We start from the raw sequence: 72089 nt of genomic DNA, 5'->3' as shown, positions 1-72089 counted from the left end.
GCTTTAAATACTGAAGTGTTTTTGGGTTGTGAAGTAAAAATTAAATCTAAAAGTGTTTTTTTTTTTATTCAAAGCAAGCATAAGATACATATACATGTAATCATGAAGGTCTTGGTTTGGTTTAATTTACAATACATTTCTTATAAATGAAAGTTTTTTTCTGCAGTGAATAAAATATAAAAAATTTCGACATATATACATGTTATGTACAATAATTTTTTCCCTAATAAAATAGTTGAATTGAAATCTTGCCGATATTTTAGATAACTAAGAAAATATATTTCACAGAACAAGTAATAAATATTAAATACCTGTCTTAAAGCAGAAATACTAGTACCCGCACATAAGAGTTTGTGTCTAAATATACTATCCTTCGTTCCTGGGTAACTAAGAAAAGTTATTTTATTTACATAAATATATACATGTATGAAATTAAGCATAAAATGCTGAGTTGAGTTACATTCTGTTTAAAATATGATTTATCAACTGCTGAAAATGTGAATGGGGTTCTGAGAACCCAGGTCGTTTTTCGACCCCCAGCTGACCCCAGGATGAAAATGAAAATAAAAAAAATAACCTTTTTGCACATCTAGTTGACACCATTTATCATATTCCAAAACATAATATGGTTGCTGAGTAAAATGGAAAAGGATTTAAAAAAAATAACTAAAAGTCGCTTTCCTGCCCCAAAATTGGCTTACCGGTTGAAAACGAAAATTCCGAAATCTTATGGTACATCTTTGGGACACTTCCAATCATATTTTAAGAGATGAAGTGACTACTGCATAATATGTAAAAGGAACTCTAGGAACCAGGTTTCTGTAGAAAAATGTTTTTCGACCCCCAACCAGCCCCCAAGACGAAAATTTCCAAACCTTATTGCTCATCTATGTGATTGGTGGTGTCTTGTTTATGTGCAATAAGGTTTTGAAATTTTCATCCTGAGGTTAAAAAGAACGTTTTCCTACAAAAGCTTGGTTTCTCTTCTTACATTTTACACAGTAGCCAATCCTCTTTTTGGAATATGATTGGCTACTGTGTAAAATGTAAGAAGAGGAACCAAGCTTTTGTAGAAAAACTTGATGTCGTCATAAGTTATTTGTTTTATTTCTTTTTGAGGGGATATTATTCAGCTGTGTGGAGTAATTCTGGAAAGGAAGACGGGAGTTGAAAATGAAGTTGGTATTAATTTGCAAGATGGATCTATTTCATGGATGTATTATATTTAAAATGTCTTTAAAAGCAGCGTTAAAATGAATCGCAAAATTATTCCAATTAGTCTGAATTACAACCTTTTCAATTAGAAAAGAAAAATTAGAAGGAACAAAAAAACCAGAAGTAAGTTTACATACGAAGAAATTTTTGACTGGACTTCAGATTTCTTCTAAATCGTAATATCTAGTTAACTTCTTAAATTTCATAACCAGGATTAACAGAATCAAATAGCCGGGGATTCCTGACATGGATTTACCTCAAGATCTACAAAACCTATATTTTAAATATGTCCGTCTGTATGATATACCACTCAATGTTCTTCATAATTTTTACATCTATTATGAAATTTACCTTTGAATTTATAGGAGTATGAATGTTTTATTTTCCACGACTGGCCAACACTGAGTGTGTTTTGATACCCAGCATTCTCATCAATGTAGCAGTTTGTATTTTGTGAAATGGATATTGTCTGAGTGACTGTTGGTAAGAGTATAAAGCAGACGTGAGATTCCCTGACATCTGCTGACAAATCCCCAGGATCTGCCATGTTAAGTCTCTGTGACGCACAGGTACATACGAGCCCTGATCATGATGGACTAGGAACTGAAGATCGTCTAGAGCTGATAGTGCTCTTGTTGCGTCAATATGTCTACTGCACAAAAAGTCCAGCATATGTAACAGTACAGAGGGTGGAATGAATATTGTATCCAACTGTCCCTGTTTACTATACTGCTGTTCCAACACTAATTCATTAATATAACATATTTCAACAAGAAGCACAGTGTTCTGAGCTACAGCCTTTCTCATCTTTGTAGACCAGGACTGTCCTCCTACCGCCTGTATATACTTCTCTGGGTCTACATACAGCCTATACATAACATACGGTTGTGTTAACTTGACCTTAGTCATCTCTATTACACTTAAAGCTTCCTGGTATCTGAATGTCTTGTAATAATACATGGCAAGGTGCAACATGTCAGAAATAAACCCAAATTTGGCTCCTAATTTCAGCATGTAACATGATACTTTGTCAGCAATATATATCAGTTTATTTACACCAGTGTCAACGTACTTTTTGTGCATCATAAATGCAGTCAGTTGAAATACAGAGGCTGTGATACTTTGTAACCTGACAACTTTATACTTTGTAAGCGGTAAACCTACTAACTCTTCTATTTTCTGCAGATATTTCAAACAGTGTTGAAAGTCTGCATTGCGTAAATCGAACATAACCATATCGCTGAATAGTTCAGTATCAAAATCAACTTCAGACGTCATATACCTTTCATTAGTACAAATGGATAGCCTAGGGTTGTACAGAACGTGTATAATGTGTGACCTTATGGTGGGACTCTGTAGCAGAGATGCCAGACCAGTCTTGTATAATGTATGTAATTTCAAAAATAATCTTTTTTGGGCTGACCCATATATCTTCACTAGAAACATGTTATTTTTGGGAATGAAAAAGTTAGGACAGATCCCCTCATACACCCATTGAAGGATTACTTTAAAACAGACCCAGAAACACTCCAAAAGATTCTGTGGACACCAGTAAGGTATCATGTTTCGTTGAATCACCCAAAACAGTGTTGTTTTCATGTGATAGGAACAAAGTAATTTGTCTGTATCTTCTGATTGATTTATAGCCTCTTTCAAGAACACCTTTAACAATCCATAAGTCAAGAACTGGCAGTGGTTCATTGCGCATACCAGTTTTAGTTCTGCCAGAGAAAAAGAAATTCGCCATTCTTCACTTTGATGGAGCCCCAGTGGATGTCCAATTGGTACCAAGTGGCATCCATTGTTCACTATATCATTAAGAACATGAGTTGGAGGCCACGTAATACATCTATCTATCCATGAGGAGGCAGATGGAGGCCACAAGTCAGAGGCAAGACAATAAGCAAAATCAAATTCCTTTCCCATTACATTTCCATTTCCACAGGGTCCATTGAGAGTAGAAATTTTAGGTTCTCTTGAACACGTCTGCTGTCTATACGCTGAACTAGAAATAAAAGTTCTATCATTCCTCCTGACACAGGCATTCAAAATTTGTCTGTACCTCGTTGGTGTCAGTATCTGAAGTAGAGAAAATCCTGGTGGACTTTCAGAACAATCAGAGAGAATCAGTGTTTTCCCATTTATATTGTGAAATTGAGTACGACACAAGTCCCAGATTACTTGATGGTCATTAAACCAAAACATGAGGTCTACATCTGATTCTTTTAGTCTGAATCCTTCTCGAGTACTTCCACTGAGCATGCTTATCATTTCCTTGCCGCCTTCCCCTTGTCTTTTCACCATCTCACTGATTTCTGTCATATCTCTCCTCATGGCCACCAGTTCTGAGGTTCCTATTTTGTGACAAAATCCCACAAACACAGATTCTGACATGCGCTTAACTCCCTCATATCTGACAGAAGAAATAAAATATTGAGAGCTGACGATGGTGAGCAGACATAACTAGTTTAACTATGTTCTCTCCAATTGTAAATTTTCACATACTAGGGACGACTGAACTTACAGCCCCCCTCCCAATCAACTCTAGTTGCAACATTGATATGGTGAAATCTTAGATATTTTAGTAAAAGTACACTGCTGACTTTTGAGAAATATTGAAAGGTAATGATGACGAGCAGAAACCTTTTAACCTACCTCATTGGATACTGTCAAAAAAGGGATATGATAGAATGAATCCTCAGTCCCAAGCCCCTGTGTATACGAGCTTTAGATACAACTTTGATATGGGGAACTCTTACATGTTTCCTTTTTTCAGAATCAGAGCACTGAGGTTTGACTGTACTTTAATTAACTACAGTGAAGAACTTCAATTATATAAGTGATTTCAGAATGGCTTTTCCGGGTTGAAACCACTTTAATTTTTAGATTTATTTATAGTAATATTTTCTAAAAAAAAAATTAAATACAGAGAGGGATCGTAATGTTAGGGTGCATCATATGTATAGGGGGTTAGTCTACACTGCCTCACCTCTAGGCTAGGGGATGGAGTCTCCCATGTCCCACGATAGGGTTTGAACAAGGCACCAAAGGATATCCTTTTTAATGTTGAGGTTTTTTAAAAGTGAGAATATTACCTTGCATGGTGAAATCATTAGTATTTTTTATGAAACTCTTTTCAGTATATATGTATTATTTCATTGTTGGAGAGTATATAAGGATTAGTATATATTTTCTTTACTTACGCAGCTGATGATAATGAAGCCATCTTCCAGGTAAAAATTCTAAAAGCTAATTTTAGACATGGGGAATTTATGAGGTACTTTCAGTTTTTATATAAATATGCCTACCTTGCATACATGTACATCAATGATCAGCAGAGGATAATAGAAATGTGAAAGAAATACGATGTATGTAATTATAGACATGGAATGGCATATTCATGAGGGATTATAAAACATTTTCATGTAAAGTTAAAACACAGGTGTTTAAACATGTGTATCAGTCCCCTCAGCACTGTGATGTGGCGCCCTTTTAGGTATTGGGAATGCAGATTGTAATATATATTTGATAAGGTAATTTACAAATACATTGTCTGGTTCTTTGTTAACAAGGATTCTTACTGCCATGATTAGTGAAACCCTACATTTTACTGTTATAGGGGTCATCGCACTGAGTCACTAAGTCTAATTTAAAACCAAGAGGCCCAAGGGTCTTAACGGTCACATGAGTATAATACAACAATTTAGAGAATCCATAGAGTATAAAATAAACTGATAGATGAAGCTTTGTTGCCAAAAGCAAGCGAAATAGGATGATCAGGATCAACGAAATAATTAGTCTAGTATTCAGTAACAACTCATATATTAAGTTATAATAATCTGTATCCCATTTATCACTATCATCATGCAGACTATATTAACAAACTATTTGTGCTTCTGTACTATTTTTTAACCCTATATAATAACCTATCATATTGGCCTCTCTTGGTCTTTGAAGAACATTTAATAAGATAAGTTATTTTTGTCTCATTTTTATTAACCTATTAAGTACAAGTCTACTTGATCATTAAAACTAAGAAAGTACTTTTTGTATTGTCCAATAAAAAAATCTTGCAAAATTTTCTTATTCTATTAACCTTTCAAATACTTTATTTACAGTGAGTGAAAGGCAAAGGGGAATAACTTCTCTCAGTGGAATAAATAATTAATAAAGCCCTGCCCAGGACCAAAACACTTGCCCAAATGGTCCAGATGTTCAAAAATCTGGTAAAAATACCCTTGTTTATTAAAAGTCTTACTCTGTTTGCCTCCGATATGAACAGGAGCAGAGAAGAATTTCACAGAAACAATGCATTTTGATATGGAAAGCCAACGGGTTCAAAATTCCATCTATGTAATTCTTAAAATGTACACACGTAAACCTGAATTTGTAAATTGTAAATCATAATTTCATAATTTGTCAATTGTTCTATCACAATTTGTTAATTGTAACTGTTCGTTATCTCCATATATTTCACCCAACGTAATTTGACAAGTGTAAAATGTAAATGCAGGTTTTGTCGATGCTCGTGTGTAATTCGTAGACTTGCGATTTGTCAACTTGTGTAAATTGTACTTTCGTGATTTTTAAATTATGCAAGATTGCATTATGCTAACGCCTATTAAGACGAAAGGGGGTGCTATAAGGGTGGCAAGTTAATTCGTTGCTTAACAATTTAATCATTTCCCTAATTCGTCCTATCATAAAAAAATATAAAGAAAGGCTGATGAAAAGTTTATAAATTAATTTCATGTCTGTCCTAAAGACTGTTTGTAAATAATAATATATTAGCAGGGTTATACTGTAGTAAAAACTCCCAACAATCTTATATAATTTTCGATTTTGACATTTTTAAAAGCATTTTCTGCAGTGAAACTGGCAGATTCGGCAGGAGAAGGGGGGGGGGGGTCGGGGGTTGGAGAGGTCTGGACCCCCTCGGATTTTCAGTTATGAATTTTATACAGTAAAACAATCAAGAAATAACCTTGGACTCCTTTTCAGGAGTTATGGGCCCCTCGTAAATAAGTAGAAGTGTCATATAAATATTTGAAACAGCTTATCAACGAGAAATGTCCCTACCCCCCCCCCCCCCCACACACACGAAAAATAGGTATTTTGCGTTTGGATGACTTATGAACCTTACCCCTCATTTAGAAAAATTTCCTGGAACTTGAAAATGTATTTACAGACCCATACATGTCTTTGTAAAGTACACATTAGTTTGTATATACGGAAAATTTAAATTAAATATTATAATTTCAAGTGATCATGTGTTAAGTGTTTTTTTTTCTATCTTTTTTGATGAGCATTTTTGTGTTTATAAATAATCATTAATACATTTTATGATATTTCGTCAGATTTAAGACTAACACACGACTAGGAAGGGGGTCCTCCTCTTTGCACCCCTCATTGAGTTTGTATACATTAATCAGTTGATTCTATAGAGCCAATCACATCCCAGAAGTTTATGAAGCATTTTTGTTGTTTTTCATCGGTACATATAGTTTATTCCATGCATCCCTATAGAGACAAAATGAAAAAAGGGCTTCCTTGCCTTGGGCCCAACGATCACACAAAAAGAGAACATGGGAAGAAATCTAGTCTTCATGCATGCAGCATCGTTTTTGAAAGGGGCACCCATAAAAATAATTGACACTTTTATCTGAAAAATCCGGAGGGGGGGGGGGGGGTATGGTTCCAACTTTTTCACAAGAACAATTTTCGATCCATAATTATGATGGGTTTTGGTACTAAATTAACAGTTAAACATTATGTTCGGGAAAAAGCGGGAAGGGGAAGTCCCCCTCCGATACTACGTGCCTGGTTTTTATACGCTACTTCATAAACTGATAAAAGCTTTCGGATTCTATTCCCTCAGCACCTCGGCGGATCTAGAGGAGGGTTTGGGGGTCCGGACCTCCCCCCCCCCCCCGGAATGTGCAGAGTTATTAAATGTATACTATTTATACTGAAGCAAATAAGAAATGACTTTGGACACCCCCCCCCCCCACACACACACACAAATCACAGCCACCAACACGAAATAGTTTTATTTTTGCTTGTCAAAGAACTTCTGGTTTGGAATTTTTCTGACTGAGGTGGACCCCGCCCCCGTTGGAAAAAATTCCTAGAGCCGCGCCTGCCCTCTGTATATACAAAGACCGAAGCTTTGTGTGTTTAGATCCAGGAATACCCCGTTCTTTTTCTGTATTAACCTAAGCCCATTCCAAGTTTGTTCTATGTTTAGCGTCCGCCTTGGTTTTTGGCACCCCATTTCGAAAAAAAACAAACAAACAAAATCAGGAGTCCTAAAATTGATTATTTTGGTCAAAATCTTGAAAATTTGTCAAGTTCTTTAAATATTTCTCTAAAGTATGTCATATTATGTATATTTTAAGCATTTAATACCTTGATTTTAAAAAACAAAAGATATTTCTATGAGAAAAATAGATTCATGAAATCAAATTCTTTGAATGATGTCATTTTTATTTTACTGTAAAATTTGTGTTTTATTGTTTGCCTTACGTGTTTTCTGCGAATAGGCATAGGGGCTTGTCTTCCGGATTGTTAAATGTAAAATAAATTTAATTTTTTTTAATCTACTTTAAATACACTTAAAAGTTGTTACAATAAAGATTCTGGCACTTTCAGACAAGAAAAACCACGTTTAAAAAACACGTACCACACCTATATACATTGAAAGTGTCAGAATCTTTATTGTAACAACTTTTAAGTGTATCTAAAGTAGATTTTAAAAAAAATTAAATTTATTTTACATATAACAATCCGGAAGACAAGTCCCTATGCGAATAGGTAGGTAGGTTTTTGAAAGATGGGTGGACCCTAAACAGAGAAACAACTTGGAATGGCCTAAGACCGAAATATGCAACATACGTTATTTCCATCTGTTTCAGTCAAAACATTTAATAGACAATCACTCGGAGCTCCTCGGTTGGCTCGTACCTCGCACACTAAGTGTGTATGGAGCGTAGCGGAGTCAGCCAAGGATTGCCGATTGATAGATAATGAAATTGGCGGGTACAATTCGACACGGATGTCCGAGAAAACGTTGGATTGAAATTCTAGCTTGAAATTCATTATCAATCCACCTGAGCTGTTTTCAAACCTAAAGTGTTAATGTATGATCCAAATGACAAATAATTTCAATTCCCAAATACCTGTTGTTTGAAATTCATATTTATATGAGTTTTTTAACCTATAATTTTAAGGACACTTAAAAGTAATAGAAGACAGAGATTATTTTTTTTCAGGGGACGTACGGCCATTTGATTCTAGAAAGGGGGGGGGGGGCTTTCAAATATTGTGAAGTCAGATCATGCCTTCACATGACAGCATATATTTATTTATAGGATGACGAGACCTTTTTTTAGTTTTGTCTTCACTGAAAAATGTTTGACAAACAAAAACAGGGAGGGGTTGTCCAAACTAAAAGAAAACTTTCTTATTGATTTCCAAGACCCCCCCCCCCCCCCCCAGCACATACCAAGCAGAAATCAAATATTTGTCCATTTATATTTCTCATTTAAAACACTGGATAGAAAATTCTGATTTGTATAAATTTCAAACTATCTCCGTAATTGAAATTATTTATCTTCTGAGTCAATCAGCAACACCGTGCGTTCTCGAGTAGCTGAGGTGGATTGAAAATTAATTCCAAACTAGAATTTCAATCCAATGTTTTCTCGGACGTCCGTATCGAATTGTACCAGCCCATTTCATTGTATATCATTAATCATTTTGACTGTAACAGATGGAAATGACATAAGCTGCATATTTCCAATTTTGCCAGTTAATGTTCCGCGGTCTTATTTTATTTGTAAACAGCTTAAGAGACCGTTTGAAGGCATAATATGGATGCATATTACAAAACTCAGTTAAGGATCTTTTTTAGCTTTAAGGCGAAGTAACTTGCCACCCTTATAGCGCCCTCTTTCGTCTTAATATGCAACCTTGCATAATTTACAAATCGCGAAAGTACAAATTACATTTCACAAGTTGACAAATCGCAAGTCTACGAATTACACGTGATCATTGACATAACTTGCATTTACATTTTACACTTTTCAAGTTATGTTGGATAAGTTACAATTAACAAATTGTGATAGAACAATTAGCAAATTATGAAATTATGATTTACAATTTACAAATTAAGGTTTAAATGTGTACATTTTATGAATTACAGAGATTGAATTTTGAACCCGTTGGCTTTCCATATTTTTACTATAAATTCAACATAGCCCTACCCTAATACCAGAACCCATGACCCAGGGTCATGAAATTCACAGATTTGGAAGAGGTAAGCTCATCATCATGACTATGCACTTAGTTGAAGATTTTCAAAGAATTAACACATTTTCACTATATATATCAAATATTAATAGACCACCCCCCCCCCCAAAACCCCTGACCCTGGGACCACAAGTTTTAAAAATTTTGTAAGAAGCACCCTTGTTCATATCATAACTATGCACTTTGTTTATCTGCTCAATACAAAGGAGCAGACAGGGTTATTTACTACAATTAATTTTCACTATATTATTAATAGAGCCCTACTTTAACACCAGAACATCTGACCCAGGGGTCATGAAACTCACAATTCTGCAAGAAACGTTCTTGCTCATCATAACTATACACTTAATTTCTTTGCTTTATAGCCAGGAGAAAAAAAGAATATTTTCAAAGAAATTATGCTTTTACATTACATACTGTAAACCAACTTTTATTCGCGATTCGTCGGTTTGAAATCAATCCGCGATGATTAATGTTCGCGACTGAGGAAACATTCTCTACAAATACAATGCAAAATAAATGGTTCGCGGTGATCAATATTCGCGAGTTAAAGTAGGTCGCGAAACTCGCGAATATTTTTTGCACGCAAGTAAAAGTTGGTTAACAGTTATAAATATAGCCCCACCCCTTTCACCAGAACCCCCGACCCTGGGGCCATGAAATTCACAATTTTGGAAGAGGCAGCCTTGCTCATGATAACTATATATGTACTTAGTTTGTTTGTTTAATACCCAGAGAAGATAATCAATAAATCAGAATTTAGAGCTGCCTCAATGCACGCTGTATTGCTGGCATAAACATGCAGAGTGGAATCTGGATCAAAGCTGTAGTTTGGTAGAATACATAAAATTTTACTTAAAATTGCTGTAAAGTGTTCATCAAAAATATTAGCAATTTCTTGTGCATTGTTATTTCCTGACTCATTCCTTATAATATGGGTAGAATCATAATTTTTAGACTTAGATACCAAGTGATTTAGATATTCCCACGGTGCTCTGAAGTTGACCTGTCCTCGATGGCTGATCTATAATACGTTTTGCCATTGTCAACAAAATTTTACTTGAAATTGCTGTAAGATGTTCATCAACAATATTAGCAATTTCTTGTGCATTGTTATTAACTGTCCATCTCTGACTGTGCCTCGGGTGGGATTAAGGCTGTGTATAATTTATAAAATTTATCACATTTGCAGAAATATACGAAAAGTTTTTATAGCAATTAACACATTTAGTCCGAAAAGTTAATGTACACAGAATTTATGTTAAGTCCAAAAACTCATATTTTACACGGTGACAAAAGGCTTAGATTTTCTAATCTCTTTAGTATACTTTTAATTTGGTGTTTGACAAATAATTGGGAGATTTTTGTAGTACATTTGTCAAAGTTTATCTTACCACGCCTTGAATTTGGTAAATTAATTATCCTACATTTATAATTGACTAGACTTGACCTTGAAGTTTTAAAATGAAACACGTTTAAAATTTTCACCCCAAGAAAACCATTGTCAACCTCCGCTGCGCCTCGGGTGAAAATTTTCAATATTACCCTCAACTACATGCTGTATTTATATTATATTGAATGTTTATACAAATACTAATAAAGGTGAAGCACGCGTGCATAGATTCCACGCATTCAATATTCTTTGGGAATACCACCCGTCGTCAAGCAATGTTGACTGTCGCGCTGTAGGGCGTGGTTTCATCATTCAGAGAGTAACAGTGTTTTTTAACAAATGTTTCTCAACGAATCAAATTCACGTAATTTACATGAAAGCATTATATTTAGATATATTGACGACGTTTGAACTCTAAATAAAAGACACCACAGAGTCTGACACATCTGTTTCATATTTGGATATTTTACTAGAAAGAGACATTAATGCCAAACTCACAATAAAACTTTACGATAAACGTGATGACTTCAACTTTTCTATCGTCAACTTCTCTTGTTTATGTAGTATATGTATATGGAGTTTATGAGTCCCAGTTGATTTGATACGCAAGAGTATGTTCTACGTACGAACAATATCTAAAACGAAGCAAGCTATTGACAAATAAGTTAACAATACAAGGGCATCATCAGTTTCGTTTAAAGTCAAAATTTCGCAAATTCTGTGGTCGATGCATTGATCTTGTTAGCAAATACAATCTTTTGTTAAGTGTTAACTGACGTTTTTCGTACAAATTGTTAGGCCATTATTTTCACACTGAATTGTCTACAGATTTTTTTATTTGCCCGATCATGACAAGGAGCATACAGCGGGTGTGACTGGTCGACATAGCACTTGATCCCACCTCTGATGATTTTAGAGGTCCTTGTTTACTCTGCCCCTAATTTATTTGTATTGTTCCAATGGACTTTTGAGCTTGACTACTGTTCGTTCTCTTCATATTTCAGTACAAAGTATAATTTTGTTTTACTGTACATTTTATTCTTGGATTATTTTTTTTTTGGGGGGGGGGAGGAGGGGAGGGGTAAAACAAATGTACTCCTCCACCTTCCCCAACATAACTATGGCCTTGATGATATATCCTTGAATTCTTGTGTAATGGTTAAACACATATCAAAGGGACAACGTATTTCAAAATATTAAGATTTGAAAACTAGCTATTGCCTAGACAATTGCTTGCCAATGGTAACCTTTATGTTTGAGATATGGATTCGGGTAAGGATGCACTTTTCAAGCATATCCACTATTGGATTAATTGCAATAATTACCTATATACATGTATACCCTATTTCAAACGTCTCATTACCCACCGACCTTGAACTTTGAGATGTGACTTTAGGTCAAGATCATGATTTACCTATAGTTCATAGACAAAGGCATAGAAAAGTTTGACTTCCAGTCAATAGTTTCAATGATATTCCCCAGCAGACAGACCTGGAGTTCATACCAAGTAGCATACAAAGGTCTGCCTTTATTCCATTAAGAGTTCAAATGATATATATATATATATATATATATATATATATATATATATATATATATATATATATATATATATATATATATATATATATATATATATACGGACACAATTTTTGACAGACGATCATAGCAAATAGCGGAATGTCTCCATCCTACTGGGGATATGTAACATTTGACTTATACTTGGGCAATAGAAAAAGAAATGTAACAAATACTTAGCCAATCCTCTCCCTTTTAAAAACATATCCAAAAGAGCAGAACCACACACCCCAACTGTATCTGTCATATCAAGATATGGGATAATTTGGAAGAAACAATGTTCCAAACTTCAAAAGCAATTGATGAGATTTATTTTGCTTATTAAGCATTTGAATATATCCTGCAAATTCATTGTGTTTCTGTCATAACATGAACAAGAAATCGGATCATATAGATTGCATGTAATTTTTTTTATTATTTATTTCACAGAACAACCAAAGCAGACTTTTTTCTTTCAAAAAAAAAAGCATAGAAAAATAAATTCACAACCAAGTCAGATTGAATGAACAGTACAATACAGAATAGAGGTAGAATTGTTTCTAATTAAGTCAGAAATTAATACACTATAATATTGCTCATAAGATCATATTGCACAATCACTTCACAGCCTTAAATGCATAATAATCTTACAGGTAAATAAGACAATTGATGTAAAATTGACCTTCAACTTTGCATTTTTGATATAATTTCACTATACTGGACAGAATTGTTTCTACTTCAGGGGAACAGAGTGGTTAGAAAAAAGAAATTTTTCAGGACTTTTGAAGACTACAATGAGAATATAGAAACAACCCACTGAGAATAGTATCTGAATCTTCTGCTGAGAAACAAAATGGAGTTTATATTTTAAATGTATGGTTTTAACAGAATACTTCCAGTCAGTATTTCAGATGAAACATTTTCAATTGGCTCAAATATTGATGAGAGATTTCTTGCATATAGGATATACCAGTATTGTATAGCCCCACACTAATGTAACTTTATTGATTCATTTGGTGTTATCTATATAATTTAAGTTCATTTAAATGAAAACATCCTTAATCTAACAGTAGAACTTACACAAGACATCTGCAGTGAAATTACACATATTCCTTAAGCCATTTCAGCATGGGTTGTGAAGAGTGTAGAAAAAACTTAACTAATTTGACTTGATGATTAAATGAAACAGTAATACAGTGCTTTTAAATAAGCACAGTCTGTGAAAAAGCCATTTTACTATATCCAGTCTTAATATTGCTAACATCCTTTGAACTGATATACTGTTAGCACAAGTCAAAATATACAAGTACTATAGATAATGGTGAATGCAATGGTTACAATATGTGATACATGCAGTACAAATGATGCTCAGACAGTACTGGTTATGTAATAGTCTATGACCTACATAAACACTAAATTTTGAATAGGCTAAAATAGAAACACTAACAATATGTCCTTGCTCTAGCAATAATTCCTTACCTTGACCTTTAACATTAACTTATGAGAAGGTAAGGTCTTTTGTAAAGCTTATTTATTAGGGGGTAATGTTATTGTTGTTGACATCCAGAAATACAGACAAAAATCCCCCCCCCCCCCCCCAAATATACATATATAAATCTTAGATCCAAAACACTTGAAACTTTTGTTCAGGACATCTTCAGTTAAACAAAGATTTTGTATAAAGCTTCGATGTTATGGACAATGTTAACATGTTGACAGACAATATAAATCTTATTTCTCAAGATCAATACATGACATTTTCAGTTATCAATAATGTAAAAAATGAAATACTGTATAACAGCACCACTATTGTTTTCTTAGAAAATCTAAATAAGTATATACACTGTAATTATCACATATTTTCAAACACTTAAATCCTATCCACGTGCACATGATACACTGGTATATGTATTTACAGAAATAAGCACAACAGTCTGTTAAATACATTATATTTACATTCAGTGTCATTTTCTTTATGTCATCCATTGGAAATCTGCATCAAGCCCCTATAACACAAACACAAAATCTTGTCACAGCGCGATAGGATACACGATAGGAACTACATACACTTTCAGAACACTAGGGACACCGTATATTGCTTTGGCTCAATTTAATTAAAAGCAATTACCCCATTAAATTGATGTAAAAATATAAAAATTGTACATTAAAAATTAATTTGTAATTTTTTTCCCCTCACAATATTCATATGTGTTTTTTTTACTTTCCAAGTCAAAATGGGCTCTTACATCTATTTACCAGAACAGTTCTGAAAGGCGCTAAAGTTAGAAGAAAGATGAATGAAATTGACACTTACGAAGGGTGAAAAGTAGAGAATGTAAATATAGGCACTGGATTCTCATTTTTGGATATTGTCAGTCATAAAACAACACCTAACCATGCCGACAAATTATCATACTGTGCTAACACACAATTTGTCAGCACGGCCAGGTGCTGTTACATGACTCACAACATACAAAAATAAGAATTCAATGCTTAATTACAATTATCATAATGTGACATCAACATCATTTGCAAAGAATGAAACTACATCTAAATTTGATTACATATTCCTCTCTGAATATACAATAACATTCATCTACATGTCTGTGGTCATATATTCTACGTAAATAAAAAAAAACCATAAGAAGGAGATTCACAAAGACAACTAATCTGATTTTCACATAAGCACCATCTTTCAACATTCACTGATAAATATTTCATTTCACAATTTAGTATACCATATCACCACATTTAAATTTCAAACACAATTCATAATTCACATGCACATCATCTTCACACTTTCAAATACAGACTCTTATATACTATAAAGGAATGTTTTGTTTACTCTCACTTATTTTTCTGTTTAATTTACTCATTTCTGCATATTCGTTTTACATCTTTCTTATATAAATGCCTTTAACTACCGGTACATTTGCTCTCTTATTTTTTCATATTAATTATTCATCATTTGAGATGAATGTCTTCTCATCAGTACACTTGAATGACTTCCTTCCATTCTGATTTTGGCCACACTCCATTTGGTCGGACATTAAATGCATTGCTTTTCCAGTCCCAGGATTTTACAGGAATGTCCCACTGTTTTCCATAGTTTGCCTCAATGTAGGGTTGTGTTGGACATGGAACGCGCACTCTAATATCCAGAAGTAGTGTCCAGCACAGGTCAAACTTTGGAAAGACATATCTGGGGGGAAAAGAAAACAGGTACATCATTAACTTTAAATCAATCACTGAGTCTATTGATCCCCCTCCCCCACCACGACCATCACTACTGAAGCCTCCCCATCCCCCCTCCCCCACCACCAGCACTACTACTTACATATCACTGAGGCCTCCTCCATAGTTCACTGAATCTGTCAGCCCCAGTAGAGATCTACACTTTGATGCTGACTGTGTATTTTTGACTGATTTAATTTAATCTTTAAAAAAAAATAAACTTGTTTCAGTGTTTGAATTCCCGAAGTCTAGCAAAAGCCCCCCTTCCATAACTGACTTAGGTATTTTCCCAGAGATTTCCTTGAAATTTTTCCCATGAAACTCACTTCATTTTTCCCCTGTGTTGTACTCTAAATTTCCCCCTAAAACGAACTTGGAAATGGTTGGTTCACTACTTGAATTTGCAAACTGCATGAGGTTTACTTGAGCTTTTTCCCAGAGCTGCTCCAGACCTACTTCAGCTTTTCCCTACAGACAAGAGTTTTCCTCCTAATACTTAATAGAGTTTCTCCCTAACACTTACTTCAGCTTTTCCCTACAGACAAGAGTTTTCCTCCTAATACTTAATAGAGTTTCTCCCTAACACTTACTTGAGCTTTTTCCCCCAAGACTACCTTGAGTTTTCTTTTTAAGACTTATTTAAGTTTCTCCACTGAGACTTGAGAATTCCCAAAAAATTTACTTGAGTTCTTTCCTTTACTCTTACTTGAGTTTTTCCCCTGAGCTGGCATCGGTTCCCCCATTCCACATTGTGTCTCCCTCTTCATAGAAGAAAAAAATGTCCAGTTTGACTTCTCCAGCCTTGAAGGACAACTCATAACTGTCTGACACCTGTAAAAGATATAGACAACTCATAACTGTCTGACATCTGTAAAAGATATAGACAACTTGTAACTGTCTGACACCTGTAAAAGATATACACGACTCGTATCTGTCTGACACCTGTAAAAGATATAGACAACTTGTAACTGTCTGACACCTGTAAAAGATATAGACAACTTGTAACTGTCTGACACCTATAAAAGATATAGACAACTCATAACTGTCTGACACCTGTAAAAGATATAGACAACTTGTAACTGTCTGACACCTGTAAAAGATATAGACAACTTGTAACTGTCTGACACCTATAAAAGATATAGACAACTCATAACTGTCTGACACCTGTAAAAGATATAGACAACTTGTAACTGTCTGACACCTATAAAAGATATAGACAACTCGTAACTGTCTGACACCTGTAAAAGATATAGACAACTCATTACTGTCTGACACCTGTAAAAGATATAGACAACTTGTAACTGTCTTACACCTGTAAAAGATACAGACAACTCGTAACTGTCTAACACCTGTAAAGATATAGACAACTCGTAACTGTCTGATACCTGTAAAAGATACAGACAACTCGTAACTGTCTGACACCTGTAAAGATACAGACAACTCATAACTGTCTGACACCTGTAAAAGATATAGACAACTTATACCGTGTGACATCTGTAAAAGATACAGACAACTCGTAACTGTCTGACACCTGTAAAGATACACACAACTCGTAACTGTCTGACACCTGAAAAGATACACACAACTCGTAACTGTCTGACACCTGTAAAGATACAGACAACTCATAACTGTCTGGCACCTGTAAAGATACAGACAACTCGTAACTGTCTGACACCTGTAAAGATACACACAACTCGTAACTGTCTGACACCTGTAAAGATACAGACAACTCGTAACTGTCTGGCACCTGTAAAGATACAGACAACTCGTAACTGTCTGGCACCTGTAAAGATACACACAACTCGTAACTGTCTGACAACTGTAAAAGATATAGACAACTTGTAACTGTCTGACACCTGTAAAAGATATACACAACTTATAACTGTCTGATACCTGTAAAAGATAAAGACAACTCATAACTGTCTGATACCTGCAAAAGATTTTTATGATAGAAATTTTTTATGATGAAAGAAATTCATGATAGACATGGTCATGTAACATTATATACCATATGCATTCAGAAAAGCACTAAATTAAATCTAAGGTAACTTTTTTGAAAATCAATTTATGCCAAATATAGTACTTGCTTAATACATAACATATAGAGTATATATGATCATGCTGACTTACATTTAAAATGAAATATAAAATGATGCAATTGCTACATAATATTCTTTATGTGTTGCAAATTTTTTTTAACCACACTTTATTGGACCTTTGGAAAAGCTTTTTCAGTTAAAAATCTTCTGTCTGTTTATCCTACATCTTAGGAAAATTGTGTGTTGGAAATCAATGCACAGTTTCCGGTGTAAATGTGGTAAAATCTTACTTTGCCAAACACATGCTTGAGGGGAAGTCCAGCCCTCTCCATGGCATCAATGATTTCTGGTTTGTGATCTTTAATCCAAATCCCAAAGTCTACATCTTTTGAATACGAGATGATGTCACACTGTCGAAACCAGCCTTAAATTATTCATAAGATGATACATTTACTCAGATGCACTGATAGTATACACAGAAATGTTAACAAATTATTTGATCGGTTGATAACCTAGAACTTCTCTAAATCAGGAAACTGAGACAAAAATAACAAACATTGAACATGTATAAACGTATTGACATACAAAAACTCAATTTAGCAAAAAAAATCTAACCACAAATCTCTCACCGAGTCTGAAATGTGTCATTACTGAAGACACAGAGACAATCAATTTACAGCACCTAAAATGTGTCATTACTGACAGACAATTATAATCTTACAGGCTCCTGAAAGGTGTCATCACTGACAGACACACAGACAATTATAATCTTACAGGCAACTGAAAGGTGTCATCACTGACAGACACACAGACAATTATAATCTTACAGGCTCCTGAAAGGTGTCATCACTGACAGACACACAGACAATTATAATCTTACAGGCAACTGAAAGGTCTCATCACTGACTGACACAGAGGAAAAGCACAGAGACAATTATAACCTAACAGGTACCTTGACAATGATACCCTTACAGGCACCTTGAGAGGTGCTACCGCTGAGAGAAAACAAATAATTATACTTTAACAGGTACCTTGAGAGGTGCCACCACTGAGAAACACACTGACAATTATCATCTAATAGGCACCTTAAGAGGTGTCATCACTGAGAGACATACAGACAATTATAACGTAACAAGCACATTGAGAGTTGCTGAGACAATTCTATCCTTACCTAAACAGGTGCCACTACTGAGCCAGAAGCGAACCCCTAAATTATCCAGAACCTCCTTCCCTTTAACCAGGAGTTGTCTGGCCTTCCTCTGAAATCTCTGTGCTTCTTCTGTTTCATCTTTGGGATACTGGGTGTAGAACATCTTTGCTCTGTCATTGTTACACTCCAGGAAATGTGAATTTTGCTTCATATGAAGAAAATGTCGGATTGATTTGGGAACACTGATCAGTAAACCATCAATAGTTATGCTACGTGTCTCAAATCTAAAAAAAACAAAAGATGTTTGTGAAACACTTATACCAAATTTCATTTCAGTAAGTGCAACCTTTGCGAAGAAAATGAACAGAAACTGTTGGTGGACCGACAGACAGACAGAGAGACCGACCGACAGATAGCAGCAAAGCAATATGCCGTCCCTTCTTCTAAGAGGGTATAAAAATTTGATTTCCTTTCCTCATCATTCCCATAATAAATTCTACATGAAGAGTTGCTAGAATCTTTACACCAGTATACAAATTTCATTCCACATTTCTATATTTACTAGATCTTTTACTATTGCTGGTTAACCAGTGTTCCTTATCTTGACTTCACCTTTTACATTAGGAAATCTGCCTCCTAATATATTGCCAGGGTTTGTACATTCCAGCAATATTATTTTTTAAGCACTTTTCCAGCACTTTTAAGACCATTTTCAAGCACTTTTGGACCATACAACCATGCAAATAAAAAACTGACACAATATTGATTTTTTTTAATATCTCTTTAGCTCATTTAACCTTTCATTTATGTTTTTAACATTCTCTAATTGGCATAGCTATAAAAAGTTACATCAAAACATTTTTTTCTTTTTTTGAATCTTTGCTTATATGTATAGCAGCTCAAGATCAGAATTCAAGCACCACAGAAAAAAATTTCAAAGACTTTTCAAGGACTGGGTCAAACTTCAACACTTTTCCTGGTCTGTATGAACCCTGATTGTCATGTGCATTTTATTAGTCACACTTAAATATAGTCAAACCTCATTGTCTTGATCTCGACAATACTGAGATTGAACTTCAAGATATCAGAGAATTCAAGATAAGAAGGTTAAGAAACAAAGAAAAAGTGGTTGGGACTTCCAGATCACTTTGACATATCCCTGGTATTCAAGATATCGGTGTTCAAGATAAGAAGTTCAACAGTATGTATTTTAGTATTCAAAAGTATTTAAAAGAATAAGTGAATTTAGAAGTGTAAGTATTTAGGAGAATAATTGAATTGGAAGTTATTCAATAATTAAATTTTCATTTAATTTTACTGATTGACCATCTTTAATACTTATTCTTTACATATCAAATGCCCCTGCTGTGGCTCCAAAGCTGAGGTCAGAGGTCGGCATCTGAATCTGACTGGTCCACAGGAATCCAGAGCGAGGGTAGAACACTACCACATGTATTGTCAGCTCCGGCTGCTCCATGTCCTGTAGAAAGATATGAGTGATGATCTGATGTGGAGAGGATCCAGGATTTTTTAGGTGGGAGTCAGGATTGTCTTCCTTGGCATCCACTGCAGCAAATCCACTCCGACGGAACTTTGACAGAACCATAGGCTAAAATTTCAAATGTGAAGATTAGGATTCTATTGAATAGGTGATAACACTTAATGGCAGTAAATATCAAAACAGTGCACTGTACAACTTAGACATTTCATACTCCTTTAAAAATTAAAATATAAATTTCAGAACCAAGATTACAGAAATCAGCTTGGATTTATTTCAAAAGCCTTAATGATGTTACTTTTTCCAATGAAAATCTTATATTAAACATATCTTAGTTTAAAATGTCCTCAGGGGTCTAGAATCTTTTGATAAAAGCCATGGGAAAGCGATGTCTGAAATTTCACTTGTCCAACTTGCCCAAGCAATCAATATTCTTATGATTTATTCAATTGTCTTTATTAGTATGATTTATTGCTAATTTAATTATGAAACAAAATTGTTTTCCTAGTGATTCTAAGCAATATTTAAACACAAAAAAAAAAATAAATTTTTGTTTCCATTAAACAGTGAATGAGATTTTTTAGACATGTACATGCAGGTATATTTTTGCTGAGATAGTTTATCACATTAGTTGAGAATCCAGAATTATGAATTTTGACTGCATTAGTTTTGTCTTAACAGTAAATCTTGATTTTAGCAAAGTCATGGAGACCTGTGAATTTATCTTGCTATGTCTGTAATTCGATATGTATGTATAATGAATTTGCTAAATACATGTAATTAATTCGTAATATATGTTTTCCTTCAAGTATCACTATCAAATACTGCAAACCAACTATTATTCGCGACATCTTTTATTCGCAATTCGTCAGTTTGAAATCAATCCGCGACAATTAATTTTCACGATTGGGGAAACATTCTCTACAAATACAAAGCAAAATAAGTGGTTCGCGGTGATTAAAATTCGCGAGTTAAAGTAGGTCACGAAACTCGTGGATATTTCTCGCATGCAAATAAAAGTTGGTTTACAGTATGTTCAGAGAAGTATTGAATACAAAAATTACCTTGAGGTACAAAAATTGAATTTCAAATATATGTACTTGCGAAAAAAAATTATATTAGTTCAGTATCTGAAATTCTGAGATCTTAAAATTCGCTGTTAAAGATGTAAATTTTGTTAATATTTTTAACCTCTATGGGACATAAAATCAGTTCCCTATATCCGTAAATTGTTCAGAATATTTCACCAGGGACAAAAAAAACTTTGCTTTATCCATAAATTTGCTATATCAGAGTTAGTGTTAAATAAATTCTACTGTATATTTTACAATCTTATTTCTGGTTATGAAATGGTAGTGATTAACGATTCTTTATTAGGACAATCAACCTGCTGAGGTAGTTAAAATAAACCTTTTGGGAATTTTTTTTCAAGGTTTGTTTCAAGTTAGATATTTTAAAATATGTTAAAGATTTGTTTGTAGAGTTCATTTATAACATTCATGGTTGGGTTAGTTTGGCACACCTAAACTTACTTTCCCACAACAACTTTCCACTTGCCCTTGGCAATGGAAAAGTGTAAATCTAGACCCCTGGTCCTCCAAGAAATTTATCTGTAAAAGGGTTCAAAATAAACATACAATGGCAACTCTGTGTCCAAATACACCAAAGGTGACGGCCTTTCTGGTAATATGGCAAAAGACAGCACATCTGCCTTCATTATCAGAGTAATTCTCCTGTTCCAAAATCTTGTACAAAATCTCTGGCTCAATGACAAAAAGTGTGTCTTCTAAGTCTTTCCATACTGTCAATACCTTCTTCACCATTTGCTGAAAGAAGAATGGCATGACATTCTTATAACACTTTATTAAAATCTCATACATAGACTTTTCTCTTTTCAACAGATTTTAAGAGAATAGAATTAATGAACACATGCACTGTCGGAGTCTCAGGTGCAAGGTTTCACTTCCATTCTTTAATTATATGCCTAAACCAGGGACTGGCACAGAGCAATAATAGTGGGTAAGAATGTGTAGCAGGAAAGGTGAAAAAGGCTGGACCTGGAATCAAGCCCGAAACCCCTGCAGCACTAGTCAGGTGCTCTAACCACTGAGCTACCCAGGTTAATTGCGCCACTCATCACTGCGAGCTCTTAAAGCAATGCCTTGCCGAAGAGAAAATTCGGACAATGCACATTGATCCAAACGAATTTTTTTCCACAGTAACTCTGGACCTACAATGCATGGCTTTTTAAAGTACATTCTTGCAAAAATAACAACAAAAGTTCAACAAAAAATAAACTTGCCTTGATTTAATGGAATATTGCAGATAAAATAGTAAATAAAACTTTCTTCATTAAAATTAGCACTGTCCAGGCTTTGGTTTGGTAATGCAACCTAAATACAACGTCATATGACGTCAGAGTCTAGACGTACCGAATGTCACGTGCGGTTTGAAGAGACGGGTCTAAATACAGTTTATAAACAGTACACTGAAAACATGGAAAAGGTATCTGCGCTCGCCCTAATGGTCGCACTGTCAACATATTATCCATAACTTAAACCATTACAAATGTGATACAAATATAAGAAATAAAACCAAATGTATATCATAAGCTAATAGCACTACATAATCTGAACCGATAATAGTGCATTCAATTCATTTTACACAGGACTTAATTGTAACTTTCACTTACCTTGACATCATATGTTGGCAGATCTCTATCCTACAATTAAACAGACAAAAATAGCATCATCAGAGTACTGCTATATAGGAAGTACAGTCAAAATGTCAGATTCCTTGTCATTACAGAATAGTGGAAACAGAAATGATAGATGCAGTGTCCGAGTTTAACAGGATGGGCACAGTTCCTTTTTCGAGGAAGTATTACTATAAAACGGGATTATTCCTCTTTTCAGTACTAAAAAACTTTACTGTATACGGGAATTTTCACTCGTTTACACTCTATTCTTGTGTTTGCTTTGGATAAAAGATTAAGTGCAAGAATATTTTCACATCCTCTAAATATTTATAGTCTATTAAGTGTATGTATGCTCAAAACAACAACATTTATCACTGCAAAAAGCTGAAAAAGAGTGATGAAATATTTCTACGATATGAATTTCTTATGGAAGCTTATCTGTGTTAGAATTGTGAGATTGAATACGTTCAGCACTTGCTAACTCGTTCATGAAATTATTGGTTCTATTTTAATTTTTATTATATCATTTCTTTCAAAGACATCATAAAAATAATTTTTAATACCACTGCTTCTTTTACAGATGAAAATAATTATTTAAAGTATTAAATTTTAAAAGATCGTCATTCAAAGATGGTCTTAGCATGAATGCCCTTATAAGATTCCATACTTTTCTTACCATTTATCAACAGGGAAAATTAAAGTAAAAGTCGTGGATTACAGCTGCATGTGAATTTAAATTCCTATGCATGTTCAAAAGATGTCACCTCCACGAAACCAGCCCGTACGAACAAGTGAGGCGTAAACCAGCTGGATGAGACATGGAAACCAGCTGGTTTCTAGACGGAATTCAGAATTACGTGTCTTTACCAGGCGTACATGAGCAGGACACGTATTCCTGCTCTTTGCACACACGGAATACGTGTCATTTTCCGCCTCTTGGGCCAGGCGTAATTCTTGTATCAGGCGTAACTTTTTAAAACCAGGCGTAATGCTGAACTTAGTAAAATTTGTAAGGCGTAATGTTGGACTTAGAAAAATTGGTGAGGCGTAATGTTGGACTTAGAAAAATTGGTGAGGTGTAATGTTGGTCTTAGAAAAAAATAGAAAAGGTACAATGTAGGCAAAACATTATATTTCACTTTTTTTTGTTAACAATAAATCCACTGGCAATATTTACAGTGAAATACTTTATAGATTAGAAAACTTCAAGATAAATATTTCAGCATTTGTGTTTGTCTTTCCCAACATCATTGTTGAGCTAAGATAATTTCTAGCTGAAAATACAGTCCCATCACAGATGTCCTTATAAGTTCCACCAGCTATATTTCTGTTAAACCACTCTTGCATTTTGCTTTAAAAAAATCCATCTTGAAAAATAATATTGTGGAGTAGATTTATAACAGGTATTTCCAGAAAGAAGTTTTTGGTTTCTTGAATGGTGTTTGACAAAATTCCTTTAGACAGATGACACAATCAACATTTTGTATGGCCCCCAAACAACGATGACAATAAAAGTGGTAAACACTGTCACAAAGGTTCCTTAGTTTTGTTTTGTTTTTGGACAACTGTTAAATGCATATATGTCAAATGGCATATAAAATGTGTTCTGCTAGCATCACATCTGAAATTTTGTTCAAAAGTTGTTGGATTCATCATCTATTATTGGTGCAAATCACAGCAAGCACTAACATGAATACTCTTATTGAAATACGAATGTTACACAGCAAAGAATGAAGTTGGAAGTCTTGATCATCATGCTCCGTAACATTGCAATTTCTTCAGTGATATCATCCAAAATGTATTCTTCTTCATCAGATAAATCAGAAAAGAGAATACTTCCTCTTCATTATCAGAAAAATCCTCATCACTAAATTTTATGTATCTTTTTGGCAGTTGGGGTTCTTTGTTTCTTAAATGTTGTCATGTTACTCATCAAATCGTCCAGCTCAGACTCTTCATGGTCAGACATCTAATTCAAGAATAAAACACCACTATTATCCAATTAATCAAATGCATGCAAGTGAACATTAATTTAATCGACTAAAATATATATATTTTTAAAAACCAGTAATTGGTGTGGAGGTCGTATTGTTACAAGCTAATCGATATGTACAAAAAATAATTAATTTTCTTGAAACATATTGAGAAAAAAAATCGATGAGAACTCATTCGTATTTTTTTTTTCTCTTGCTTTACATACATGTACTGTATGATCATCAAGTAGCAGGGATCTATATACGTCCCTGCAACTTGCAAGAAGTAAATAATTTGTAAGCTAATGGTAAAGCGATACAAACAAAACAAAACAATGTTATTTAAGGTGACCTACCTCGCTCATGATGATTATTTCTGCGTCTTCGTCTTCTAACTTCAGAGTCGATTTAGTTCCGAGATAATTCGGGCTGCAATCTGTAAAACGGAAGTAACATTCTATTAAATTGATTGTCGATCCCGATATATGTAAGTCGATCTTTTTTTTTTTTTGTTTTTTTTTAATGTTTTAAAAAACTGTAAAATACTTACCGATAACAGTTTACTAGAATCTTCTACGGTTTTCTCGCTATCAAAGATTCATGTTCTTGTTATTTATGTCTCGGCAAATTTTACACATTTCGATCACAAATTCTGTAACTTGTAATACATCTCATATTTTTATTCTCCATCGTTCCATAAATTAACTTGAGCTGAAATTTGCTAAACTTTACAAACGCTTTCCGTTAGTAACCTTCTTTTATTTTGTTTGGTTATTCCATGATTTTCCAATGTGTCGAGAACAACTGAAAACTAAGGTGTTTTCTCAGAGGCCAAGGGGAATCGCCTTACAAAATGATCTCAGTGAAATTTATTGATCTACACATTGATTTGCATCTTTAAAAAAAATTCGACGAATTAATACTAAAAGAACGCATTTTATTATTTTGAGAGACGTTTTTGGGGAAAAGTTTGTAATAGCTTTTGTATCGATCCCGTCGTGAACCTCAACAGTAGAGCATCTTCGAACCTGGGCTGCAGAAACTTGATATCCCACGCTATCAACAATGATCAAAATCCCGCCCGCATGGTCATTTCAAATTCTGTTGCTTTGAAAGAAACATTGCCCTGCCGATTTCTACTTGTTTCTGACAACTTGGTTTTACTTGAAAGTGAAAATACTTCGATGAGGATTGCAGTTTGACTGTTGTGGGCGAAAAAGACAAAACGTTGACAATAAGGACGGAATTCGAAGTGAGATACCATCATTCATGGCCCCAGCATCAATGTTCATGGTAAGAATTTTTTAGATTTTCATACTCCAGCGAGGTTAACACTTTGAAATATACCATATAGTATTATTTATAAAAATTTAAGAAATGTGCTTTTAAAATCATTCTGTTAACATGGTTAATGATTAGATTACATGTAGCATGCGTGTTTGTTTACGCATGGAGACCTGTCGTATTTGTAAACTACTGCTGTTGTATACTCCATGATTTTTTTTAAATTATCTTTCTATTGCATAATTATCATTTTTAGTATTTAACATTTCGAAAAAAATATATACAAAAACAAAAAATATACGAGTCGGGTTCAAGATGAGGGAAATATAAAGTCGCATGGATCACAACATGGTATGATGGATTTGCCACACGGCGCGGTGGCTGTCTTAAAAATTTTACTAGACAAAATAATTACAGTAATTTTAATAAAAAGCTGTCCTGATAACAAATAGAGTGCACTTTCTGATAAGCTGATCATGTTTACATGGTTAAGGTGATGTTTAATGGGTTGCTACAATGCATAGGTGGATAGGAAACTTTTCATTTCATACCCAATCAATATATATATATATATATATATATATATATATATATATATATATATATATATATATATATATATATATATATATATATATACGGAGGATTCTTGTGTTTTCTTTTTATATTTGTTTAATATATATATATATATATATATATATATATATATATATATATATATATATATATTCTTTCATTAACTTTCTTGTATTCGTTCCTTCCTACTGACTTACAAGGGGTCTGTTTTGTGTTTCTTAAATGGGGGGGGGGGGTTCAAGCTCAGATATGCTACACAAAGATCACATTTCTTGGTGATAATTTTGTTATATGTGTGTGTATTTGTAGATGATGAAGAGGAACTAACAAAGTTTGCTATTCGGCATGCAGCAAATTATTAGGAAACTTGCAGGAGAAAGCCAACATATTCCAGAGAGACTGTTTACTTTCTCAATCTAAACACAGAGAAAGCAAATGGGAAGAGAACAAGGGCTCCAACAGACAAAATAAAAGAAATTAAGGAACACGATGAAGAGTTTATCCCAAATAAGAAGAAGAAAAACACTGAGGATACAAGAGAGAAGAAACAGGAGCTAAGTCCCAAGGAAAAGAAGATACCAAGTCACAAAACTCCTCCTTTGAGAAAACACTCTACTACCAACATCCTTTCATTGGTAGTAGTAGTAGATATTAGCATTTCATCCCATGGAGGATTGTGTTGAGGTTAGATAATAATAAAAAAATAAAAACCTAAATAAAGTATTTGTGTAATAGTAAAATACACATTCAATATTTGATATATTTAACTATATGCACGGCTTTAATATATTTCTATTCCTATCATCCAGATAATCAAGAAGCAGGCTTCCTGTGTCCAGATCCTCCTTCTTCAGAAAAACCAAGGGAGAATGACCAGGATATTTCACCCCCTGGAATATCTGAAGGGGTAAGATTTTCATGCCCCCAATTGAAGGATTGGGGATATATAGTGTTTGGTCTGTCTGTTTGTTTTCCTGTCAACCCATTATGTAATACAACAATTTTTTTTTCTCTAATTGTAAATACTGATCTTGTTGGACATAATGTGATTTCAGACCTACATTAAAGCATGGCTACAATTTTCCTTCAGGTTATGCCCTTGAGTGGTGTGGAGAAAATGAAAAGAAAAAGTGAACCAAGAACTGAACAATGCCATCACAGAGCAAGTCTCATTGCAGGACAAAAATGTAAAAAGGAACAGAGGAAAGAAAAATATGAGAATGCTAAGAAGAGCTCAGTGCACGATACAAGATAAGCTAATGTAAAACACACTTATTGCGAAGTACAATGAATGAACAATTTTAATTAGACGTAGTTCATTATATCCGTTAAGTTCACAGCAATATTCTAAAACTTAAGGAAATGAAAATCACTATAACCATGAATTCATTATAAGCATCTCTGCTGTAATACAAAGTCATCAGAGATTGGTACACTGTATTTTCAAGATAATTTATATATTTTTGTATAATACAAATTTTGAATTTTCCTTAAATGGGAAGATTTATTAATGTAAAGTTTATTTGAATGACATTTTGTAATTTTTGTTGTCCATCAAAATGTTAAGAAAAACTGCCTTTGAATGTCATTTAAATTGATACTAAGATATGGATGTTTTGATAAAATAAATACAGTTTTCAAAACATGTAATGTATTTTGTATATATCATTGTGTATTGTACGCCTGGACTTTTTTACGCCTGGACATTTTTACGCCTGGACACTACGATCCTTTACGCCTGGTCTATTGAAGAGGCGTAAAATTTGCATATTACGCCTCTTTTTACGCCTGGTTTCCGTCTCATTTGACGCCTGGTTTACTTATATGGTATTGAGTCAAAATCCGCCTGGTTTTTGCAGAGCATGACGCCTGGTTTACGTGTTATTACCAGGCGTACAATTTCGTACAGGAGGCTATGAAATTTTAAGTTTTTGAACAAATAATAATATACTTATAAGGGAAATATTCACATCTGTTTGAAGAATACTCATGATGTCGTACGATTAAATCTCATCTTACTCCTGTCTGCAACACCAAAGGACCGAATTTTTTTGTCAGCGAGGTTGGTTTAATAAAGTTTCAACACATCACATCGTATTTTTCATGAACTTTTTATTCAATAAATGGATTTATTATTATTTTAAAAAAATGACGAAATTTCTCATATACAGTAATGTTTTTATTACTGAAAAAAGGAATAATCCCGTTTTATAGTAATACTTCCTCGAAAAAGGAACTGTGCCCAACCTGTTTAAGTCCTTTTTACAGACCTGTGATCCGTAGAAATTGTTGTGAACATACAGCTACCAGGTCCAGCACAAATTCTTCATTTAGCAATATGGCTAAATAAAGAGACTGTGGCGGACCTGGATACGTTCAGTATATGAAAAACATGAAAAATATTAAAACAGAGTTCATGAGTTTGTTTGGAACACTCGAACAAAAGAAAACCATATATACTTACACCTTTTGATGGAAAGTGAAACCATAGGAAAAATTGGAACAGTACAAAAATAACACATATAAGTCCTAAACATTTCACAATCTGCCATCGTCTCATTTCTCGAGCATTCCTACTTTCAACTTCAGACACATGGGCGCTGACATGTTACAGTATCGCACCAAAAATTAGGGGTCTGTGGAAAATTGTTTAAGAATAAAAATCGAATGCTTATCTTTGTTATTTTATTGCTGTATGTTTATTCTTTTTTGTATATTTTTGGATACAGGATTTTATTTTCAAGTAATTTATTTACTGCGGACATATTTTATCGTCAGCAACGTGTACGGAGTCACAGCCGTCAAAAATGCCGGGATAATCCATATGCTTGTTTCGGGTCGTGTTCCAACCCTAGAATCGCCACAGAATGGAGGAACACAATTATGTAGAGACGTTAAAATTTATCATGGTCTGTTTAATGTGGTATATCTGCAGTGCTGGTGGAAACATCATCGGAAAACTTGTGCTGAATGAGTTCCCGTACCCTGTGACGGTAACGATGACGCAACTCATCTCCATCTCTGTTTACATGGAACCGATTTTCTGGTTTCTACAGACTCCAAACACTGGGAACATTCCTCGGAGTTACTACTATAAACTCATCTTGCCTTTGGCGTTTGGCAAATTCTTCTCCTCCGTTTCCTCACATATCAGCATATGGAAATCCTCTGTCTCCTATGCCCACACAGGTGATCTAAAGTTTTATGTGGTGGATCAGAAAATACAAAGGGTTATACTAAGTGATTGCTTTACAAAGCTTTTTTTTCATCTATGGATTGCATAGTTTTTATTTTGGGTTTCTTTCATTATTCTTTATTTTGTCTTTAAATTTAAAGTTTTAATTTTTAATGTAGGCCTATAAACTGAAAATCTCCACTGAATTTCATATTTTTCAAAATATACTTTTTTTGCTCAGTTACGCCATATACGGCTTTAAGAAATAAGATATCATTTTTGAACAGGATATAGATATGTGGGTTATTTGCATGATCAAATCCCAGATTGGTGGATTGGATTATGTACCATCCCGTAACTATATTATCCTGACAGATGTTTAAATACGATACCTTATTACAGTTACATTTGTGACTGACTTGTAGCACATACCTTTGTGCTCCTATAATCTTTTGCTTGCTTTTCAATACTCTATAAATTTTTCAGCCATAATGATGTTGCAGAGAAATTCTATTGATCATTTACGACTTAATTCATAATGAATCTGTGGGCATGGGTTAAACAGCATCTTATTCTATAAATTGTTAAGTACACATAGCTCTTATGTAGATCTGTATAAATGTAGACCTTCTATTTTAATTAATCTCAATTTCTGTCATGAAATTAATTAAAATCAATAAGTGATGATTAGTTTAACAGTGATTGCAGTTATAGCTGCATCAGTAATTCTGCCAATCCATCTTTTAAAGGTAAAAGCTATCCATCTAGAGACTTTGTCATGGAGTTAAATGGTTTGAAAGTTTCTTCAACAGAAATATGGAATCATTTTTACCATCAATTGGGATATAGATACAGATTGAGGTGATCAAATTCCATAAAGCCCAAAGGCTTAATTGTAGAGTTGATCACGAACTAATCTGAATCTATGCCTAGATAAATGTTATAAAGGATAATTACCCATACTTTCATTTGTGACTGATTTATGATCAGATATTTGCATACCCAATAGATATAGTTTGAAACACATGAAATATTTTTCAAAACTCAAAAATTACAGCAAATTGAATCTGTTTAACATATCAAGAAATTCTACCGACCATTTATTAAATGTTCAATAAATAGATAGATGGTCATGTGACAAACTGTATCTACACAGTGAAAGATATTTATCGCTCAAATAGGTGTATGTAAGGTAAAATGTTTGCTGATGTAAATATTTAGAAATTGTTTTTTTATGATAGTTGTATATGTAATATTTACCTGTATTTTCAGTAAAAGCTACCTTGCCATTGTTCACAGTTGTACTGTCAAGAGTTCTATTAGGAGAAACTCAAACTCTCCCAGTAAGTAAAGCTATACCCATTGTCCTTTTACCGGTACTTCTTTTTTATTTAGGAAATGTAAAAAGACAAATGACTTTTAAAGGAATATAACCCACTTCTTGCTGAAATACAAACTGATAATTAAAATATTATTGTTGAATGCATTAAAGACTAACTGTACCACTTGTTAATCCTAACATACATTATTTAACTGGTATATTAATGATGTTCTGTACTCTAGATCTTTTTGTTTTTATGTTGATAATTTTCAGGTGTACCTGTCAATAGTGCCTATCATTGTTGCCGTTGTGTTGATGTGTTGATAATTTTCAGGTATATCTGTCCATAGTGCCCATTGTTGTTGGTTCATTGTGTTGATGTGTTGATAATTTTCAGGTATACCTGTCCATAGTGCCTATCATTGTTGGTGTCATTGTGGCTACACTTACAGAAGTCTCTTTTGAGGCCCTAGCATTGCTCAGTGCTCTAGTTGCCACCCTAGGTTTCTCATTACAGTCCATATTTTCCAAAAAGGTGAGTGTAATTCTGTATAGGAACATGTACCAGGTAAAAGCGATCTATAATATTGGTTGAAAAGTGACAAGTTGAAATTTTTTCCGTGAATTAGAATTTTTCATGACTGATACATGTAATGAACTTTAATCATAAATGGACCATTTTCTATCAAAAGAATATCATAAAAACGAATGCAAAAATTGATCATACACATCAATATATGTAGAAAATGATTTCTGGTTTTCAGTGCCTCAAGGACACAGGTATAAACCACCTGCGCCTTCTCGTTCTTCTGAGTCGTATCGCCACGATTTTCTTCCTCCCATTCTGGCTCCTGTTTGACTGCAGGAACATCGCCAACAGTGATGTGTTTGTAAGAATTCAGATAAGTCATCTAACGTTAAACATTTAATAAAAAAGGTTTTGGCTAGACTCTGCTTGATCAATTCATTTGAAGAATGAATTAGCTAATGAACTGGTCATTACTCAACAATGTTATTCAGTTCATTTTCCATTCATTCATTGACAACACCGTCATACATTGGCATATAGTCATGAATACAACCAACAATAAACATGCATCAAATTAGGCCAAACAAAAAAATATGTGTGGTTCCGGTTACACCTCCAAAAAAATTAGGGTAGGTAGGTAGGGATTTTTTAAAAAAAAATTTTATTTTTATTTTTTTTTTTTAACAAAATGATTTTCTTAATTTTTTAAATGATACCTATTACTGCTTTGCAAATGACATTTAGATGTGGTGTGATAATATACACTGTACTAGTCAATATTGGTAGGGGACACTGTCACACCTACGTGCTAGCTTGCTTTGGATTTAACACTATTAAACACTTGCACTATGTTGTGCAAGAAGGCCATCATTGCTAAAACTTAAACCAGAGCCATTGATGGAAATCGGGGAAAATTCCGGAAAAAATATGAAAATTGCCAAAAAAAAGTTTAGGGTCGGGGGTATAAAATAGGGACGGTCGGGTAACCGGAACCACACATATTTTTTTATTTGGCCTTACCCAATTAACCAAAAAATCATGCACTTACTGCAGTTATTGCTAGAAGCACCATTATACAATAGCTTTTATTTTAATTCCTTGACTATTATTGTGTATATTTCTTTAGGAGAATACAGATGTGACGAAGTCTTTGCTCTTGCTGATTTTAGACGGCTTGTTTTACATGCTTCACAATGTATTTGCGTTTACTGTGATTGCCATGGTGGCCCCCCTTAGCTACTCAGTGGCGAATGCCATGAAGAGGGTCGTAATCATCAGTGCCTCCTTATTCCTCCTGCGGAATCCCGTCACCACTGCCAATGTGGTGGGGATGCTTGTAGCCTGTTTTGGAGTTTTGTGTTACAATAAGGTAATCCTTGAACTCGTAATGAGTGTGCCAAAATTTTGGGTTTTGTTCTTTTTTAAAGGTAATATAAAGTTAGATTTTGAAGTAATGATTAATTAAGTATTGAATTGTAAATTTTTGATCTTCATTATGTCATAACACAGATGGCTGTTCTGACAAATTGAATAGCATGCAGTTGTACAGTGTTCAATGTTTGTGACGTTACATTAAAAATCATTACTTTTACTTTTGGCATCCTTGTCTGTGTTATGGTATTATAAATGCCAAAGCATTCAACACATTTTATATGAAAAATACATAGCAAATGTTAGATATCAACTGTGAAGTTTTGCATTTTTATCTTCAAAGATGGTAAAAATTATGAACATTTTTCCAAAATACAGCATAGAAATGTGATATTTGTCTTTTCTAACTGCCTACATGTGTCCTTTTTAGCTCACCTGAGCTGAAAGCTCAAGTGAGCTTTTCTGATCACATTTTGTCCGGCGTCCGTCTGTCTGTCCGTCTGTCTGTCTGTAAACTTTTCACATTTTCAACTTCTTTTCAAGAACCACTGGGCCAAATTCAACCAAACTTGCCACAAAGCATCCTTGGGTAAAGGGGATTCAAGTTTGTTCAAATGAAGGGCCACGCCCTATTTCAAGGGGAGATAATTAGGAATTAGTGAAAAAATAAAGGCATCATTTAAAAATCTTCTTCTCAAGAACCACTGGGCCAGGAAAGATGAAACTTATGTGGAAACATCCTCAGGTAGTGTAGATTCAAGTTTGTTCAAATCATGACCCCCGGGGGTAGGGTGGGGCCACAATGGGGAATCCAAGTTTTACATAGAAATATATAGGAAAATATCTTTAAAAATCTTCTTCTTAAGAACAGTAAAGCCAAGATTGGTCATATTTATATGGAAGCATCCTCAGGTAGTGTAGATTCAAGTTTGTTCAAATCATGCCCCCCGGGGGTAGGGTGGGGCCACAATGGGGGATCCAAGTTTTACATAGAAATATATAGGAAAATATCTTTAAAAATCTTCTTCTTAAGAACAGTAAAGCCATGATTGGTCATATTTTTATGGAAGCATCCTCAGGTAGTGTAGATTCAAGTTTGTTCAAATCATGTCCCCTGGGGATAGGGTGGGGCCACAATGGGAGTCCAAGTTTTACATAGAAATATATAGGAAAATATCTTTGAAAATCTTCTTCTTAAGAACAGCATAGGCATGATTGGTCATATTTATATGGAAGCATCCTCAGGTAGTGTAGATTCAAGTTTGTTCAAATCATGACCCCCGGGGGTAGGGTGGGGCCACAATTGGGGATCCAAGTTTAACATAGAAATATATAGGAAAATATCTTTAAAAATCTTCTTCTTAAGAACAGCAAAGGCATGATTGGTCATATTTTTATGGAAGCATCCTCAGGTGGTGAAGATTCAAGTTTGTTCAAATCATGCCCCCCGGGGGTAGGGTGGGGCCACAATGGGGGATCCAAGTTTTACATAGATATATATAGGAAAATATCTTTGAAAATCTTCTTCTTAAGAACAGCAAAGGCATGATTGGTCATATTTATATGGAAGCATCCTCAGGTAGTGTAGATTCAAGTTTGTTCAAATCATGACTCCCAGGGGTAGGGTGGGGCCACAATGGGGGATCCAAGTTTTACATAGAAATATATAGGAAAATATCTCTAAAATCTTCTTCTTAAAAACAGTAAAGCCATGATTGGTCATATTTATATGGAAGCATCCTCAGGTAGTGAAGATTCAAATTTGTTCTAATAATAACCCCCGGGGGTAGGGTGGGGCCACAATTGGGGATCAAAGTTTTACATAGAAATATATAGGAAAATATCGTTAAAAATCTTCTTCTTAAGAACAGTAAAGCCATGATTGGTCATATTTATATGGAAGCATCCTCAGGTAGTGAAGATTCAAGTTTGTTCAAATCATTACCCTGGGGATAGGTTGGGGCCACAATGGGTGATCAAAGTTTACAGAGGAATATATAGGAAAAAGTCTTTTTCTCAAGAACAGAAAAGCCATGATTAGTCAAATTGATATGGAGGCATCTTTGGGTAGTGTAGAATGAAATTTGTTCAAATGAGGGCCCCCGGGGGTAGGGTGGGGCCACAATGGGGGATCAAATTTTTACAAATGAATATATGGGAAAAAAATCTGCTGCTCAAGAACAACAAAGCCATTTGTTATATTGATATGAAAGCATCATCAGGTAGTTTAAAATTCAACACCCCCCTCCCTGTAAACTTTTCAATACTGTACTGATTTTTGCTTTTTTTCCTAGCCAATGTGCTCAGGTGATTGATGTGGCCCATGGGCCTCTTGTCTTTAAATATGAATGTTATTGAGCTCTTTCTTCATATTGACTGTGAATTGAACATGAATGTTCAAGATTAATGTTGATGGAGATCAACTCCTGGCCTACATCACAGTAATATATATAAGAGTTTATTTTAAAATTGGATTTAAAACTTCTTAAAGAACTTTTCTTTATGTTTTTTTTTCTCTTCATGATTTCCAAACTTTGTGTTTTAGGCCAAATTTGACCAGAACATGGCACGTCGCCGGGCTGAAACGCTGCCCTTAGTGCATAGTGAAACAAATCTACAAGCCCATCTCAACCCCAAAGGGCTTCCCCACTCCAAGACAGAGGTTAATCTATTAAACAGAAATGGCATGATTCACCCTGAAGATCACATCTTATTACAGAACAACGTAAGTGTGGATCATGTGACCCTCTTCCCTCCCAGCAATCCCTGGCCTGTCAATCAAACACATTCCAGACACACCCCCAGTGAACAATCACAACTTGTGTCTCGGGGCTCACATAGGATATTTGAAATTTAACTGTTTTTCATACTGTTCTTCGCTAAAGATGTTTTATTATCATTATGAAATATTGAGCTTTAATGATTAGATATAGAGAGATTTTTTGACATATTTTGTACACTGTGTTCTTTGACATTTGTTCATCCCTTTCATATCTCTTTGTAATGTTTTCTTATATTGATTACTGGTTAAGATTAAGAATTTATCATTTTAGTCATTTTATATACAATAAGTTAAAATATGCTTTAACGTTTTCCAATGAATTATATAAAATACATGTAAATTGAATGTTGGTGAAGTATGGGTCCAATTTACAAAGTGTAAATTTTAATTAATGATCATGCATTGAATAATTGAAGCTGTGTAACTTGGTAATTTATGTCCATCTGACTGTTAGAAAACTACACACAGACATGTAACAATGTGTAGGCACATAGTAGTCATGAGGATTGGCATAGTCTGTGATATGCTGTAATTTACAGGAAGTGCATACTATAGTTTACAGTGGGTATACATGCTCTTGTTTACAACGTCTTACAGTGATGTTTATTTTATTTTTATGCAGCCTATAAGGCAGTGGTAAGCATTTCAGCCTTTTAGATAATTTTTCCTTCAATGTTTGATTTGGTGTGTGTATGTTTCAGGTCAATGTTTGACATTGTGGTAATTTTTTTTCACTTTAAAACTTTTACATTTAGCATGTTACTTCTTGAAATATTTTTTTATTCAATAGAATTGATACCGTTATCATATCTCATTATAGAAAATTTAATTGTATAGTCAAATGGAATGTGTTCTTGAATCAATGCATACATTTTGTATAGTTTTAAAGTAATCATTACGTACAATGTATGTATTTTATAGTCAAAGTATGTATTCTTTAATCACTATATACATGAACATAATGATTTCACTCATCCAGTCAGTCTGTATTGCATGCATGACACATGAGACAGCAATGGACTAAAATATCAAACAATTTTAATATTTTTGTATAGGTAAAGATCATTTATTATAAAATAATAAAGGAGACCATGGCATTTTAGAAAATTTTCATTTTTGCCTTGTGCTTCATTAAATTTTATTCCTAGAATTTTTTTTTTTTTTTTTTGGAAATTCAAATTTTTTTAAAATGCTAATTAATGTGTAAAATCATTTTCTCATGCATTTTGTCAGGATTTTTCTGAAATTTTAGCTTTTGTTACATGATTCTGCTCTTGATTGTAAATATTCAATTTTAAAAAAAGGTTCAAGTTTTTGAAAAACAACACTCTCTATCCTTTGCTTTAAATGCAAAGGAGATGGGCAAACAAGACGTGCAAAATGCCTTTAGCTTCAAATGTATAAAGGTTATATTCAATTTGTGAATTAAGTATTTAGAAAAAAATTCTTATTGAAGGGTATGAAATCATTACAAACAAAACTTTTCTGCATAAAATTCTTTCAGCAAAAATCATTCTATGGTTTAAAAAGAAAATGTGGTATTCTTGGGGTTCAAACCAAAGCAATAAAAATCCTGAATATCAGTTTTTCCTTAGAAACTAACACGAAAACCACTATGCTACACAGCTCATGACAAATATGGGAATTTAAATCACATTTGTAAATGACCCTTGACTAAATGGACTTCAAATATTTCTCAGAAAGATGGGCGTGTTGTGTCATAAAAGTGTATTTTTTTTTAGAATAGTGCTCCATGTTTTTGTTAACTGAAATGTATACAGTGGTAGTTTTACTCATACATTGAGTATAATCTTTCAAAAAATGGAGCAAAGACCCACTCATATGGAAAAATTGTGAGATAGCATGACAAAACAATAATTTTTGCCCTCTTTGGTGTGCGTATGCTATATCATAGACAAATAATTTCAATCTTTGTGAGATTGTAGCAGTTTGTGGAGATTTTACATAGAGTATACATTAATGTTGAATGAAATATGAAAGAAAATTTTGTCATAATTGAGATTTGATCTTTCACTTTCTTGTTTGTTACACAATAGGCATTTTGCTCACCTTGTTCACCCACCTTCTTTAATTACCTGGTATGCATGACTTAAATTAATTGGCTTCAATTAATTATTATTCCATGTTAAATTATTTGAGGTCTTCTGTACTTGGAACAATTTCCTAGATGAAAATACTGTAAACATTTTTTTTTCCATGAAGTCATAATTCCAAAGAATCACAATTTGTGTTCACTCAGTGGGTAGAAAATTACATAGATTTTCTTGGGTTCCCACTGTTTGTCTTAAATACCTTTTAAATATGTTGTGACAAATTTCTGTGGAAAATTTGTGACCACATACATAGCGTAAATTAATGGTACATAGAAAAAAGTACGCTTACAGTACATAAATTTGCATGTTAATTCTTGAAATGGAAGTAAATAGGTCAAATTGAGTGTTTTAGTGGCCCAAGTAGAGCTGGCAACAGCACTGTTTCATTGTGAGAAATTGTAGCAAGTTAATGGGTATAAATCTTGATGATTCTATGACTTTTGATACATGTAGATCATCATTATCTATGGCAGCTGTGAATTTTTAATGTAACAAGTAAATTCTAAATTAAAGCTGAAAATGAAGGTTGTATATATTATGGGATACGGCCGTTAGCCATTGCATTGTCTATGATTGTTATCAAAATTGGAATACCTCTGACCTGTAATCTAGATATTTGTTGTATGTTACATAAACAGATATAATGAGAGGTCATTTAACAACATATGTATCCTCTGTAAATGGACGTTAAATGTCTAGAACACAGTATTGCTGAATGTATAATATACGAATATTCCTATAAAATGATAGAATTATAATCAGAGAAATGTACTTAACATCTAGGTACAATTTATTATATTATACTTTCATGTAAATTAGTTGAATCTGATTCGTCAAGAAACATTTGTTAAAAAACATTATTACCCGCTGAATAAGGAAGCCTCGCCCTCCAGCATAGGAAAAGTCAACGCCCTCCAGCATAGGAAAAGTCAACATTGCTTGACGATGGGTGATATTCCAAAAAATATTGATTGCGCAGAATTTATGCATGCAAGGTTCACTGTAATATGTATTTGTAGAAAACATTCAGTATAATATAATAAGTATTGCTGCACCTCGGTTGACAATGGTTTTCTTGGGGTGAAAATTTTCAATGTTACACTAAACTAAGTGCAATATTTAAATAATGTGATGGGAATTTTCAATTCTATTTACTAAACATTTTTGTGACACCTTTTTTTTGCAAGATAGGTATTTGGTATTTATAAGCAAGACATGAATTCTGACTTTTGTTTCCCGATTCATAACCACTTTCAGAATACACCTTCACATTTACAGATACAATCTTTACTACTAAAAATGTAAGAATGAAATTTTTGCAAATAGACAGTCTCACATATTTACTTGAAAATAAAGTTCTCGCTAATAAAGAGTGATGAACAGTATTCCAAACTTAAAGTGATTACATTGCACACTCTTATTAATCATCATCACTTGTTAGCATTTAGATAAATGCTTATTTACATACACTTCAAAGTCAATCTATTGTACATTATTTTACAAAGGAGGGAAAAACACACACACACACACACACACATACATGAAAATGTAGAAGAGATGAAATTTTTCCTGTGTTTGATTATTGTGCAGTGTTAAGGCATAAAGGTGCTATTCTTGTAATGATGACAAATACCAAATAACGTGTATTTTATAGCTTTGAGATTAAATGTGTAGTTTATAATTATGAACCCTTTTTAGCTCACCTCGACGAAGTCGAGATGAGCTTATGCTATACCGTCGGCATCGGCGTCCCAGGTTAAAGTTTTAGGAGCAAGTCCCATTCCCAAGTAACTATAAGCCCTACCTGGACCAAACTTGCATGGATGATGCATCTAGGGATGGACACTACCACACTTGCTTCGAATGCTGGATCTGACCTAGATTTTCCAGATGAGTGACCAGGTTAAAGTTTTAGGAGCAGGTCCATTCCCAAGTAACTACAAGCCCTACCTTGACCAAACTTGCATGGATGATGCATCTAGGGATGGACACTACCACACTTGCTTCGGATGCTGGATCTGACCTAGATTTACCGGATGAGTGACCAGGTTAAAGTTTTAGGAGCAGGTCCATTCCCAAGTAACTATCAGCCCTACCTGGACCAAACTTGCATGGATGATGCATCTAGGGATGGACACTACCACACTTGCTTCGGATGCTGGATCTGACCTAGATTTTCCAGATGAGTGACCAGGTTAAAGTTTTAGGAGCAGGTCCATTCCCAAGTAACTATAAGCCCTACCTGGACCAAACTTGCATGGATGATGCATCTAGGGATGGACACTACCACACTTGCTTCGGATGCTGGATCTAATGTAGATTTTCCGGATGAGTGACCAGGTTAAAGTTTTAGGAGCAGATCCATTCCCAAGTAACTATAAGCCCTACCTGGACCAAACTTGCATGGATGAATCTAGGGATGGACACTACCACACTTGTTTCGGATGCTGGATCTGACCTAGATTTTCCGGATGAGTGACCAGGTTAAAGTTTTAGGAGCAGGTCCATTCCCAAGTAACTATCAGCCCTACCTTGACCAAACTTGCATGGATGATGCATCTAGGGATGGACATGGCCACACTTAGTTCGGATGCTGGATCTGATGTAGATTTTCCAGATGTGTACCAGGTTAAAGTTTTAGGAGCAGGTCCATTCCCAAGTAACTGTAAGCCCTACCTGGACCAAACTTGCATGGATGATGCATCCAGGGATGGACACTACCACACTTCCTTCGGAAGCTGGATCTGACCTAGATTTTCCACATGTGAGACCAGGTTTAGATTTAGGAGTAGTCTCGTTCCCAAGTTACTATAAGCCCTACCTGGACCAAACTTGCATGGATGATGCATCTAGGGATGTACACTAACCAACCTGCTTCGAATGCTGGATCTGACCTAGATTTTCCACATGAGTGAATTTTAGCCATATTTTAACCAAATTAGCATGGATGATGTATCTAGGGATGGATACTTCCAGACTTGCCTTGGATTCTGAATCTGACGTACATTTTCCAGATGAGTGACCAGGGTAATTTTTTGGAGTAGCTATATAATATTATGGCCTGTTATGATTAAACTTGCATAGATGGTGCATCTAAGGATGAAAACTTCCAGACTTGCTTTGGATGTTGGAACTGACCAAAATTTTCTTGATTACTAAACAGGTCAAAAGTTTTTTGAGCAGATCTATAATTAAATCAAACTTGCATGGATATTGATCTTGGGATGTACCCTAACTAGAAAAAAATATGATGTGAAATTTGCCTTACATGTAGATAACATTCGTCGAGGTGAGCTTCGTAATCTTTGATTACCTATGTTTTTTAACTGTATGTAATGTATACATTCCAAATACATTTGGAGCAAAAGGAAAATTATATACGTGTATCCCATATGATGAGTGTTACATTAATTTATCAGTTACTGTGATTAAGTTACAAGTGTACCTTAAATAGATATACAATGTATTTGTTTAAAAATAATATTGATTGTCATAGTGGCAAGAGATTTTCACCAAGCCAAACATTGTAACAATTATGTTCAGTATACTTGTAATTTTTTTTTGGTTTGGGTTTTCATAAAGCCATATTATACAAATGGCAAATGAGTATTTTATGCAGATCATTTTTTTGTCATTTGATCAGGTGTGAGTTAAAGTGAGAATGAGTATTACAGACCAATTTGTTTGTCTGTCAGTGTGTGCTATAGTGAGAACTTGTATTACAGACCAGTTTGTTTGTCTGTCAGTGTGTGCTATAGTGAGAACTAGTATTACAGACCAGTTTGTATATCTTCAAGTGAAAAAGGTGATGTGAGAATAATTTTTATGTGATGACCTTGCCTGTACCCTGTAGAGGTCACCAGTCAGCCATTATATTTTTACTACTAGTCTTTGTTATTCTGGTTCTACGGGACTCTTTTCTTGGGCGGCGTTTTGATATTTATTATGGTTGAAGATATTTACACTTAGCTCTTGTTATCTATATTTTTATGTAAATGTTTAAAGTGATGACTAAGTAAACTTGTTACTTGTAAAAACATTTTGTGTTGACTTTGGCTGCACATTCTTTATGTGAATTACGTTGAATGATATTTATAGATCAGAAAAAATAATGAATGTTTTTTGAGTACTACTAGGCGAGTAGTATACTAGTACTAATGAAAGTCAGGGAACAAGGACTTGCAGTGAATTTACCAGTATAACTACCTAGAGGTTCTAGCTTGATGTTTAGAGATGTTGACCTTTTAGCTGTAATAGTTTTTCCAATATAGAAACAGAGTGGGCGGGTACTGAGATTCCTTTCAGGGTTGCAAATAACATTTTAAACCTTAAGAGACATGTTGGCACAAGTTTTACTAGCCCACATTCATATTATGGTGCCAAGGATATTTTTGTCCACTTAGTAAAAAAATACTTCCTGATCTTTCAGTACCTGAGAAGTTCACTTTGCTGTACAGTAGCATTTTCCTGCGTATTTCGACCTAATTGTATGGAATTCTCTCTTCTTCACTTTAAGACCCCTCATAGTCATAAAACTGACACGATTCTGGGCTTATAAAATTTAGAAATTGGAGAAAAAATGGCTTTAAAAAGAACGGAATTCACGAACGGTATATATAAAAAATCCTAACTCGTCAGTGAGACTGTTGTACTGTAACCTCTAAGCCAAGCAACTTGGAACAATTGATATTACCAATGAGTAATGAAACTGAAACTTTTCACAAAAGATACAAATATTTTGTCTTAAAACTGTACTTTTTAGCTTAAACTTATCGAGATGAACTAAGATCTTATATGCACCTCAACATGGGCATAAGCCAGGCCCATAGCAACAGTTTCAAATGGGGGGGGGGGGACTTCCCAGAAAAATCTGACAAGCAAAAAAAATTAACTGAGCAAAAAGTGGGGGGGGGGTAACTTCCCAAAATAATCTGACAAGAGCTCCTCCCCCCCCCCCCCCCCCGCGTTCTACGGGTCTGTAAGCTTCAGCTTTCCTATTAAGACCATAACAGCAAAACCATGGCCAAGTATAGCTATAAGCCCTATGGTGACCAAACTTGCTTAGTTGATGTATCTAGGGATGTACACTACTAGCTGCAATAATGTAGCCCTCTCCCCTTTTTTTTTTTTTTTTTTTTTTTTTTTTTGGGAGAGGGCTACAACTCCTTAGGATCTCCGTAATGGTGCAAGTGCGGGAGTGATTCACTCCCGCACGGATTTCGGCTTAAATTATCAGTAAATGGCTATTTAATTAACATTTCTTACCTGAACTCCAAAAATGTAGTTATGCAAAACATAAATCAATCCAAACATACACAGAACAATCCTTATATCGGTTATTTTTCGTGTATGTCAACATCACAACTTGAATTTATCCGCCATGTTTACTGACCTTGATCGATTTTATTTTGGGACAGCCAATGAGACTAGGGATCTCTAGGGAGCGGATCTCTGTAGGAATTACCTTATTTTAGGCATAAATATCGCTGTTTACGAAAAAATGTCACATGGAATAGTTTTTTTATCAATATTTAGTGATGCCATACAGCACAATCATTTAGTAACCCCGAAAATCTACTTTACAAAGTAATTTATAATTTTCAAACGCAAGTCTCAGTGCATCACGCGAGAACTGTCATGGCTTCTGATGAGAGCGACTGGTAAACAAGCAGATTTATTTTATCTGGTTTTCGCGTTTAACGGGCTATGTTGTTGACAGTGAATAAAAATTTCACCTTTTTAGAAGTAAGTTGAATGTAAAAACAATTTATTTTGCCTGCAGTCGCCCGTATTTAAAAAATATATTTGCACCATTACAGAGATGCTGTGGAATTGTAGCCCTCTCCAGAAAATATCAGATTAAAAAAAATCGGAGAGGGCTACATTATTGCAGCTAGTACACTACCTGACATCTCCAGAAGCTGCAAATAACCTACAATGTCCAGATGAATGACCCAGATTAATGTGTTCGAGTGAGTCTACTCCTAAATAACTAGAAATTTGCATGAATGATGCAAATAGGGATGTACACTACCAGACTAGCGTTGGATGCTGGATCTTACCTACATTTTCTGGATGACTGATTGACCAGATTAATGCTATTCTAGAGTAACTACAAGCCCTATGGTGAAGAAACTTGCATGGTTGATGCAAATTTGGTTGTATACTACCAGACTAGGTATGGAAGCTGGTTTTGGATGACTGACCAGGTTAATGTTCTTCGAGCAGGTCCATTCCTAAGTAACTATAAGCCGTATGATGGCCAAACTTTCATGGATCTGACCTACATTTTCTGGATGACTGACCAGACTGGGTTTTTTTTTGAGCAGATCCAATCCCAAGTTACTATAAGTCCTGTGGTAACGAATCTTGCATGGAAGGTGCATCTAGAGATGCACAGTACCAGAACATTTATTTTGTGTGAGACTTTGTTTCGATTATGCACAACTTTTCTTGAAATGAGCTTTGTCATCTTTGATAACCTATGTGTAGATTAGAGGATTATGACCAGTTTTTGTGTTGGGCCTTCTTAAAAATCTGTATTTCTGCTCAAATTGCTATAGAAGACATACTTGCAAAAAATGGACAGAAGACACACTTGATGAAAAAATTGTGTTAACGTATTAATTGTGAATTTTACCTAATTAGTTGTGTGCATGCCATTTCATAGATGGCGTTTCATTACCACAGAGATAGAAGAATATTGTATCAATTTACAAGAAGTACATTTGTACATACGGATTTTAACTGATATATCTAAAAAAAATTCTACGATAGTTGATTTTTGATTTTGTTATATGCACTTTTTAGTTCTGATTTTGAAATTCGCTTCAATGATAATCGTGCAGTGTTTCAGTTACCAACGTTGCTTTATTTTTCCTATTGGAAATTTTTTGGACCATCTGAAGCCTTCACCAAAGCCCGAGTATCTTAATTTGAACAACCTAAATCCATACTAATTCAGAGAGGAAGCGTATTAACCTAAGGGGGAGTGGGATCCAGCAATTTTCCCTAAGGGCGGAGAGGGGTCCATACCAACTCTATAAAAAAAATCGACTCAGAATTTTCATTACCCCCATCTCTCCCCCCCCCCCTCCCCCCAAAAAAAAATCCTTAAAACTCTTGAAACACGAACAGCCTTTTTTTCCGGAGGTGATGGGTGGGGGCATAGTATAAACTTCTAATGGACAAGCAGCTTTCATTCCAATACATAACTCTATTCATCAATTTACGAAGACTCCTTGTTTTCTCTATTGGGGTGGGTGGGGTGTGTTTCCAAGGTCAATATTTGGGTGCCTTAATTACTATATATAAATTAATAACACTTATTAACACTGAAAGTCCCAGGGGTCCTACATCTCCCCATGCTGTTTTCTAAAACATAAGTAAGGAAAGAAAACAATGCTCATTATCTACCAGACGTTAGGTTTACTTATGTACACTCTGTAGTTCTTATAGACATACTTTGTCTTCTGGGATCCGGATAAAACTATCCCCTTATTACAAAAGACGCCCCTTACTGTACTTATTTGCAGTGACTGGAAAGAAAAGAAAAGGCGTAGTTTGTTAAAAAGAAAAAAAAAGTTCCAGACGATGCTGACTTGAAGAATGTAAGAAAAGATTTGTGGTTTTGATGTCATGAAAAATATGCTACATGTATATAATGACAACGGAACTATAGGGAACGAGTCTGATTAAAAAACAATGATAAAGAGTGGGCTTCAGACAATGGAGGAGGGAATTGTATAACTCATAGAACACATGCGTCCGCTGTGACTAGAGGCTCATAGGTCACAACGCTAACCCGAGTCTCATTTTCTTATTACTACACTAAACTGCACTACACTTTGATCTGAGTCAAAAGGACCGAGAACCAGTTCTGATAAATGAATCAGAAACATGGAGAATCACCATCCACAAGGAAAAGAAGGGGTGCCTCAGAGACCTCGGAGAGATGTGAAAGTGAATAAGTGCTACCTGGAGCGATATATGAGGTCTTATCCCAGAACAAAAAAGAAATGGAGAGAGGAAAATATCAATGGCTCTATGGAGTAAAAAGAGCTGAGAACTAGTAAGTAAACTTGGCGCAGGTTTTAAACAATTTTAATCTACATTATAAACGTGTTTTTATGAAGTTTACGAATTATAGCCCTGTTCTTAATACAATCTACATACATGTATTTATATCAAAAACCTTTCTACCACTGCGTTGGTCCCACTTTCTATAGCTGAACAGATGTGAATTTTCACTTCTTAGGGATGCTTGAATATTAACAGAAATCGATAGCTTAAAGCCCAAATTCACTTAAGTTGTGCTAATGACCATGAGAAAAATGTCATTCATATTTCATATACTTAATATTGAAAAGAAGGTTTTGGTAGTTTTCTGTATGTCAACTCTTGATGAAAAAATATTTTGATGAAAGATGTTATCAAATATTGACAGAGTAAATCGACCTTGGATACAATATAATTTGAATCAAATATAACGTAAATCACCGTATGATGATTATCTGGCCATTCAAAAAAAATAGGCACTCTAAAATCAATATGATAAATCAAGATTAATGGCATCATTTATATTTTTTCCCAATGATCCGCAATCCATATAGCTACTATATTAAAAGTAGACAGATATGATAACTTAGGGCACAAGTAAATAGAAATTTTGCATTCTATAGACTTTACTTGAATTTTAAATTTTAGGCATTTGTAGAAGACAGAATTTAAATACATATTTTGATTATTTTCTCATAAAATAATATATTTTCAACAAAGAATTATATAATTTAAATAAGGAAAGCAAAAATGTCATAGAGTTTCATAGCAATAAAATTTTGTAACCTAATTCACGGTACCTCTTGCCAATATCTTCTTTGGCAAAACGCAACTTGCTACTTCAGGCACCGTTTAGGCCCCTTAGCTGGTTGAGTTTCATTGACGATATAGGAATGCCGCGACAGACTCGAGGAATTCATAAATCTTTGTTAACTCCTTCCATCAATCAAATTTACTGTAGATTTATTCCCTTCCCAAAACAAATTCTTGGATACAACATCTACCCTGATTCAGGAACCCAGACGTAGGCGCAGTCATGGACATCAATCATACAATGGACCACTTATACATGTACATGATGTCTCTTTTGATTCACTTTTGCCTTACGTCAGTGAACAATTAGGTCTTCACCACATACTCGCGATCGGTTCCCTTGAATTTTTTGAATGGACTATTTGAAGAATCCAAAACAAGTCCATACTTAAATTCTTCAACTGCAGAATACAAGCTGGTGTATGTGATTATAGATGTTGCCCAGCACAGGCACTTAAATTTGTCAACAAAGGAATAGATGCTGTGAACATTAGTAACATTCTTCATCATGAAAAAGTTCAGTCTTGCATTCCACCATATTTTAAGTTGAAAGTCTACAGCTTTTCTACAGATATTCTTAAACTGTTGCTTCCAAACTGTTCAATTATAAACAAACCATAGGAACGGGCCAGATAGGAATCAAAAGTTTCTTTTGAAACTCTTCCAATGCCTTAATATTGAACATCTATAACAAAACCCTCTTAAGTGTTCTTGCTCTTTTTCTTCTTTCAACTACGTCGCCCGCGTGGTGCAGTGGTTAGAGAGTTTGCTCTAGAGTTGCAGAGTAAGAAGTTGTTTCTTGCGTCGAAGGTTCGAATCCCACTGCGGGACTGGAAACCGGTCCTTCGGATGAGACCATATAAACCTAGGTCGATTGTCACAGTAGGTGCTGGTACGAAAAAAATCCTCATTTTTTCAAAGGCCCTAAATGCCGAATCTAAAAATTTGCAGCCCTCCACCAGCACGTGGTGGATATCTCAATATGAGTGAAAAATTCTCGAAGGGAAGTTAAACAAACAAACAAATCTTTCATCTACAGTCCCGCTGAAACATGTCATTACTGGTGATGTTAATATATTGAAAATGAAGACCTAAAAGCAATCATCTTAAAAGGTTCAAAAGGACCCTGATCTTTCAATTGGAGACAGAACTTCATTTGTATTATGCATCTGTCAACGATTATGCCAGAAGTTGGTCTAAGTCTGAAAGGGAAGACTTGAACACTTTGTAAGAATTTATCAAATTTATTAAAGAATCGTATTAGAAAGTTAAAAGGCAATTTGCGAACCATATATCCTTCCGTTTTTACTGAATCGGAGGTGATAAAAGAATTAGAAAGACTACATGAACAATATGTTATGGTTCCAGCAGACAAGGCTTGTAACAATATCGTTTTTGTAAAGCTCATTATCATAACTGTATTTTAGAACTTGGTTTTATTTCTACGTCTGGAAATCTAATTTATACTCACAGCTCACTTTCTAAGGATGGAATTCTTCAAAATCACATTTTAGTGTTTAATATCTTTAACATTCCAATCAACCAAGTTGAGTGACTTTGATCTTCCCTACCTATACTGGATTCTAATCTTCATAAAAATCCTTACAAACGTTGCCGGGTCCAGCAAATGCTCCATCAAGCCCCTATCTTTACTCCCTACAAAAACAATTTCTGTAAAGGAGAAATTTTATACTGTGCTACAGCATACTGTAGAAGTAGTGTAAATCAGATGTGGATTCTCAAAAACTCCAAAGAACTTTTAGAAAATTTAAAATCACCAATCTTTTAGAAAATTTAAAATCACTTGAAGTCAATAACATCAAAACGAACGACTTATCTACACTCTATACAGCTATTCCTTATGATGAATTAGATAAAGGTTTTTTGATATCATCGATAACCGCTTCTTCAATAAAAATGAAACTCAGAAATTAATTTTACTTTGATTGTATACGCAATTACTCTGAAGTTGACATTAAAAGGATGCTGGAGTTTCTCATTGAGAACATTTATCTATTGGAATTCCCATGGGTACCAATTGCGCCCCGTTATTAGCAGACCTATTTTTGTATTCATACGAAGAGGAATTTGTTCAAAGACTTAAACATGAAAAGAAGAAAACACTTGCTGTGGCCTTCAACTTGAGATTTAGATATATCGACGACGTATTGTCAATTAACAATGGTCATTTCCATTCTTGTGTCGATATATCCCAGTGAACTTGAAATAAAATAAAACAAAGTCTGACACATCTGTTTCATATTTGGATATTTTAGGTCAACATGTTTTAATAAAATGATTTACAGGAGCGCCGACTGCAATTTTAGCTAAAACCAAATAAAAATAAAAGTCCCTGTTTTTTATTTTATTTCCGAATTTCCCGCCGATCGTAAATCCAAGTGCACTAATAAAATAAAATAAGTCGGCAATTCTGATTGGCTGCTTAATTGAAAGCCCTTATTATCATCCAGTCAATTGACGTTTGTTATCAACTGTTTCGGAAGTGTGTAAAACGTGCCAGCATGGATGAAGAAATGTCAAATTTTACGAAAGTTGAGAATACTTTGTCCATATACACGATAGTTTTTCCACGTCAACCATACTTGTAGCTAACAGGAAAATCAATTAGAGTTTGTCTGATGACGTATTTACGTCGGAGTTAAAAAGAAATTAAAAGAAATGATCATCATAATATTCTCACAGAACTGTCACTTTCGCGGTGGGTACCGTATACAGTAGTTCTCTTTTACAATTTTGATACCTTTGATGAACAGTATAAATGAATGGAAATGGAAAATAGACGTTCGAATTTTGTAAAGAATAAAATGTGAGGTATCTAACTTGCATGTATATCCACGAAACGTTTTCAAACTTGTAACATCATGTGCAGCACTGCACAGAGTAAAACTATTTAACACACAACAAAATACATACGAGTTTCCAGTCTCACTGAGTTTTAGAATAGATATAAACAGAAACTGCAAACGAAACGGTATTTAATGTGTTAATACTTTCAAGCTTTCAGAAGTTTGTTCATATGCATTAACACATGCTGTATTGTAAAATACAGGTTTAATTCATGATTCTGGGTTTTATATTGAGATTCTCTTTATAACAATATTTTCCATTTTTGATTTGTTGGTACATGATTTTTTTTCAGTCCTTTGAGCATAGTGAGGTTCTCATTATAAACTTTTTTTCTTTGGTCATTTTGTTTTAATCATGATAATGATGAATATTTTGATAAGAAGTTCCTTAGATTTCCCCCATTTCTCATAAGGGTTTAATAGTCTACTTAAATTTTTGTGTTGCAGTTATCATATTTTAAGCTCCACACTGTATATTTGGCAATTTTTATCGAATAATTGAAAATAAAAAAAATCAGACACTTTTTCCAATTTTATTTTTATTCTTTTAGTCGACTGCGAAAAATATGGAATTTTATTTTTATTTATCCCCCCGACCCAATTTTTCAAAAAAAAAAAAAATTCCCGTAAATCATTTAATAAAAAAAATGTTGGCCTTACTAGAAAAAGACGTTAATGGTAATCTAACAACTAAGCTTTAGAATAAACGTGATGACTTTATTTTTCAATCGTCAACTTCCCTTACTTATGCAGCAATATACCTTCATCACCTGCATACAGGGCTTATATCTCTCAGTAGATTCGATACGCAAGAGCATGCTCTATGTATGAACAATTTCTAAAACGAGGTAAGTTATTGACAAACAAATTGATGAGACAAGCATATCTGCAGTCTCGTTTAAAGTCGTCATTTCGTAAATTCTATGGTCGACACAATGACCTTGCCAGCAAGTACAATTTATCATTAAGTCAAATGCTGACTGACGTTTATCATACTAATTTAGGCCATTATTTACACACTGAATTGTCGACGGATTTTTCCGTTATTTCCCGATCAAAGAGCACACGGCGGGTGTGACCGGTCGGCAGGGGATGCTCACTCCTCCAAGGCACCTGATCCAACCTCTGATGTTTAGAGGTCCGTGTTTTTGCTCCTATTTTGTATTGTTTAACGGACTTTTGAGCTTGAATACTGTTCGTTAATTATCTCCATATATTTCACGTACTCTTTGGAGACCAGGTTTCCAACAAACTGTTGGAATTTCATTGGGAACTAATTGTGCTTCTTTATAAGCCGACCCGTTCTTATATTTCTATGATGTAGGATTTATTCAAAAACTTCTACAAAAGAAAAGTCATCTGCGTGGCGCAATAGTTAGAGGGTTTGCTCTAGAGTCGCGGAGTAAGGAGTTGATCCTCACGTCGCGTGTTTGAATCCACTGTGTGACGCAGTTGTCGCAGAAGGCGCTGGTACAAAAAAAATCCCTCACTGCTCAAAGGAAGTAAGTGCCGAGTACAGGTCTGAAGAAGATGGGCGAACAAGGCAAGCGAAGTGCATATAGTGCGACAAACCTGACGGTGAATAATTGAATCTCAATTATAACAAACTTTTCTTCGATATTTCATCTAACATTAAAGTATACTTTATGTAAAATTTCCACAATTTGCAAAAATCTCACTAAGATTGAAAATATTTGCATATGAAATAGCATACACGCACTAAAGAGGGCAAAAAGGATAATTTTCTGATACCATAACACACGTTTTCGATATGGGTGAGTCTTCACTCCATTTTTTTTGAAAGCTTGTTCTTAAAGTTTGTGTAAAAACGTACATCTTTTGGTTAACAAAAACATGGAGCAAAGACCCACTATACCTAAAAAGTACAGTTTTATGACAACATTCGTATCTTTCCGAGAAATATTTGAGGTCCATTTAGTCAAGGGTCATATCACAAACATGATTTAAATGCCGCTGTTCATCAAGAGTTGTTTTTTGCTAGGGTTCGAACCCCGCGAGTACCACATTTTTTTTTTAATAACAGAAAAACTTTTGCAGAGAAAATTTTCCTCAGAAAAGTTTTGTTTATCATAATTTCATAAATTTCAATAATGAGAACTTTACTCTAAATGCTAAATTCACAAATTGAATATGATTTTTATATATCTGAAGCTATAGGCATTCTGCACGCATTGTTCACCCATCTCCTTTGCAACCTTCTACCGGCAAGTGGTGGCGTCTCAGTGTGAGAGAAAAAATCTCGATTAGACGTAAAACAAACAAACAAACAGATCTACATGAGTAGAATCTACACTTGCTGTGGCTTTCAACTCGACATTTAGATATTTCGACGACGTTTTATCAATTAACAATAGTTACTTCCATTCATATGTCGACTCGATATATCCCAGTGAACTTGAAATAAAAGATACCGTCAGACTCTGCCACATCTCTTTCATATTTGGATGTTTTACTGACTGTAGACGATAAGGGCAAACTAATAACTAAATTGAAGGACAAACGAGATGATTTCAGGTTTTTTCCATCGTCAACTTTCCTTATTTATGTAGTAATATTCCGTTATCAAGTGCATATGGTGTTACATCTCTCAACTTATTCGATACTCTATAGCATATTCTGAGTATACGATCCGTTTTTAAACCAAGGCAGGCTACTGACAGATAGGTTTATGTAAGGCATTTCAAAAACCTAGTTTAAAGTCAGCGTTTTGTAAATTCTATGGTTAATATAATGACCTTGTTAACGAATATAACCTATCACTGGATCGTGTTTCATTGGCTGACGTGTTTCGTACCAATTGTTAGGCCTTTGTTTATATACTAAATTTTACTCTGGAATGTTCCGTCTCCCTGATCAATACATAGTGCTCACGGCGGGTGTGATCGGTCAAAAAGGGATGCTTACTCCTCCTAAGCACCTGATCCCATCTCCGGAATTTAAAGATTTGTATTGTTTTTAGATTCTGTTTAGATCGATCACTGTTCGCTATCTTCGCTTTTTTCATACGGAGAAATTTATGATCAAAACTGAAGATGTACATTACATTAGGAGCAGTTAACATTTTAGTTGAATACTGGAGGTTCCTCTCTCCTCAAAAGAGTGTCCCTATGAAACGTTGACTCCTTATTAAGGTACCCTTACAGTGTATAATATGAATCTTCTTGTATATCTACACTAGATTGCTGTACTTTCAAATTAATTTCGACCAATAAGTGTCATGCTTTTATCGAAAAGAGCCCTATCTAGAGACTCATCCTAGCCCCAGAAGCTTTGATTTGTAGTTTTATCATAACCCCACAAGCCTTTATTTTTAATCATACCATAGCCCCAAAAACTTTGATTTGTGGTCTAATACTAGCCCCAGAACCCCTTTATTTGTAGTTACATCCTAGCCCCAGACCCCCTTTATTTGTAGTCCCATCCTAGCCCAAGAAACTTTGATTTGTGGTCTAATCCTAGCCCCCAGCTAGAACCCCTTTATTGGTAGTCCCATCCAAGTCCCAGAACCCCTTTATTTGTAGTCCCATCCAAGTCCCAGAACCCCTTTATTTGTAGCTCCATCCTAGCCCCAGAACCCCTTTATTTATAAAATAGTTCCATCCTAGCCTCAGAAGCCTTCATTTGTAACCCCATCCTAGCCCTAGAAGTTTGATTTGTTCATCCCAGCCCCAGAACCCCCTTGATTTGTAAGTTCATCCTAGCCCCAGAACCCCCTTGATTTGTAAGTTCATCCTAGCCCCAGAAGCTTGATTTGTAAGTTCATCCCAGCCCCAGAACCCCCTTGATTTGTAAGTTCATCCCAGCCCTAGAAGCTTGATTTGTAAGTTCATCCTAGCCCCAGAACTCCCTTGATTTGTAAGTTCATCCTAGCCCCAGAAGCTTGATGTGTAGTTTTTTTTTTTTATAAATTATCTCATCTTATGTATTTCTACCATTTTTTAATTATCTCCATTTGAAAGGGGCCTATCTTAAGATGCTAAGGGAAGCTAAGACACACACACACACACACACACACACAGAGAGAGAGAGAGAGAGCATCATTTTGAACTAATGTTTAAATACGCACGTACTAGTATACTAGTATCTCTCATGCAGGTGATAACGCAGTCGCATATGTCCTGTTTTTCACAGCAATAGAAACGTTAAGCTCTCAGAATAGTAGACCCTCTAGGCTTCTGCTTCACTCCTGATGCTATTTGGACGAATCATATTCCTTTGGGCAGTAAAAGATTTTTTTGCGTGGAAGTTCCGATATCATTAATTGAAAAAAAAATGTTTCTTAATTGAAGATTTTAGGATGTAACAAGAACTAAAATTCCAATAAAAGGAAAGGGAATGCTCTATTTAGAAAACTGTTTATGTACTTCGTCAGGAAATGTCCCACTTTCTCCTGATTCCCTTTTCTGTTTTAAAATCTATAGATAGATAGTTGATTATTTCTTACGGTTTTTTTATTTCCATTTTATTTTTGTTCGCCTATAAAAAGTCATCGAAGGTTTCCTTGGATCAAGGAACTGTGGTACTTAAACCTGGTCAATTATTAATTAACATTAAACAACCGTTCAAATATCAATGTTGACGGTGAAAAATGAGTTCCCAAAAGAAAAAAAAATTACTTTTACTTTCCAAAAGAGAGAGATTTTACTTCAAAGAACGATATTTTCAGTTTTTATTTTCTACGGGTTTTTATGATTTCAATACTTAGTTTAACTAGATGCTGTCATAAGACTGTAATACCCGCACCAATATGTTTGCATCTAAACGCACACTCCTTCATATTTGAGTAACCAAGGAAAAAGCCACAATAATTCTATAATTTAAAATGTACATGTATTTGTCAAATAGAGCACAAAATGCTCAGGTGAACATGTGGTCCAGGGCCTAGTATTTCATATACCGAATTCATTACCAGTCTGAAATTACAAAATTTAACCAATGTTGTAAATCATGTTTTTTTTTTGGATTTTTTTTTTTTTTTTTTTTTTTTTTTTTTTAAAGGGATGTAATGTAAATTTTGGCCCATAATTAGAACTTTTTAAATTTATTTTCAGAACAACAAATATTATTATTTTAGTGCAAAGCGTTTTTGATGAACTTAAAAAAAATTAGATGTCAACTTTGATCAAATTGTGCAAACTTTCATCAGTATTTGGGTAGGCAAAAACCATCTCAAAAACCCACGCCTGATCAATTTTGTCAAAACCACAAGTTATGTAAAAACATCGATTGGGTGAAAATGAAAATTCCGAAACCTTATTGCACATCTACAGGACACCACCAATCATCATATGTGATTGGTTACTGCGTAAAATGTAAGGGGAGTTCTGGGAACCAGGTTATAGTAAAAAAAAAAAAACATCATTTTTGGCTCCCATTTGACTCCTAGGGTGAAAATGAAAACCTTATTGCACATCTATAGGACCCCACCAATCATATTCCAAAAGATGGCTACGGTGTAAAATGTAAGAGGAGTTCTGGGAACCAGGTTTTGTAGGGAAAAACGTCATTTTTTTACCCCTGTTTTGCCCCTGGGGTAATATTTAAAATTCCAAAAGTATATTACACACCTACAGGACACCACCTATCATATTCCAAAAGATGGCTACTGTGTAAAATGTAAGAGAGGTTCTGGGAACCAGGTTTTGTAGAAAAAACGTCATTTTTTGACCCCTGTTTTGCCCCTGGGGTAATATTTAAAATTCCAAAAGTATATTGCACATCTACAGGACACCATCTATCATATTCAAAAAGATTAATTGGTTACCGCTTAAAGTAAAAGAGGAGTTTGAGGAAGAAGAAAGTGTGACAGTCGGACGGAAAGTTTTTTAGAAAGTGCGGGTATAATGAAAAATCATTTATTATTCTTCAGAATGCAACACATGCTGCAAATTACAAGTTTTTGCTTTAATCCAAAGACATACATTTTTTCTCTTTAGAGAAATAGTCAAACTTTAGCCTTGTTGAAGACTGACTATTTCTCCAAAGAAAGTATGCATGTAGCTGTTTTTAGTGACAACACAGTCAAAGCTTTGATATTCTGTTACAAAAATACTATCTATATGAAAATAAAATTTATCAGCTTTATATTGAGGAATTCATTGAAGAGGTATATTATTCTTGGTTGTGGGTTGTTTAAAACTGAATCTAAAAAATACAGTTTGGTAAACACGTATACAAGAGAGCTTCTCATCCTCTTGAAAGGGGAGATAATTGTGAAATAGTGAAAATTTGGAAGGGTAATATAAAATATTTTTCATGAACCACTGGCCAAAAAAGTAAAAACTTTCTAAAATTGTCAAGTTTGTTTAATTACCCCCCTCCCTCCTCCGGCGTAGGATTGTGCCAAAATAGGGGATCAAGGTTTACCTAGGAGTATATAGAAATTTTCTATTAGAAATGTTCTTAAAAACAGTAGGACCATGATTATATTAAATCATCCGCAGGTTGTGCAGATTTAAGATTGTCCAAAATCGTGGTTCCCTGGGGTAGGATGGGGTAACAATAGGGGATCAAACTTTTATATGGAGATATATAGGAAAAAAAGACCTAAACAATCTTCTTTTTATTAAGAAAGGCAGGGTCATTATATTAATCATATTCTCATATAGTGCAAATTCAAGTTTGTTCAAATGCTTGCCCCTGGGGAATATTTAAGAAATTTTTTTTTAAATCTTCTAAAGCCAGCAGCTTTATCCTAAATGATATTTTAATTATGCAGTCATCCTCAAGTAGTGCAGATTCAACTTTGATAAAAGCCGTGACCCTATTGGTAGAATTGATAAAAACCGTGGCTCACGGAGTATGATTGATAAAAGCCCTGGCCCACGGGAGTAGGATGGACCAAACATAGGGATGAGTGTTTTGCAAAGAAAATGCTAAGTATAGGAAACTTTTAAGAAAAAAAAATCTTCACAAGAACAGAAGGGTCATGTAACACTGTAACACAAATCATGACCCTTCTGTTCTTGAGAAGATTTTTTTTTTTAAAAGATTCCTATTTTCATGCTAACAAATTAACATATATTAATTTGCAAGCATAACCTGGTAGTGTAGATTTTGGTTTGTTCAAATCATGTCCCTCATTTGGGCTGTGTGACGGTAAAATAGGGATGAAGGTTTTAACAGGGAGTAAGAATGTATAGAATAATTTATTTTTAAAAATCTTTTTATCAAGAACAGCCAGGTTATGGTTATTCATATTATATTATTAATGCATTATCATGTAATCCAGGTATGTTTATTCAAATTATTGCCTAAGAAGGAAGTGTGGGGCCAAAATATTAGTAATATAAGGGAAAAGTCTTTATATGAATCCCCTAAAGTACAGCAGGGTTAAGGTGACTCAGGTGAGCATTGTTGCCCAGTGGCTGACTGTTTATTGAGTTCCCAATCAGCTCATCTTTCTCTTTTGTCACAGAGACTTTCTTAAAGGGAACAAAACTAGGACTTTCAATCAGTTCCATTTTGATTGTCTAGACACATTTTCTTAATTATTCCAGTGCTGAGACCTAGGTATACATATATATTACATATAAACAGCTGAAAATGTTACTGCAAATTAAACAAAACTAGACACAAAACTAGTCTGATGAGAGAATATTTAGTGAGATAAGTTTCTTTGATGCTATTTCATCATTAGTGCTGTACTTGTACGTTTCTTCACAAATGGATCGGTATTACATTTCTGTAAACGATAACCAAATCGTGATAATTAAGCCTCGACCTTTAAATCGGTTAAACTGTTCATCAAACTCAGTAGAGATCACACTTCTGTTGAATTTGAACAATGTACTTATAGGGGATGGCATATTAGGGTCAAATGAAATTAACTAGAATTAGTTTATAAATCTTTTTATTGAAATATTAACCTTCTGGCGTCAAAGATTCACAGCTTTCTAAAAATAGACGCGCCGTAGGGTAAATCTGATTCTCTCAAAGTCTTGACGGAAATTCGTTAATGATATCACTATTTTATAGATGTTATTTACTTACAAACGAGAATATTACAAATTCTATGTTGGGGGGGGGGGGATGATTTATTCAATTAAAATTACACATATATATATTCATTTGGATCAATATTTTAACCAGATCCATAGGAACCAGGTGAGAGAAGGGGTAGAATGGCCTTAATATATATGTCATACTATACAATAGGAAAATAAATGAAACTAATTTACGGTTGTCCCCCCCCCCCCCCCCCCCCCCCCACCAATGAATTTTCTTCCTACGAAGCTGTTATTTTTTATTCATTAGATTAATATGAACACTGGAATATGGACAATTTGCACCAAATATGTAACACTTGAAAAAGGAAGGTCTCGAATTTTCTAAAGATCGATCACAAAAATTATTTCTTTTTAAAACCCTTTAATATGCAATCAATTTTGTACTAGTTTCACTAGTAAAAAAAATTGTTTACGTCATACGACTACAAAAAGTATGAAATGAAATCACAATGGCATATGGTCTAATATAATTAAATACCGATAGATCTGAAATTTAATAATCCTTTTCTAAGCATTAAAATAACTGACTAAAAAGTAACTAGTAGACCTTTCCATTACAGTTTATAATTTGAATTACAGGTTTAATCAGCCGACTTAAAGTATACCAGTATTCGTAATGTTCAATTTTGCGTATCGAATACTTTGGGAGACATAAACACCATATGCAAATGATAGTTGAATACCGCCGGTATTACTATAGATAAGTAAGAAAAGTTTACTTTTCAACACTTTATGCAACCATTTCCCACTATAAATTAAAGATCAGTCTATTTGACATTATAGACAACTGCTTCTTTAATAAGAACACACATTGCTTAAACCATTCTGATACATGTACTACATAAAAATCCCCTGAAGTTGACAGTAAAATTAAAGATGCTTGAGTTCCTCATTGACAAACTCTATGTAGTCTTTAGAGATCAGGTTTTCCAACAATCTGTGCGAATTCTCATGGGTATAATTATGCACCATTATTAGAAGACCTGTTTTTGTATTCTAATAAAGCAGAGTTTATTCAAAGCCTTCACATGAAAAGAAGAAATCTCTTGCTGTGACCTTCAATTCGACATTTAGATATATCAACGACATTTTACCCATTAACAGAACTGATTTTCAGTCATACATTGATTCGATATATCCCATTGAACTCGAAATAAAAGAAATACCACTGAGTCTTGCACATTGGCTTCATATATGGATATTTTACTAGAACAAGATATTAATGGAAAATAACAAATAAACTTTACGATAAACGTGATGACTTCAACTTTTCTATCATCAGCTTCCCTTATTTATGTATATACTACTATCACATGCATATGGGTTTATGTCCCCTTGATGCAATAAGCAAGAGCATGTTCTTCGTACGAACAATTTCTAAAAACGAGGCAGGGCACTGACAAATAGGTTGATGATACAAGGGTATCTACAATCTCATTTAAAGCCAACATTTTGCAAATCCTATGGTCGATACAATGTCCTTGATAACAAATACAATTTGTCGAATGGTGATTGACGTCTTTCATACAAATTGTATGGCCATTACTTTCATACTGAATTGACTACGGATTTCTCCTTTTACCCGATCATGACAAAGGACACGAGACGGGTGTGACGGGTCGACAGGGGATGCTTACTCCTCCATGGCACCTGATCTAACTTCTGATGTTTTCAGAAGTCATTGTTTTACATTGTTTTGTTGGACTTTTCAGCATGATTACTGTTTGTTATCTTTACATTTCGTGGAAAAATTGAAGTCATGATGTTGGTAATACAGTTTAGCTGTTATTTGGTCATTATCGTCTATAGCCAGTAAAACATTCAGATATGAAACAGATGTGGCAGACTCTGTGGTGTCTATTTCGAGCTTACTGAGATATATCACAAATGAAATGAAATATGGAGATAACGAACAGTATTCAAGCTCAAAGTCCATTTAAACAATACAAATCGGGAGCAGAGCAAAGACGGACCTCCAAAAATATCAGACATGGGATCAGGTACCATGGAGGAGTAAGCATCCCCTGCTGACCGCTCACACCCACCCGGTGCTCCTTGTCATGATCGGGAAAAACGAAAAAAACCCGTAGACAATTCAGTGTGCAAATAATGGCCTAACAATTAGTATGATAAACGTCAGTCCGAAGTTGACTTAATGATAGGTTGTATTTGCTGACAAGATCATTGTATCGACCATAAAACCTGCGAAATGATGACTTCAAACGAGACTGTTGATATCCTTTTTTCATCATCTTGTTTGTCAGAAGCTTGCCTAGTTTTAGAAATTGTTCATAACTAGAGCAAATTTAGCGTATCGAATCAACTGGGAGACATAAACCCTATATGCAAGTGATAAAGGTATATTGCTACATAAGTAAGGGAAGTTGACGATTGAAAAATTGAAGTCATCACGTTTTTCATAAAGCTTTGTTGTTAGGTTACCATAAAGTTCTTTTCTTAGTAAAATATCCAAATATGAAACAGATGTGTCAGACTCCGTGGTGTCTTTTATTTCAAGCTCACTGGGATATATCGAGTCGACATATGAATGGAAGTAACTATTGTCAATTGATAGCACGTCGTCGATATATCTAAATATCGAGTTGAAGGACACAGCAAGAGATTTCTTTTTCTCATGTATAAGATTTTGAATAAATTCTGCTTCATATGAATACAAAAATAGGTTTGCTAATACGTAAGGGGCGCAATTGGTACCCATGGGAATTCCAACAGATTGTTTGGAGACCAGATCTCAATAAACTACATAGATATTGTCAATCAGAAACTCAAGCAACTTCAGAGTACTTGTGTGGACAATCAGAATGTTTTTTTAACAAAACAATTTTGCAAATGACCTGTGACAAGGTAAGTTTATTTACGACTTCCATTTTCATTGAAAAACAGCAGCTGTCTATGATGTCAAAAAGCCTCAACTTTTAATTTATCGTGGGGAATGGTTGTATAAAATGTTGAAAAGTCATACATTTTCATGTTATTGGTTTTGTTAATTTTTTTAATTCAAATTTTCTAAAAGTTCTTTGGAGTTTTTAAGTATCCATATCTGATTTACACCACTTCCGGAATTTACTGTTGTACAGTACTCATGAAGTTTCTCCTTCACTGCTTTAAATATTTAAGTGAGGAGTAAAGCGAGAGGCTTGCTAGTACATTTACCGTAATCCACTATGTATCTTTATAAGGAGTTTTGGAATCCAGTATAGGTATGGTAATTCAAATTCCTTTCGATTGTTGGGAATATTAAAAATATTTAAAACTGGCATATGGTTTTGAAGAGTTTCCTCCTTCAAGAGGGAGCTATGGGTATAAGTTGGATTACCACCTGCAGAATTAAATCCTAATTCCACTAAAATACAATTTAAATAATGAGCCTTACAAACAAAGACAATGTTATTACCTGTTTTGTCAGCGGGGACCAGTACATATTGATCGTGTAATCTATCTAATTCTTGTTTCACTTCTGCATTGTCAAAGACAGAAGGATAGAGGATTTTCATATTGCCCCTCAATCGCTTAGTGCGCGATTTCAACATCCATCTGATACATTTAATCCATTCTGACAAAGTGCCAAGGTCTTCTTTTTCATATTTGGCACATCGTAACTATTGTTAATTGAAAAACAAACTTTTTCGATATATCTAAATGTGGAGTTAAAGGTCACAGCAAGATTTTTCTTTTTCCCATGTAAAAGTTTTGAAATAAATTCTGCATTTAAGGAATATAAAATCAGGATGCCTAATAATGGAGCATAATAAGTGTCCATGGAATTCCAAAAGACTCTTGGAAGGCACGGTCTCCAAAGACTAGATATTGAGGAACCCTAGCATCTATTTAATATCAATCTTAGAGTACTTGTCAGTAAAATGAGAATGATTTTTTAAAAAGAAGTTTTGTAATGACGAAAAAAATTGTTGAGTTCCAATTTTTTTAAGAAGCAGTTGTCTATGATATCAAAACGCCTAAATTTAATTTATTGTCAGGAGTGGTTATATAATGTTTTGAAAAATCATACGTTTTTATGTTAGTGGCTGTGGAAAATTTGTGTGATTTTGAATTTTCTAAAAGTTTGTAGGAGTTTTTGAAAATCCACATTGATTTAAACCACTTCTTGAATATGTTGTAGCACAGTACGTCTGAAGTTTCTCCTTCACAGCAGTTTATATTTCTGTGAGGAATGGAAATAGGGGCTTGATAGAGCACTTGCTGGAACCTAAAGGCATCTTTGTTTGTAAGGAATTTTATGAAGTTTAGGAATCCAGTATAGATAAGGTTAGCCGAATTCACTTTTAAAGCATTAAGCTTAAACACAATTTTGAAGAATGAAATATGTGGAGATAACGAACAGTATTCGAGCTCAAATGTCCATTAAACATTACAAAATAGGAGCAGAGCAAACAGGGACCTCTAAGACATCAGAGGTGGGATCAGAATTTCATCCTTAGAAAGTGAACTGGGAGTATAATATGAAATTCCAAAGTAGAATTAAAACCATGTTTTTCTTGCAAATAGTTTACTAGATGGCCTTCAGATATGTAGGTTATTCAAAGCTATGCAGTTGTATCTTCCAAATAAAATGTAGCGGTTATACACACATGAAATCGGGGTGAAAAGAAGCGGTAAGCGGTTTATTTCATCAGTATACGTACTCTTAAAGACGTGATATGTAGAAGAATAATATAACGATATAAACGTTATAATACATTAATAAATAACATTTTTAATACTCAACAAAATCTTGACAAAAACCAATTAAACTAGTAAGACTTTTGTCTTTTTCTGAACATTTCTTAGTACAAACAAATTCAATTAAAGTAACATCTAAATTAATTAATCCCCGACACCAGATAATACAGGTACTAATTTGTTTAGCGATGTAGCAGACGACCAAGAAAAGGTCCTTTGTGATTTAAATCGATAAGACGTGATAAATTAAACTAATGGAAGTGCTGTCACAGAAACAATACTTTTAATGTACTCGGAACTTGGGATGGAGGAAAATAAGTCAAATATGCGAGGGAAAAAGTACACTGATAGCCTGAGGCAGTGGAAGTGGGGATTCTTTCTTTTCCGGAAAAAGTCATCATGGCAAGGGAAAGCCTCTGATCCCCTCTCCCTTTTCTTCAAGATATAACAGATTTTTTTTTCAATTCCTTAAACTACTGGGTAGTTAGAAATGTGATTGAAAATATTTTCATAATTTCCTTTAAGATATACAGTCTTTGGCCCGGTTCCGGATCATTTCCAGGTTCGTATGTAAATAACGTATAAAACAGACATTACTACTTAAACATCTTTAATTTTATAAATAACATTTCCATACAATACATAATGTAATTAAATGAATGAAATATGTAGAGATAACGAACAGTATTCGAGCTCAAAAGTCCATTAAACATGACAAAATAGGAGCAGAGCAAACATGGACCTCCAAGACATCAGAGGTGGGATCAGGTGCCATGGAGGAGTGAGCATCCTTTGCCGATCGGTCACACCTGCCGTGTGCTCATTGTCATGATCAGGAAATAATGGAAAATCCGTCGACAATTCAGTGTGTAAATAATGGCCTAACAATTAGTATGAAAAACGTCAGCATTTGGCTTAATGATAGATTGTATTTGCTGACAAGATCATTGTATCTACCATAGAACTTACGAAATGATGACTTTAATCGAGACTGCTGATATTCTTGTTTCATCAACTTGTTTGTTAATAACTTACCTCGTTTTAGAAATTGTTCATTCGTAGAGCATGCTCTGGCGTATCGAATCAGCTGAGAGATATAAACCCCGTATGCAGATGATAAGGGTATATTGCTGCATAAGTAAGGGAAGTTGACGATTGAAAAGTTAAAGTCATCACGTTTATCCTAAAGCTTTGTTGTTAGATTACCATTAACGTCTTTTTCTAATAAAATATCCAAATATGAAACAGATGTGTCAGACTCTGTGGTATCTTTTATCTTAAGTCACCGGGATACTTTCTAAACCCTTAAGCAGTACATTTTTCCAGTAAATACGAGAGATGTTCCAAATATAATGACACTTGGCTGTTTTCACCCACATATATTAATCTTTGATCCTTTCATTCGTCCCTGCCCTTCAAAGTACTCACCCTTGGCCTGGATACACTTTTTTTAGACGATCAATCCACTTCTGGAAACATTTTTTATACTTCTCAATATTGACACCCATCATATACTGGTAAATTGCAAACTCAAGGGCATTTCGTGATTTGTGTCTTTTTCCAATTTTAGTTTGGGAACAGGAAGAAATCGCAGGGGGCTAAATCTGGAGAAACGGGGGGTGTGGTAAGATAATAATCTTTTCCGCCTCCAAATAATCGGTCACAATGCGTGCTTTGTGTGCAGGTGCATTGTCATGTTTCAGTCGGAGATACTTCATACCCATTTTGGGGCGACGACTTTCGTAAGATTTCTTCAGTTTTTTTAAAAACAAGATTTTTGTAGAAGTTACCTTTTACTGTTTTGCCCTTTGGCACAGGAATTTGCATGAAAGGACCTTTATTGTCAAAGAAAATAACGTATAAAACCTTCTTCACGGTTCGTAATCTTTAAGCAATACTAGGACTTTTTGCATTCTTTGATGCCCAGATTCTGTTAGAACTCTCACGTTTTGGCTCAAGTAGTATATCCAGGTCTCATTACCGGTAACTAAATTATCAAAAGTCTTTTTGGTATATTTTGGACTCTCTTAGACTGTAAACCAACTTTTATTCGCGTGCGAAAAATGTTTCCGAATTTCGCGACAAACTTTAATTTGCGAATTTTTATCGCCATGAACCATTTATTTTGCTTTGTATATGTAGAGAGTGTTGCCTAAGTCGCGAAAATTAATCGCTGCGGATTGATTTCAAACTTACGAATCGCGAATAAAAGATGACGCGAAAAATAGTTGGTTTACAATATCCTCCTAGCGTTTAACTTTCTAACCTTTATATTTTTTTCAAAATACCATGAAAACGTGCTAACAACAAGTTTGTCATCCGAGCCAATTGCCTCACGGTATATCTTGTGTCTTTCTGTAAGATTTGGTGGATTCTTATCATGTTATTATTGGTGGTTACTGTTGCAGGGCGACCTTGGCGAGCAGCATCTTTGAGATATTCGTAACCTGTTTTAAATTTAGCAACCCACCAACAAACAGACCTATGAGACATTTAACCATTCCCATAGATATCACAGACTTCACGATAAAGATCTACGGCTTTAATGCCAAGTAAGGACCTACCTTTTATATAGGCCCTAATTTCAAGCATTGTTTGCTCTTTTCCCAGTCATTTTGAGTATAGTGTAATGAATACGCTATAAAGCAATGTACACTGTGTCTAAGTCAGTGAAATTGTGAACGTAAAATTTTTTTCCGCTACGGTTCAGTGATCAATCTAAAAACTACAAATACCAACAACTAGATATGCTGTAATAAAAAGATACCGAGTTCCTGGTCGTGATGATTTTTATCTGACAAGTTGACATAATTTTCTGACAAGTCAACATAAACATCTGACAAGTGGTGGCAGAAATATGCCGTCATACACAATAACTTGTCTGTTAGATGTCCAGGAGTATGCACAGAGTTTTGAAGATTGTATGGATTTTGATATGTTTTATCCATCCTTCAGGTTCTAGGGACCATTTCAGGGACGCCGCGTGTTCAGTTTACTTGTGTAAAAGTTTAGACATGATAGAATTTTGCTAAGTCGATCAGATTTCTTGTTCAGTCAAACTTCACAGAGTTAGGTCCTTGACTATGATTTGTGTGGGTCAACAATTTTGATATGAAGCATAGAATTAGTTGAGTCAAAAGTTAAATTAATTAATTTAGTTTTAATATTCCCCGACAAGAGTAAAAGTTTTACGGCAGAAATAAGTGGAGAAAAAACATTACTTGTACATGTACACTATATGAAGTTCAAAATACTCAAATCTGTCGTACCATAGGCACTTTCACAAACAGGCACGTCGTTTATAACTGTAAGCAGCAAACAAGGTGCTTGAATAAAGTGCGAAGTAAATGCATGTATAGATATATAATTCTCACTAGAAAATTCTGGTAGGCACCATTCTTTAAGATTAATTAGCTCAGTTTACTTAAATGTGGAGAAAGGTGGGCGGACATTAGATTCATTCCAACAATCGTACTTCTTTCTTAATGCTTCCATTATTACAAACTGGGGCTATTTGTACATGTATCGTAGAATATTTTTAAGTGCATTAAAGAACAACAGCTATTGGAAAATGGCTTAGGGTGTAATATCATTTCAGAGTCTAGTTAAATTGATTTACTGCACCGAAACTTCATATTGCATAATTGAATTTCTTTTTATAAAAAAAAATAATGAGAAAGCTTTGATTAAATAAAGGTTATCATAAAACTTTGAACACCTGCGTTCATTTGCTTAATGGTCAAAATATTTATGAATTATTACATGAACGTAATACTCATCTTCTTTATTTTAACACTGGGCACGTGTTGAAGAAATGGAACCTTAATTAAGCATTGAATTATTATTTTTGGATGTCGTCGATCGTATTTACAGCGCCTGGCCGTGTCGACAAATTGAAGAGCGCACGTTAATGCGGAATAATAATTTGTCGGCACGGTCTGATGCTGCTATAGGACAGAAGACGACCAAAAATAGGAATTCAATGCTTAAATTTACTTCTTTAAATTTCTCTCTTCATAAATGTTAATTTCTTTCATCTTTCTTATAAATTTAGCGCCTTTTAGAACTGGCGCGACAAATAGACGTAAGAACCTAAATAATGCAAATGAATATTGCAAGGGAAAGAATGACAAATCAATTTTAAACGTACAATTATTACATTTTTAAACAACTTAAGAGGGTAATTGTTTTTTATCAAATTGAGCAAAAACAATATACCGGTACATTTTGATGTTCCTAGTGCGTTGAAAGTGTATGTATAGTTCATTATGTGTATTCTTCTGCGCAGTGACAAGGTTTCGAGTGTGTTATAGGGGATTGAATGATGCAGATTTCCAGTGGATTTCAAAAAAAAAAAAAATACACAGTAAATGCTAAATTAAATTGTTATATGCGATGCTCGATAATTTGTTGATTTGAAGATCTGATGAGTTAAAGATCTGATGAGAATATGCATTCTCCAAATATTACAACGAAATCGACGGAGTATTACTCGAGATAATCCGTCATATTTCAGATTTTCATTTATGAAGCAAACTCAGTGAAAAAAGGTCAAATTTAATTTTATGATTTTTCTGTTCTTAAGCGCCAAAAGTTAGCCAACTTTCATTTAAAAAGTTTCAAATGAGTCGAAAATAAGAAAAAAATGGATAATCTTTATTTTCTTAAAAGACATTTCATTCGAATTTTCATTGAAACTCTAGTTAAGGATAATTTTATGATTTTTTCTGATCCGATGCACCAAACGCAAGCTGACTTGTATTTACTTATTAAAAATGAGTCCAAATTTTTTAAAAAAAAAAGAAGAATAAAAATATGATTCTGTTTTCTTTGATAATTATTTTGGTTTCAAATTTTCATTGAAACTTTTGTCACAATTTTGTAGTATCTTGATGTTCCACGAGTTTATCAGAGATACATATGCTTTAAGTTTTTTATCTTTAAAAAAAATTCTTTGTGTGAAATTTTGGATGAACGACATCTCATATTCTAAAATTTCTTCTTCTTTTTTTTTTATTGTGAATTCTTTGCAGTTTATCTACGACACGGTCACGATCGCGGAGTATGATACAGGCTATTTATAGAATGCGCATCAAACATGTTGAAAAAAGGTCTGGAATTTTTATCAAGATACCGGGAATCTCGGTAAATGGTAGGAAGTTTCCTTATAAATACATAATGACTACAGAGTGTACTTTTAATATTCTGTTGAGCATATTTAGCAACTGAACATCCATTTACCTTGTATCCCTTTCATAGTGATAAAGAAGATGGGCGAACATGGCGAGCGCAATGCCTATAGTGCAACTGACATATAAAGGTGTAAAATTAAATCTCAATTATAACAAAATTTTCTTTGATATTTCATCTAAAATTAAAGTATACTTTATGTAAAATCTCCACAATTTGCATAATCAATTTGTGAATTTAGAATTTAAAGTAAAGTTCTCATTATTGAAATTTATGAAATTATAATAAACAACAAAAAAAGCATGCTCTTGCGTATCGAATCAACTGAGAGATATAAATCCGGCCCAGTATGCAGGTGATGAAGGTATATTGCTGCATAAATAAGGAAAGTTGACGATTGAAAAGTTAAAATCATCACGTTTATCATAAAACTTGGTTGTTAGCTTACCATTAACGTCTACTTCCGGTAAAATATCCAAATATCAAACAGATGTGTCAGACTCTGTGGTATCTTTTATTTCAAGCTCACTGGGATATATCGTGTCGACATATGAATTAAAATAACCATTGTTAATTGATAATACGTCGTCGATATATCGAAATGTCGAGTTGAAGGCCACGGTAAGAGTTTTCTTTTGCTCATGCATAAGATGTTGAATAAATTCTTCTTCATATGAATACAAAAATAGGTCTGCTAATAACGAGGTGCAATTGGTACCCATGGGAATTCCAATAGATTGTTGGAAGACCTGGTCTACAAAAACCACATAGACATTGTCAATCAGATACTCAAGCATCTTTTCAATATCAACTTCAGAGTACTTGTGTGTGCAATCAGAATGTTTTTTTTTTAATTACTGCCTACGGAAGCGTAAAGGTCTCTACACTTGTTGTGTTATATTTTTGTACAAAATTTTACATTTTATTTTCTTATCAACATATAATCTATTATGACTTCTTATTTTTATTTATATGTAATATTGTATCTGGGTATTTTCACATAATTTAAAGCATCTTTTCTGTATGATGGATTTTATTGCTAAAAGTTAAATCAACTTTAAAAAATATTGATTTGAATAATATTGACTTAAGCATGAGAATTAAAGATATCGATGTTTATATCTCGACACACAACAATAAAAATATATGCACAATAGATAAATTGAAACAGATGTGTCAGACTCTATGTGTCTTATTTCGAGTTCAAAAGGATATATCTAATCAAAGTAGGAATGAAAAAGAATATTATTAATTGATAAAACGTTGTCGGTATATTACAATATCTAAATGGCGAATTGAAGGCCACACCAAGAGATTTTTCTTTTCATGTAGAAGATTTTGGAAACATTCTGCTTCATATGAATACAAAAATAGGTATGCCAATAACGGGGCACAATTGGTACCCATGGATATTCCAACAGATTAATGGACAACCTAATTTCCAAAAAAAAAAAAAACTATATAGAAATTGTCAATGAGAAGCATGCATCTTTTCAACATCAACTCCGGAGTACTCTTTTGTAGAATCAGAATGTTTTAACAAAATAATTTTGCAGATGACCAAACTGAATGAAAAGTAATCTTAAAGTACATGTACACTGTAGTATGTGTTACAGATTGTATTTGCTGACAAGGTCATTGAATAGAACCTGCAAAATGATGACTTTAAACGAGACTGTTGATGTTTCATCAACTTGTTTGTCAATAGCTTGCCTCATTTTAGAACGAAGATGAACTTACTGAATGTATCTCGTTTATTTTTAACATAGGATACTCGCCTTCTTCCTCCAGGAAAAATGTAATGTTCAAAGATATTAAAGTATTAATGAATAGAAATCACTTTTGTCTACTTATATTTGGAAAATACATGTAAATAATGTTTTCCATTCCTTTTTTTAATTCACATTAACGGACAGAAGGCTTTGACTACATAAAACGCCCATGAAATTAGAACTCTTCAGTGAGCAGAGTTCAGAGCTTCCTTTAGAAAGTACCTCTAACTGGAGATAATTGTTTAATAAAAACACCATGCACTTTCGTTTTTTCTGTCTTTCAGTGTTACCAACTTTAACATTTAGATGTACTAGGAACCATTTTTTGGATGATGTTTCATCAAGTGAGCGGCGCATTGAGTGTTTCAATCCCAGGAAGATCGTGGATGTCAAATGTAGACCTACGCTCTAAAAAAGAGAACAATATGATAAATAATTGCAATACATTCATAATTAGTAAAGATCTGGCAGCAGCCTTAACGACAAAATCTTTTCATTTAACTTTATAAAAGGACATGTAACCCCGGATATGTTATTATTATGGATTATGGAATGAGATATTATTGGTCTCTGATTAGGTTTAACTCCTTTTTCTCCTTACTTGGGAACCTCATTTATAGTCGTCTTTGAAGCAGGGCCAAATTTCTTTCGAGTTTTCTACGCCATCTTTTGTCTGTCTATTTATACAATCCGTCACTGAGTGTGGGTAGGTCTGCGGCCACCATAAACAGGTATCTTTCCTCGTGAATGTTGACAGTGTTACCTGGTACTAAAATATCATTTATCCTCGAAGATTAAAAAAAAAATAAAAGGATTTTCTTGACAATATTTATTCTAGAAATGCTAACCGATAATTTTTAACATAATATGTACTCTCTGAGTAATTTATCGTATATATTCATAAAAAGTTTGAAGTATTGGAATCTCACTTGTGTTATATGAGTAAGGAAGTTTAAACAACTTTGAATTAAACAGGTCAGCAATTTAACTTTCTGAGTAAATAATCAATGAGCGATTGGCACTACACCCCAGATCAGCTGATGAAATAAGTGGCTGTCAATTACTAAATCGATTACACCGATGCAAATTTGCCACATTATACATTATCTACCATCTAAAAACTGCAGTGGTTTATTACTGAAAAATCTTACAAATTATTGATCTGCATTTTATTATACAGCAGCTGAGAACTTCCCTGTTATTTTATGAATTTTGAAGTTTACTTTACCATATTGTACGTCTTTGCAAAGACTGTCGTTGAAACAAAATTCCAATGACCATATTAAAGTGTATAACTGTACAGGCCATACATTTTCTGATTGCTTGTTTATGCCAGTTATACATTATTTTCAAAGTGTTAACCAGCTCGTAAAATTAAGAGCTACGCCTAGTTTTACATAAAACTAACACCTTGATTGATTCTAGATCTTTGTTAAAAATACGTAAATCTCATGGTTAATATGGCGTTCCCAGAAATTCCATGGTTAATATGGTGTTCCCAGAAATCCCATGGTTAATATGGTGTTTCTAGAAATTAATTTGGTAACAGAAAACCTACTAATCTGTGTATAAATATGGGGTATAATAAAACCTTGTGGTCCATCTGAGACAGTACTCCACCATCTTCTTTCTTTCTATTGTATGGTTCAAAATATTAAAAAAGGGAGATGTACATGTAAAGAGTTTGTAGGCCTATGGAACATCTCCAGATCAAAGGGTCCTTGAATGTCTGCTTCGGGAAAGAGAAATAGGGACTAGAGGTAGTTTCCTGGGCATACCAGCCCCTTTCCTTTGCTAATTTTCTCTCTTTTTCAATATATTCCACAGGATATTCAGTAGATACAGGAGTGTTTCAGAAACATCACCAGGTTTTACAATCATCTTAAATAGTTTTTTTTTTTTAAATTGCTCTCAGTTTGAACAATAGCAGACGACAGAAAGTAACGAAGCAAAAAAAAAAAATAAAATAAAAATAAAAATAAAGGGGGAGGGGGGGTAAATTCATGAAAACTACATGTTATATTTAAGAAAGAAGGATACTTATCCTTTGATAGAAATTTAACATTGAATTATATATGTATTATCTACGCAACATTTTAAATATATATTTTAATTCCTTATACAATACGACGGCGTGTATTTCCTTAAAACTGGAAATCAGTCTTGAAGGCTTTTCCGTCTACATCTTTTCTTCAAATTTTAAGGACATTAAAGAATTGATAAAGGTGACCTCGAAAGACATTCTGAAACAGTATCACATTACTCAGAATTAAGACAAAGTTCAATGCGAACAAATGACGGGAAAAATATACAGGATTAATGTGTTCACTGCTATTTTCATCAATATTTCTGTGTTTTCTCATTTGTTTCTAATTTACCATTTTACCAGTTAAGACAATGCAAGTGAAAAAAAAGGGGGCACTGATATTGTCTAGACAA

General features: G+C 34.2%; 3 protein-coding genes and 2 long non-coding RNA genes across 5 annotated transcripts; 2 read left to right on the top strand and 3 right to left on the bottom strand.

Annotated features, from left to right (window-relative positions):
• Nucleotides 1-1589: 1589 nt before the first annotated feature.
• Nucleotides 1590-4441, bottom strand: LOC133200946 (uncharacterized). The gene is made up of 2 exons (XM_061336760.1): nt 4419-4441; nt 1590-3628 (listed from the first exon to the last, which is right to left on the bottom strand). The coding sequence occupies exons 1-2, from the start codon at nt 4439-4441 to the stop codon at nt 1594-1596; spliced, it is 2058 nt and encodes a 685-aa protein (XP_061192744.1). The 3' UTR covers nt 1590-1593.
• Nucleotides 4442-14077: 9636 nt separating this feature from the next.
• On the bottom strand, nt 14078-29550 carry LOC133200797 (ribitol-5-phosphate transferase FKTN-like). Its single transcript, XM_061336597.1, has 8 exons — nt 29392-29550; nt 23089-23118; nt 22034-22222; nt 20248-20507; nt 18920-19182; nt 18039-18172; nt 16416-16540; nt 14078-15677 (listed from the first exon to the last, which is right to left on the bottom strand). The coding sequence occupies exons 1-8, from the start codon at nt 29485-29487 to the stop codon at nt 15464-15466; spliced, it is 1311 nt and encodes a 436-aa protein (XP_061192581.1). The 5' UTR covers nt 29488-29550; the 3' UTR covers nt 14078-15463.
• On the bottom strand, nt 24237-25782 carry LOC133200945 (uncharacterized). The gene is made up of 3 exons (XR_009723017.1): nt 25618-25782; nt 25424-25503; nt 24237-25063 (listed from the first exon to the last, which is right to left on the bottom strand). It is a non-coding gene; the product is annotated as an uncharacterized LOC133200945 (long non-coding RNA).
• LOC133200973 (uncharacterized) lies at nt 27277-28300 on the top strand. Its single transcript, XR_009723022.1, has 3 exons — nt 27277-27611; nt 27737-27834; nt 28018-28300. It is a non-coding gene; the product is annotated as an uncharacterized LOC133200973 (long non-coding RNA).
• Nucleotides 29551-29689: 139 nt separating the features above from the next.
• On the top strand, nt 29690-36324 carry LOC133200798 (solute carrier family 35 member E1 homolog). Its single transcript, XM_061336598.1, has 6 exons — nt 29690-30116; nt 31375-31445; nt 31821-31958; nt 32188-32313; nt 33079-33321; nt 35869-36324. The coding sequence occupies exons 1-6, from the start codon at nt 29795-29797 to the stop codon at nt 36178-36180; spliced, it is 1212 nt and encodes a 403-aa protein (XP_061192582.1). The 5' UTR covers nt 29690-29794; the 3' UTR covers nt 36181-36324.
• Nucleotides 36325-72089: the final 35765 nt, after the last annotated feature.

Source organism: Saccostrea echinata, unplaced genomic scaffold (genome assembly GCF_033153115.1).
Source record: "Saccostrea echinata isolate AGI-Se365-2 ecotype Australia unplaced genomic scaffold, CSIRO_AGI_Sech_v1 ptg000041l, whole genome shotgun sequence".
NCBI classification, from domain to species: Eukaryota; Metazoa; Mollusca; class Bivalvia; order Ostreida; family Ostreidae; genus Saccostrea; species Saccostrea echinata.
This window is presented reverse-complemented; position numbering and strand designations above follow the sequence as displayed.

What these genes read in the sequence shown, in the direction of transcription:
- LOC133200798 (XM_061336598.1), top strand. Translation starts at nt 29,795, where the DNA reads ATGGAGGAACACAATTATGTAGAGACGTTAAAATTTATCATGGTCTGT. An exon ending in TCGCCAACAGTGATGTGTTT is followed by an intron (nt 32,314 to 33,078) that starts GTAAGAATTCAG and finishes ATATTTCTTTAG; the next exon opens with GAGAATACAGATGTGACGAA. An exon ending in GAGTTTTGTGTTACAATAAG is followed by an intron (nt 33,322 to 35,868) that starts GTAATCCTTGAA and finishes TTTGTGTTTTAG; the next exon opens with GCCAAATTTGACCAGAACAT.
- LOC133200797 (XM_061336597.1), bottom strand. Translation starts at nt 29,487, where the DNA reads ATGAGACGATGGCAGATTGTGAAATGTTTAGGACTTATATGTGTTATT. An exon ending in ACAGCAGGGGCATTTGATAT is followed by an intron (nt 19,183 to 20,247) that starts GTAAAGAATAAG and finishes TGTTTTTTTTAG; the next exon opens with ATTTGAGACACGTAGCATAA. An exon ending in AGCTCAGGGGAAAAACTCAA is followed by an intron (nt 15,678 to 16,415) that starts GTAAGAGTAAAG and finishes TTTTCCCCCCAG; the next exon opens with ATATGTCTTTCCAAAGTTTG.
- LOC133200946 (XM_061336760.1), bottom strand. Translation starts at nt 4,441, where the DNA reads ATGGCTTCATTATCATCAGCTGC. An exon ending in GCTTCATTATCATCAGCTGC is followed by an intron (nt 3,629 to 4,418) that starts GTAAGTAAAGAA and finishes TTCTTCTGTCAG; the next exon opens with ATATGAGGGAGTTAAGCGCA.